The 61663-nt window shown below is 39.0% G+C and overlaps 1 protein-coding gene across 1 annotated transcript; it reads left to right on the top strand.

Annotated features, from left to right (window-relative positions):
* Positions 1 to 1260: 1260 nt before the first annotated feature.
* ptchd1 (patched domain containing 1) lies at positions 1261 to 13085 on the top strand. The gene is made up of 6 exons (XM_062441847.1): positions 1261 to 1608; positions 4581 to 4839; positions 4876 to 5295; positions 9626 to 10044; positions 10222 to 10350; positions 11988 to 13085. Exons 1-6 carry the CDS (start codon positions 1261 to 1263, stop codon positions 13083 to 13085), a joined length of 2673 nt encoding a protein of 890 aa, XP_062297831.1.
* Positions 13086 to 61663: the final 48578 nt, after the last annotated feature.

Below are 61663 nucleotides of genomic sequence, written 5' to 3'. Positions count from 1 at the left end.
TATTACAGAGTCACTTAAAAACTCACCATTAATGTCTCTAGATTAAAAAAAAAAAAAAAAAAAATCTAAGATAATCATTATATCTCAATCTCTTTGTCACACAGACACAAATTGCCAGTCTCTCGCTGTGGAATGACTGTGTTTGTTTCTCTGCATTGTAGCGGCGCGGAGCGGGGAGAGGCGGGGCAGAGAAGGGGGCTCAGTGCGGGTCGTGAGCCGTGAGGGCGGTGCAAAAGAGAAGGTAGAGAGATGGAGAGAGAGAGAGAGAGAGAGAGAGAGAGGGAGAGAGAGAGAGAGAGAGAGACGGTCCTTGTGCTGAAAACCGGTAATCAGTGACGTGCCTCCCTACAGTAGAGCAGTCAGTCGCTGGGAGAGCGGCCCGGTGGCAGATGATGAGGGGATCCGCCAAAACACCGGGGCGATGAGGAGAGGAGGGGACGGATGACACAAAGACTTCTGCCGCAGAGGAAACCCAGATTAGGCTGATTTGACAAGCATCTCAACCGGCATCCCCGGGTGCGTACACACAGCGTCACCTATCCTGCGACTTCCCACCTTTGTACCCACCCACCCAACTAACGACCACCCATCAGGTTGTATGATGACTTGGTGATGTAGGGCGGAGCTGGACGCACGGACAGACGGCTGGACCCTGGTGTGAATGCGCTTTTGTAGATGTTGTCACCGTGATCATCGGGTCGGTCTCCCCGTTCCCCTCTTTAGGTATGTACATCCAGCCTCAGTTTAGCGCAAACTATTGTGTGTCTTCTCTGCAACCTGTCCGAGTGCACAAACAGAACTACTGAAATCACAAGCAGTTTCACGGGGAGGCTCTAAGTCTGACGATAACACTTGGTTCTGCGATGTTTTCTGTTGCGCACAGAGCCATGCAGTTTGCAGAAGGAACTGAACGCAGCAGGGTTGTGGCTATTAAATGTAAAGTAGGCTATCAATATGCTTTCTAACTGCAGAGCGGAGAAATGCTGCCTCATTTATCAGCTTTCTGTCCTTTGCGCTATTCCAGCGGATGAGAGAACCCCAGGGAAAGAAGCGCCCTTGTGACCGGAGGAGGGTTGGATTCTCCCCGGCTGGTGACCTCCTGCTCCGGTGGCCAAATCCTCCCATCACCCGGCTTCACCTCTCCTCCCCAAGTCAAAGAAGGACGGCGCCCACCGATGCGTCCGGCAGCCCCTGATGCTCAGCAGTGCTCCGAGGCTTTCCGGTCGGTGGGAGAGGCTCGAGCCGCGGCCGCGCGCTAGGATGCTGCGCCAGGTGTTGCACGCGGGCCTGAGGACCTCCTTCCACGCGCTGGGCCGGTTCGTGGCGGGCCACCCGGTGTTCTTCGCCTCGGCGCCCGTGCTCCTCTCCATCCTGCTCGGGGCAAGCTTCAGTCGGTACCGCGTGGAGGAGGACGTGGAGAGCATGCTCGCGCCCAAGCACAGCCTGGCCAAGATAGAGGGCAACCTGGTGGACAGCCTGTTCCCCGTGAACCGCTCCAAACACTCGCTCTACTCCGACCTGCAGACGCCGGGCCGCTACGGGCGCGTAATCGTCACTACCCGAAAAGGGAGCGTGTTGGACCCGGTTCATCTGGACACCATACTTCAGGTATTCACGCACACACACCATATGAACACATATCCAAACAATTTCTATAAAGTTAATGAGCCTCAAAAAACATTGTCCCTGACAAATAAAGTCATAAATACAAAGAAATGCACGTTGTCTAAGTGCTTCAAGTAATATCAACAGTAAAAAAAAAAAATGTTAAAAGTAAATGAATGAAAATAAAGATATACCTACATAACTTATATGAGAGAGCCCACCAAGACATAATTATTGGCCATGACTTGAACATTATGGAACACTCTCCTGTGAGCTTTGAGAGGAACATTTTTAAGTTCAAGAACATTCACAAACTCACACACAGAGTGACAGCAATTGGCAAAAATGACTCATAAGCATGGACATAAGTACATAGAAAAGACTACAAAATGTAACTGATAGCTCCACACATACTAAACAGTCGCCTCCTTCATTTATGAATGAATGAAGGCCAAACTATGTCATGTACCTCTTCTAGGTTTATAAGGTGTTTCTTGGTCAGCTAAAGTTTAGATTTAAATTATAAAAGTAAAAACTACAGCTTTTGTTTTGGGTCATATATTTGTTTAGGAAAGGCCACATTTGGCCCACAGCTTTTATGTGCGTACCACTGTCCTATGGAATAAGAGACTACAATCCCCTTTTGTACACTGTAGCTTCAGTGCCTTTTACTTTTGCAATGCATCTGCAGAATCCACCTTTAAAAGCAAATCAACTTCCTAGTTTCAGTAACACGCATGCACACACAGAGGTCAATATCTGCAGGCCAGCGCACATATGCAGCCTGTCTTCCTCCCCATTCTCAGTGATTGATAGTCATTTATTGGAACAACACAGTCCCATTTCAAATAACCCCCATGACCCTTGTAGTTATGAGGCAGAGCATGTCAATTACAAAGCGGAGTCAGCTGGAGCTCGGAGGCCTCTGTCTCTAAGTTGGTTATTCCTAAATGGATTTATGAATATTAGTTTGACACCCCTGGAGCAATTAGCCAAATGATTTCATTAAGTTATGAGGTTGGAATGAGAGCATACTGGCTAATAAGCCTAAGATCCCCATTGTGCCGGCTGTGTATGTTTGTATATGCCCTGTCCAAACATGTTTCTGTGCGTGCGTGTGTGTATTACTTACTCAAAGATGGTTATTGTGACCCATTTTTCTGATACCAAGAACACAGTATTGGTCCATAGAGGACTGCCACAGTTAGACGCAGGCTAGTTTAGCACTGTGCACCATTTACCGTGACCATTTGTGAGAGAGAAACAGGTTAGTCCATGCATAAAATATACTGCTGTGAAAGCCAGAGTTACATAATGTTACACTGCTACACATCATCTGTTGTTTTTCTTTTCTTTTTTTGTCTTCGCTCGCTCCTAGCTGGTTTTGTTTACTTCTCCTTCAGGTTCTGGGATTATACATTTCCCACAATGTCTTATACCAACTCCCTGAAGATTGGATGTACACTTGTAGCATGGAGTAGGCCGTGTGTCAATGGAGAAAGTCATAACAGTCATAGCCAGAGCGAGAACTAAACACATTTTCACTTGCAAAAAGAGTCAGATGTGAGTCATAGCCATTGACTGCATTGTATTCCTGTCTATTTAAGCTCCTGTTAGTAAATAAACTGGTAACTGTCAGATATATTGGTGAATATCAGAGCAAAGTATCTAACTACCTGAAGATGGCCTCAGATGTTTCAAAGAGATGATTTTTTTGGCCTTATAAGACCTTTTGTAGCAGGTTAAGGTCCCATTGGAACCAGTTATCCACAAGAAACGGAAAATGCCACCGAACAACGACTCAGGGGCCCAGAAGTGCAAGACGAATCTGCAAGTTTTTCTTTAATGCTCTCAACAAGAAATCACATCTGAATATTAACTTATATCTGCAATTTAATGTTAACAGTAGGGCTGTTACATTAAAACCTTTGACACACAAATTCAAGTCCTTTTAAACCGATACAAAAACAAGTTTGTTTCCATCAATAATAATATACAGAAGGAAACAGAAGTGGCCCTTTCAGTTATAATTAGCTGCTTTATAGATTTAATATAAAATTCAATTTGTAAGTTATATGGTAAAATAGTTGCTGATTATTTGGCCTTTAAATTCAGATCAATAATTTGAGCCACCGAGGTCTGCAGACCAGTGCTGCAACTAACAATTATTTTCATCATCAATTAATTTGTCAATGATTTTCTGGATTAATCAATTAGTTGTTTTGTCTATAAAATATCAGAAAATAATGAAAAATGTTAATCACTGTTTCCCAAAACCCAGGGTATCATCTTGAATGTTTTGTCTGGCCACAAGCCAAATATATTTGGTTTACTATAGAAACTGAACTATACTATACTAAAAAAAAAAATTCACATTTGAGAAGCTGGAATCAGAGAATCTGGATTTTTTTTATCTCTGGATATGTTTTCACTCCCCTCACACACACACACACACACACACACACACACACACACACACACACACACACACACACACACACACACACACACACACACACACACACACACACACACACACACCCTCCCTCTCTTAAGTCAATGCACCATTCTGAGGTGGGAGACAGCTCTGCCCATGTACACGGTGGCAGAGACTGGCATCAGGCCTGTTGCTAAGTAACCGGCTCTGTGGATGCTGACACTGTTGTCCTCTTGCCATAGAAACGGAGGAAGATTCTGAGACCACTATTGCAGAGTAAAACACAAACACACACATGCACTCCCCCACACTCTTCTTTGTCTTATTCACATAGACATACAGCTGAAAAGTGGAGGCGCACAAAGTAGCCGAATGAGCCTAACACACTTTGATTTGCAAAAACTTTGCTAGAACTTTGATCAAACTTTTGTTGCTCTTGCCACAGTCTTTTTTCTGGAAAACTGGGCCACTGGGAAGCAAACTTAATACACTTCTCTCTTTGTGTGTGTGTGTGTGTGTGTGTTTTGTCTGCACGTAGCTCCACAGGCGGATCTACAAGATGCAGGTGACAGTCCCGGCGACAGGCTTTAACAGCTTCAACTACTCCTTCTCCTACCTCTGTCTCCCTGATGACAAGAACATCTGCATAATCGATGACATCATCCGTTCCATGGAGGACATCCAGTCAGCTCGCAACTCCAACCGTTCCGTCCCAGTCCTGCGGTACCCGATAACGCAGCTGGCAGACGGGCGACAGGCGTACATTGGTCATCAGCTTGGCGGCGTGCAGGGCTGGGGTCCCAGCGGGGTCGTACGTGGTCCGGGGTCAGGAGCCAAAGGAGAAGGCGTACGTTCTGCCAGGGCATTGCAGCTCACCTACTACCTCCAAGCCCGTGGCGGCCTGATGGACCGGGTGGCCAGCCAATGGGAAAAGGCCTTTTGTGCTGAGTTACACCACTTTGCAGCGTTGCACCCTAAGCTAGGGCTGTACCCCTCTGCATCTTCTTCTTTGAGGACAGACTTCCAGTTCTCATCAGTTCTGTCACGCCGCCCGCTGTTAGCCAGCTTGGGGATGTGTGGTGTGCTGGCTGTCCTCTGCTGCTCTATGAGGGACTGTGTGAGATCCAAACCCTGGTTGGGACTGCTGGCTTTGTTGTCAATCACACTGTCAGGTCTCACTGCTGCTGGGATCCTCAACCTGACCGGGGCCACCTACAACTCCACATACCTGGGCATCCCTTTCGTCATGCTCGGTAGGTTTATTTTTACCTTATCAATCTTGTCTCTGTCCATGCCGCCATCCTCACATTTGTCTGGAACTGGCCTTTTCAGAAAAGTTCAGAACACTTTTGGCTGGCACTTTTTGAGTAAGTTATACCGCAGTTGTCAAGCACAGTTAAGCCTCGGAAACAACAATGGTGGATAAAAGCACAGAGAAATCAAAGACAGGTGAAACTAATGCACATCAGGAGGAAGGAGGGAAGGAGGGAAGGAGGGAGCTGCGGTGAATGCTACCATTGCTTTTATATTGCAGACTTCCTGCGTTCACCGTTGTGTTTTGTCAGTACCTGTGATGGGTTTTGCAGGTGCCAGCTTCAGGCTGAATGCCATTTCAAAGTAGACAGAACATCAAAATGCCTGACAGGTGATTGGGCATGAACTTAAGTTACTGAGGGGAGGGTGGGTTGGGGGGTGGTGAAGGCTGTAACAACACATTTTCTGACTGGGAGCAGGAGAACTAAAACTAAAGCTTCACATAAAACAAGTCGGAGGTCTTGAAATGGAGTCTGGCTGGAACAAATCAGAGCTAGTTCCAGAGGATTTCATATGATTTTGCAAACGATAAACTGAATAGACCATTTGAATAGAAAGGATATTCTTCAGGAGTCAGCATGATTCAAAACGATTGGGGGTGCTGCATCAGATATATTTCTCTAACTTTGTAAAACTAACAATCCCAAAACAATTGTCCAGGTGTGGAGCTAAGCAAATATACATGAACTTCACGCTTTTAGTGCAACACTGTTAATTACAAATGAAAATAACCAAGACATCAGATTGTTGCATACTTCACTACTTAAACCATCCATCTGTCCTTCCACTTTCCAAACAACTTATACTGTAAGGGGTTGTAGGCTGAGTCCTGGATTTTGCCATGATTGCAGACTTTATGAGTGCTTTTCTGAGAAGTCTGGACTACAAGCACCTGTCCAAATCCCCTATTCATCGAACCCACAAGTGGCCCCAAATGCACTTTCTACAGACTTCCATACCTGTGGCAGACCTCACCACTTATTTGGAGAATTAACCATAATTTGTAGCAATATCACAGACTTGACATGATAAATGCTACAATATTTATGATCAAAGTCATTTTTATGCCCAAATAGTTTGGGAATAAACTTTGTTTTTCTAGGAATTTCAGTTAAAGTCTTACTCCATCTTTTTCTTTCTTGATTTAGTATATATGTCCCAGAGTGAAAAATATATCAGCGGGTTAAGAAAAAACATTTCTGCTTTTAAAGCTACAATGACAGTTTCAGTAGTTTAAATGTGATTGATACACAGCAGCTCGTTTGTGGAATAGGGATGATAAAGCATGAGTATTTGCGTGTGTTTTATTCAGTGCTAAGTTAAGTTAGTAAAATAATTTGTTTGGACAGAGACAAAAAGAAAGGATAAAGACTACAGTAAATGAAAAATGAACAAATGAGGAGCAAAATGAAAATGCACGCCATACTGTATGTGTGAAGGCGTACAGGCGGTTTATCTTGTCTGTGTGCACATTGGATACAGTAGGGGGTATTGTGCGTAAGCAGTCATGCACACATGTAGTCTATACCTTACTCTGTAATGTGGAGGAGGAAAGGCTGCTGTTAGGCTTAAAATAACAGCGGAGAGAATAGAGAAGACAGGGGAATAGAGACAGAGAGGGGGCTCTATGAAATATCACTCAGAATGGGGAGCTGAGATAAAGATTCTCTGAGCTGAAAATGAAGTTAAATTGTAGTTAGAAGGAAGGAAGGCAGGAGGTTTTTGTCAGGATGCAAGTGGGCAGATTGAAAAAAAAAGGTGGGAGGACGTGTGAGGAGAGAAAAAAATATGTGGCTGCACAGTACGGAAGGAGAGAGAGAGCATGGGAGTGTATGTGTGTGTATAGGGTGGGGGGTGTCGAATACAGTATAAATGTCACATTTAGAAATTTGTTTAAAAAATCTTAGAGCTTATCTCTCTCATCTCTAAGACACTGTGTAAAATCAGGCTTCACAACAGACAACTGATGCACTGATGGTGGAAATTGTCACCTGTTACATCAACACATTTTTAACAGGGGGGTTTTGTTTTGTACAAAAGGACTGAATTGAAACTGAAAATATTCAGTTCATGCATTCATTTACTCACAACAATGTCCATTTTTAAAAGCATTTGAAACATTTGAACATCATAACATTTAAATCGGTAAAATCCAGCAGTTTTTAAGGCTGTAATGCTTTCAAAGAACTGATCAAAATGTGTCATTGATGATCATGTACAGAAAACAAACAGCCATATTTTAAATAAATATTTTTTTCTCACTTTAGCCACTAGGGCCAAGTTTCTTTATATTTTATTTGTATTAATAACTAGCCTAGAGCTGAAACAATTGATCAATTAGCCAACTGTAATGAATTTTAAATATTTAGATAGTCAAATAATCATTTTATATGCAAAAATACTAAACTTTCACTATCAGATGCAATTATTTGATACTTTTGTTCATCATATATGAAAATAAATGTAATATTTGGGTTTTTGGAGTTTTAGTAGAATAAAGCAACACTTTGGAATAGATTAACTTTGGTTTTGGGAAATTGTGACGGCATTTTTAAGTTTTTCCTGACATATTTATAGAATAAAAGATTATTGGATTAAACTAGCCCTGGTGTTAGTGCATGTCTGCGTGTGTGAATCTGAGCAATATGATTAAATGGAGAATTTTCAGTATGTGAAATCCACTTTATAACACAACAGTGAAATCGAGGGACTGTGATGGTTCTGGCTATGAATTCATCCTTACCTTTTGTTTTTTCTTATATCTTAGTGCCTGAATATGTGTATTTGTGTGTCCATGAGTGCACATTCAGGCTTCGGTAAATGTCTAAGTCCTTGGGCTACATCCTCTCTTTCTACTCTCATCTTCTCTATCTGCAACATTAACCTCTGCACCTCTTTCTCTGTTATTCACTCTGTAATTCCTTCTCTTTCAAATACACACACACACACACACAAACACACACACATACACACACACACACACACACACACACACACGCACGCACACACACACACACACACACACACACACACACACACACACACACACACACACACACACACACACACACACACACACACACACACACACACACACTCTCTACATATCAACAGACTTTCTCAATAGCTCCCACGCATGAAGTGTCGGTATGTTATGCCTTTGCTTAAGTGTTAAGTGTTTCACCATGGTGAGGTCACTGGAGAAATAGAGAGAGAGAGATGGGGGAAGTTGGTGGGGTGAGGAGGAAATTTTTGTGTCACTGGTGACTCACTGGTGCCATGGCAACCACGGAAGAGAAAACCATTAAAAACCATCTGCTGTATGTGCATAAACATGTTTGAGCATGCAAACTGTATGAAACTGGACATGCACATGCAGGTGGTGCACTCAGTCACCTCAAATGGACACTGATGTGTATTACTGAATAAACACATCAACAAAAAAAATCACTGTAACCTTATTTTATACATTTTTTTAAGCTATAAATTCATTAAGAAAGCATGCTTAATTTTGTGCATCTGCAGGGTTATTCTTAATGACTTGTTCTCATGTTTTAAAATCAGTTTCAATTAGTTATTTTCTGTATTGTGATCTATAAAAGTTGTACTCTCTGTATGCAATGCAATCCGCTTTCTCAACTGGAATCTTTGAAACTGCATTTCCATGGTGTCTTACATTTGTCATCTCACATATTTGCTGTTCACTCAGGATTGAGGTGGGACATTATACAGAGACGGACTGCTCAACACCACGCGGGCTGAATTATTACACTTCTTTGTGCAACATGCTGATTCCTCAGAATGAATAAATTGAAGCCACCGGGGTGCAATCAAAGAATTCTAAGAAAAAGGAAAACAGGGGGTTGAAAATGAGCAAGTTTTATGGTAGGCCTACAGTGACTTTAAAGGAATTATTTTGTTTTTGAGGAACTCCGATTTTGCCTCCTAGACAAGTTGACGGATGACTGTTGGAGTCTCTGTGTGCAGTTTGGATATGTTGAACAGTGAGATTAGCATAATTTATTTTGTGCAGTCACTCTAACAAAACTTAACTCTGTGATTTAAGCATTTATAAGTCACTGCTAAAATAAGGTCATATCTAACATTTGTTTTCTGTTTACATACGCCCACAAGCACACTGAACAACCATGCAGCCTCAGACCCAAGTTGGTTCGATAATATAAATCTCTTAAAATCAAACTCTCTATGTCTTTAAGGTTTCATCCACAATCTAATGTAATATGAATCCTTTCTATTTCTGTCTACCAGGTCACGGACTCTTCGGCTCCTTCGAGATGCTGTCATCGTGGAGGCGAACACGGGAGGACCAGCACGTGAAGGAGCGAGTGGCGAGCGTGTTTGAGGATGTTATGCTGCGATTCTCCGGCTCCACCATGCTCCATCTGATGACCCTGGGCCTGGCTGCCTCGCCACTCACAAATATGGAGGCTGTCCGACTCTTCTGCCGCACCGCCGCTTTGGCAGTCACCATCAGCTACGTTTACATGCTGTCCTTCTACAGTTCCTGTCTGGTGTTCACCGGATACTTAGAGACTGGATACAGACATGGCTGCTTTTGCCGGAGAGTTCCCAAACCGGACCGGCTGGACTCTAAACCGGCCTGGTACAGGTGTCTAATGTACACACGTTATCAGGACGAAACACAGGCAACCAACACGTCGAACACGGTTGGTCACAGTCACGCTCACACACCAAACCCTAACCTAACTCACACACATACGCACACACACCCACACACAGCAAACAACCCTGACGTGCATGGACACGCACATGTGGCTAACTCCACACACTCACATCCACTCCCTCATGCTCACCCGACGGCTACCACGGACCCTCATCCTCAGGACTCTCACCTGCTGCTGGGGTGTATGAGACGTTGCTATGGAGACTGGATCACTAACACCTATGTCAAACCCTTTGTGGTTCTGCTGTATCTGGTTTACATCTCCTTTGGATTGATGGGCTTCCTGCAGGTGAGGCATAGACACCATTGACTGCATATAAATATGGACGTCATGACAGCTCCTCAAAAATGAAGCCAAAACATATTGATTACCTGCCTGGCAGCTGGCTGCAGTATAGGTCATAAATCCCGCCCCCTCTATATTGGCAGTGGGACAAACCAAAAAATCAAAGTACAAAGATAGTTTCTGTCATTTTAGGTCATTCTTATCATGCTGATGTTTGTCCAAGCGCTCATTTTTTCTGATAATCTGTTTTCAGTTAGTTCTTTGTTATATATAAAAAGGGATGTGACAACATGATTGACAGATGCAACAGCCACTCTCAAAACTCCGTAAGGCGGCAGGATAGCCTGACTCTACTGCACAGATTCTGGTTCCAAATGACGTCACACAAGCAAGATGGCAGCTCCTGGAAAGGAGATGTTTTGGCTTCACTTTTGCAAAGCAGTAGGGAGTAGCGACACGTCATCCATATTTATATACAGTCAGTGACACACACACACACACACACACACAGCAATGATGACTAGAGGGTATCCATGTGATGTCGCACACTCAGCACCTGCCATCACGCCTTCACACGAAGAACAAAAAAAAGTAAAACACTGCTGAAGTGTTAAAAGCTGTTATGCAATCACTGCAATTACCGACCATGCTGACAGCTAAACTAAGGAGAAGCTACATGAAGTGAATACTTTCTGAAGCCTCCGAGAATATCAGCTTTACTGCTCATTTTCTGCAGCTTACACTCGTGTGACGGTTTAATTAAAGGATGTGTGTGTTTGCATGGTCAGTCATTAGAAACAGATACAATTAATTACTCTAACATTTATTATTGTTAAAATGCAACTACCACCACCTTGTTAGTACAGTATTATACTCACAGATGACAAACTGCAGCATTCCTTCATTGTGGACTATGGATTTGATTTTATAAGCTATATATAAAATGTAATTATGACCCATCTTCGAAGCGTGACTTTTTTGGGGTGATTCGGTTGGACAAAAGGCTATTGTGAACATACCTTAACGGGCTGTGTAACATTTACTAATAAATCCCACAATTTTCTGTGTATGAATCTGCAATAGTCTTTCAGATTAAAGCTGCATGTCCATGAATATAAAATGTAAAAAAAACCTTACATTCGGCACGAAAACTGCATCAACTGTTGCATTTCTAAATTTGTGAAATAACCATTAGACTGTAATATATTTAGATGCAGACTCACTGATTTACAGATATTTTTTTCTACAGTAGTTCCTGCGGTTAAAAAGGATACATAAGTATGATTTTCTTTCACTGCTTTCATTTCAAAACTTACTTTGCTTTGGTTTTAGCTCCATATTTGAGTCATGAGGTTCAATTTCTGTCCACATTGCCACAGAGTAGATCACTGAATATCTGCTACATCCTACAGATTGTTGTTAAGTCTGATATTTTCTTGTTTTAGATATTTGTTTGTTTTCCTTTCAGTATTGCAGTTGTTCTTATTCATGGCTGTACTGGCGCAAGTTTAGTGGTCACTAAATGTTGTGTGGAGAGATTCTAGCGCTCACCCTCTTTATGATTCAATTGTCTTTACATTGCAGACACACACATACACACACAGTTTAATCTGTAACAGATATTATCCTCTTGTTGACAGGTGACCCAGGGTTCTGACCCCAGTGCGCTGGTTGCCATGGATACAGCGACAGTATTGTACACTCGTGCCCAGCAGCGTTACTTCAGCTCATACTCTCCTGTCATTGGATTCTACATTTATGAAAGTGCCCCCTACTGGAATGCCACAGTACAGCGAGACCTGCTGGAATACGCCAAAGGCTTCCAGCGAATCAGCTGGCTGGAAGCCTACCTGAACTACCTATCAGAACACAACCAGTCCACTAGCCAACCGCGGGAAAACTTCACCCACACGCTGCGCCACTCCTTCCTCCGCGAGCCGCAGTTTGCCCACTTTGCAGATGACATCATATTTGCAGAGCGTGGCCAGGGTGAGGAGCCCGACGTGGCGGCGTCCCGCATCTTCCTGGTCGCCAAGACGACTGAGAACAAGCGCGAGGAGATGTCAGTGCTGCTGGACACGCTGCGACGCCTGTCACTGACTTCACGAGTCCGCTTCTTAATCTTCAACCCCTCCTTTGTCTACCTGGACCGCTACGCTGCAGCGGTCAGCTCCCCGCTCAGACACTCACTGCTGGCGGTGCTGTTCCTTTTGGGTCTGTCCTCTCTGGCTGTGGTGGAGCCGCTGGTCTCTGTGTGGCTGGGCCTCACCCTGCTGTCTGTCCAGTTCGGGGTGCTGGGTTTCATGACTTTATGGGGAGTGGAGCTGGACTGCATGTCTGTTTTATGTCTGATCTCAGCCTTGGGACACTCGGCAGACTGCAGCGGCCCCCTCCTTTGTGGCTTCGCATCAGGTCGGGGTGAAAGCAGGACTCGCTGGGTGAGAGTGGCCCTGGAGAGACATGGGGTGCCCTCTCTACAGACGCTCATCTGCTACAGTGCCGCTTTGGTGCCTGTGGGCTCCGTACGCTCCAACCTCACACACACACTCTTTCGCTGCCTCACCCTCACGGCCGGCTGCTCGGCCCTACACACGCTGGCGTTCCTGCCCACCCTCCTCACCTTCCTGCCCCCTTCGAAGAGCCGGGGCCACCGTCCTGGAGAAGGGCAGAGACAGGAAGTGGAGTGCGTGGAGATGAACGACAGCACAAGAGTGGTAGACCAGATCACTACTGTCTGAGCATGGGGTGATGTTGTTTGTTCAGCCCTTCGGTTGCCATGGTGACTACTGGCTAGGAATTGGTTCATTGTAGTCTGAGCAGCCACTGTGCATGCTGTAGACGAGCATGCTGATACTTATGAAGAGAGGGAGAAAAAGAGAGTGTAACAGAGAGAAATATAGCAAGAAAAATAGAGGGGGTATGTGAGGAGAAAACATTTAAACAAGTAAAGGAAGAGTAGGAAGCTAGTAAGGACAAGGAGAGATAAAGATGGATATCCAATGTAGAGTATCCATGGTAACCTGCTTGTTGCTAGTGCTGTGTGGCATGTGAATGAGCTCTTTCCCAAACAGCCAACTAGGAGTGGAGGATCAGCTGAGGTCAGGTCCTGGATGTGACGTTATTAAAGAGGAGTGCCACAGTTTTCACGTCTCCAAAATTTTGCTTTAGATCCGATCACATTGTTTGGCTACTGCTATCTGTTTGCCATATCAAGTTGCACAAATACAGCTACAATGACATGAGGCAATCATCTGTATGACTTGAGTATTTCTACTTTAATGCTGGACAAATAAAGTCAAATTAAAAAAAAAACATGGTCTTAAGTGATTTTAGCTTTGATGCAGATACTTGATTTTCTATAGTAATGGGGGAAATGTAAGGCGACGATTATTTTCTCTATTATTTGATTCATTGTTCAAATGTCGGAAAATAGTGAAAACAATCTTAATAATTCAAAGAAGATCAGTTTACTGTCCTATATGACAAAATAAATAATTAAATCCTCACATTTGAGCAACCAAACCCAGTAATTGTGTAGCATTTTTGCTTGAATAATTACTAAAATGATTATTCTAATATTAAAATGGATCAACCGATTGAGTTATTGAGTTATAGCTGTGGCTCTACTTGAGTCTGTAACTCAAATATGAGTCAAAAATTGCACAAAAATGCATTTTATCCATTCAAACACACAAAGCTCAAAGGTGTCAAATTGATTTTTAATGCATGTTGAAAGATCTAAAGGGCAACATGATGTCAACCTTTTCAGAATGCTATCAGGTCTACAAGATAGAAAAGTAAATTAAAAGTATGAGTGCAATGACTTTGATTCAAACCGTGATATCAAGGTCAACTATGTTTTGAGTGCAAGTTGGAAGAATTTTGAAATGTATTTCTTGACAGTTTAAAGCTGGTTGTGAGCCTGAATTATTGCTGTAAAGGTTAGGAGAAGTTCACATGGATTTTAAAGATGGTTTTGGTTTTATCTGCTGACGTCATGTCTGAGATTTCTTTTCCACCCCAATTCAGTGGAAATTAACAGATTTTTTTCATAGCGCTTAAATTATTCTCTTTCCACGAAAACTGTTACATAAAGCATAGCATCAACAGATTTTCTACAGAAGATAAACTCCCTGTGAAAACTTGAAAGGGAGTTCTTGGCCATTTGCATTCATTGCTTTGACCACAATGCTACCAAACACAGGATGAATCTTTAAGTTTTGTTTTCTCAGTTGTGTTTCCCGACACTGACAGTGCTCACATGGTTTTTCTCCCTCCCTTCCTGAGTCAGAAAGGTGGCTGAGTACGTAGTCTTGCCTGGTTATAGTCACTCTCAAAGCCAGAGAGTTTTGTACAATAATTCAATAAAATATGTACAACTCATTAACAGGTAGCATTGATGTACCTTGTTCAGTTATCTGACAACTGAATTATGTGAAATTAGACCTCAATTGTGCTTTTTTGTTAAATAGAAGAATCAGCATGTAATCATGGAGGACGTGAAGGGATTTAACCAGCTGAGACTCTGAAGAGCCATCAGACTGTTTCTCTTTACGAGATCTTGGATGTGATTTACTGAAAACAAGCAAGAAGCAGAAATGTAGCTATTTTCCGGTTGTTTTGGCATTTCAGTCACTTATTTTAGTAAAACAAACTATTCAAGCATGTGAATATTATAAGACATAATACATGCAAACAGACAAAATACCCACAACCCCTCCTAGTAAAGCATAATTTAAAATAATTACATTACTAACCAGGAAGCTACTGCTTTACAAATCAAAACTGAAATCACTCACTGTGAAATAATATAATAATCTAAAGCGCACCCAAAAAGTCTCAGAATTCAGCACCAGATTGACACAAAATTTAATTTTTGTTACTTTAAAAATCTGGATACAGTTACGATTCACTGTATGTATGATCTTTTGGTTGAAGTGAGGGTGGATTTCCATCAGTGCTTAAAGCATCCCTATTATAATGGGTTTGAGAGCAAATTCATTCATTGGGAAATGGTGTGAGCACCTACACTAGTATTTCCTCTGATCCATAAATCAGTTTGATTGAAACTATTGTTCTCTTTCAACCTCTTGTGATTCTCTCCCCTGAAGGGAAAGCGCTTGTTGCCTTTCCTCTTTTATTCTTGAATTCATCTCTATGGTTGAAGGTCTGTGTGTGGGAGTGCTTGCTATTGTTAATCCGCGATCCTCTCTGACACCTGCCTGAATGAAAGTATTGTTCAGCCTCTGCGTACACACTGAAACCATCAGTAAGATGACGACATGTTCTTTCACCAGCTTCCCACCATGAATACGGCCAATTGGTTTTTCTTCTGAATGCACAACTGCTATTTAAGACATGATACTTACACAATTACAGTGCTGAACAAAGACATTTCTAAATATGGGGTGAGCATACAACTCTGCTGCAGGTAGAAATGGCAAATTGTTGAACATTTATGAAACTTGAACGTGGTGTTTTTCGACAATACCGAGTTTTGTCCAATAATATAAAACGGTGCCTAGACTGCTGTTTAGGTTCACAAGAAAAGTATTTCAGTGTAGCTGTAGCTGTGGCCTTTTGACTTATCATGTTGAAGTTAATGAAGTGCAGTTGGCATTTATTTACAATTCCCGGTAGTTAATTCATTTAGATTTTGCCCTTTGCAATGCCTGCATTCCCATCCATTTTGTCACATTTGGGGTTTCCAACCTGAATGTCCTCAAATCCATTTTTCAAAAGGAAACATATTACTTGAGGGATGTAATTCCAGCTTTATCAAATGTTTAAAAAAAGAACTGCAGTCTCCTCTGTGGTCTTTTAGGTCTACTTTATTGAGTATTTTTAATTAATTAAAACGCAGTTAAAAGAATCATAAGAAAACAAAGCTTTAAAAATCTCAAAGAGGAATGTAAGACTGAAGTTTGAGGGCGGTTTGCACTTCATTCCATTTAAAAGTTGCGTAATGCCTGAAACCAGTTTTTCCATCATTAGTGCAAACATGAGGCCAACAGTCAATCACAGCTGTCAATCAACGCCCACATGGCAGACATCAAAGCTTTAAATCTTTTTGGAAAATAATTTCCAAAAAGACCACCAGCACACTTATTAGAGGGTCTGAATTTAGTGATTGATACCATAAAGACGTGTTGAAAAATATTGTTTTCAAAAAGTCATTATAGTATATCTAGAGAGAAATTAATGTTTGAGCCAGCATATACTGCCATCGATGGCATTGCACTTTGAGGTACATCCTCAAGCCATGTTAGCTGCGACCTGGGAATACCCAAAGTTTGCATCCTGTTGAATGTTTGCACCAAATGTCATGACAATACTTACATCAGTTGTCAAGAAATGTAAAACCACAAATGGAAACTTCATGATGACGCTTGTGGTAATGTCAGAGTCATCATGAGGTATTTGTCTAGCCAAATACATAAATCACAAATATGCCTCAGGAGACTTATCAAGATGATCAACAAAATTATTAAAATTCATCCTCTGTACCCCATGGGTATGTGAACCAAATGACACGGAGGCCAATTGTTGAGATATTTCAACCTGAATTAAAGTGCTGGACTGGCATGATAAATCCACCAATAGACTGTCGTATACATCAACATCAATTTCTCTATTAAGTTCAGCACTGCAAATAGTTACCAATTTTTATTAAGACCTAAAACATTTGCAGATGTCTTACATGCTAAAACCTATTTTTTTCCCCTGACTTTTTTCTCTTAGCCTTTAGACTTTTTCAACATGTACTATTTGGTATCATGGCCCTCTGCTACTTAAAATATTTGAGTGTAGGTGTTAGACTCTCTCCCTGGGAGATTTTGGCAGGACATGCAGGTGTTTCTGAAACCTTATGTATTGCACCTTACTTGTGATCTTTCAGCATGGGACTGTCTATATAAATGCTAAACTCCTGCCTGCTCCTATGGTAGAGGCTTATGCCATTGTCTTCACATCACACATACAGTAGACCCATATATACATACATATCTTGCATATTTAGACATTGATATCTTTGCATCCCATTTCTACCAAGATGTGCTGAATTCTCAGTTTGAATCATTTGCTGTCTCTCACTTCACCATGTGGCAAGCACACATTTATGATTTCCATCCTCCCCCTCTCATACATACAAGCACAGGAGATTGAAAAAGAATTATTCAGGGGTTTAATGTGGCTGAGGGAAAAAAAACACACAGGAGAATAGAAAAAAGATCTCACTCTTACACACATACACACATTTCATTTTCATGGTGAGGACCATCCTTGACATAATGCATTCCCTGGCCCCTTACTCCTTACTCTAACCTTAACCATCACAACTAAATGCCTAAACCCAATTATAACTTTAGCCTTAAAACTAAGTCGTAACCTTCAAATTGCCCTTTGAAGTTGTGAGGACCAGCCAAAATGTCTTCACAGCTGAAATTGGTTCTCTCAAAGACAGAAACACACACACACACACACACACACACACACACACACACACACACACACACACACACACACACACACACACACACACACACACACACACATACACACACACACACATACAGTAACTCATCCAAAAGTGCTGTGTCACTGAAGAGGAGCAGTAACATGCTGCAGTTCTGCTTTGCTCCACTGATCTGATACCGTTTGTTACCCCTAAGTAAAAATGAACAAAGGTGAACACTTGATCCCCACAGGAATAAATCAATGTAGTCTTTATTGCCCCCTTGTGGTCACTGGTTAACCACTATGACGCCTCACCCGCATCCATGCACATGCAGGACCGACAAGTGTAGACGCACTGAGACTTGAAGAGCTGTGTTGCCCTGAGGCTGCTTTTGTCTTGTTTGGATTCATTTTATGTCTGACGTCAGATGCCATTCCTCATATTCACAGGCCAGCCATCTCTGTGCGTGTGTGTGTGTGTGCACGTGTATGTGTGTGTGAGTAAGAGAAAAGAAAGACAGAGAGAGAAAGAGAGAGATGTCTAACCAGTTTGTCAACCTGAATCCAACATTTCATACACAAGCCTACCGTGTCATTTTTGCCTGTTTTCGCATTTCTGCTGCTCATCCCACATTCTTTAGCGTGGGCGCACACACTCATGCACACACTCACCAGATAAAGGCTAATACTCTGTCCAGGAACTGTCTGGCCCTGCATCCTGTAATACCAGCTGCTGCCCTTAAGGCTCACTGAGATACAAAAGACAGAGATATAGATAGACAGACACAGATAGACAGATAGACGGACTGATAGACATATAGACAGATAGACAGACATATAGATAGATATATAGACAGACATATAGACAGATAGACAGATAGATAGATAGATAGATAGATAGATAGATAGATAGATAGATAGATAGATAGATAGATAGATAGATAGATAGATAGATAGATAGATAGATAGATAGATAGATAGATAGATAGATAGATAGATAGATAGATAGATATATAGATAGATAGATAGATAGATAGATAGTTAGATAGTTAGTTAGTTAGTTTGGTTATTATCTTGCGCTCTGTCTCTTCCAACATCCTCCTCTGTGGGGGTGTGTCATTATTTGGTGTTGTGTCTCCTGCTGGCCGACCTCACATTTCAGGAATTCTGATTTCCTGAATGCACCTCAACACACAAACGCACACACACACACACACAGGCACATTAGACGATGCTCTTGTGTAAGAGACGGCGGGATATTAGAGGACCGAGGGAGAGCAACTGAGGACAGAGAAGAGCCAAGAAGAGACAAGAGGAGACAAGAGGAGAAGAGAGGAGAGGATTCTGTAACGAGTTTTGAATAATATTTCAGCAGTGGTGATTTAGGACTTATGAAAGACAGATGAGTGAGAATACTGGAATGATGGAGAGACACATGCACAGTGTGACCAGAGTGAAGAGGACAAGTCCTCCTCCTTAGGACACACACTGCATACTGTATATTCAAACACAAAAACACAGACTGACTCTGCAGATGCTTTTGAAAAGCATCAGGTAAGTCACTTCAAGATTTCCATCAAATTGTTATTACTCTCTAAAGTTGTTAATCCCTTAATTATGATGCTAACGTTTTGTCTGTAACGTGAAGTGTATGAAAGGTTGTATGATACACACAAAGAAGTTTAATACTTGTAACCAAAGTCAAGAGGCTGGACAATAAAGGACAGGGAGACTGATGAGCATAAATAAAAATGTCTTGGCGCCGTTCAGTCGACTGTGGGAACGTGTGGGTAGGAATAACAATAGCAGTATTGCTTCTGTGTAGCCTCAAGGCTTTAACAGGTACTGTTTCCTCCCCTGACATTACACAGAACAACCACTTTTGATGAGATAATTGCAAATACAGTATCATATATATTTATGATCAGTTTTCTTACAGTGTGCGGCTGAGTTTTAATTTAAAATTGACTTGCTTTGACAGAAATGACCTAGAAAAGTAGATTTGTTTATAGTATTTGTGTCTAATAGGAAAAACAGTTTATCCTTATTTTTAGATTTAATCTCCAACTCTGTTATTAGGCTTTAATCTATTTTATATATAAGATAAGTCTGGGAACAAAAATAGATGATATAGATCAACTTTTAGACATAGATAAACTTGATGATGATTTTATCTGTGCTGTTACTGTGTATATCATTTTAGCCATTACGCTGGTGCTACATACTTTCGCCTGCAAACCCTGTGTATCAACATTTTTTTTAAATCATGCTCTGAGTAACACACCCTGTATTAAAGCACCATCAAGTCACAGTAATGTGTTTGTGTGTGAAGGTACATGTTAACACATAGTAGTGACACATAGTATGGATGATTTCATTTGATAAATCACCAGTCAAGTCATCTATTGTTATAACCGAAGTGCAAGCAATGGTTAAGTTAATATTGTGAGAACACGTGACTGGTTTAGCTGACTGGTTTTATGCAGGATGACTTAAAGAAGAGAATAAGTGACTTGGAAAACATTTGTCTTGCCATATATTAAGCAATAATAATATTACCCACTGATTTGCAAAATTGATAACAGGATGAAATATATACAGCAACAAATAACATGTCCAGAAAAATATAATAAAGTAAAAAAGGGAAAACAAAAACACCCATTTACTAAAATAAATCCTACATTCACCCCAAAGACACACAACTCAACAGATATAAGAAGTCAAACACACAGAATGTGTCTTTTTTAACCCCCACAACACCACAAAGGGAGGTTTCTTTCCTGGGTAGCTTTAGGTTGCGCCCAACACAAATAAAACCCACAGTGAAATTAAACCCATTGTAAAATGTTTTGGACTAAGTTGAAAGAGAATATTTTTTGGTTAATCAGGTCCGTCCGGTGGTGAGTCTGTGACTACTGAGAAAAGGGAGATTGTGTTTGCTTATGGCTTCAAAAGTGCCGACTTACAGATTGTGTACACATGATGAAATATCTTCTGAGTTCTTGCCTATTGACTTTCAAATTGCCGCCACTGAAGCATGCAGTCCATGTATCGTATTTTCACTTCATTTTTATCTTAGCAGTAGTTTGATTTGAATACTGAGACAGTTGTGACAAATGTTAGTGAATCAGACACTTTGCTCCACAGACATACAAAGTAACCGTTACTTAATTTCCTATTTTGTTGATTGTGTGATTTGTATTGATACAAATCACAATACATTTATTGCAGCTGATATAGCTACAAGCTCATTTTTATCCCTGTCACACAACTGTAGTTTTTGCATTTATAAAATGGAGGGCATCGCATTGTGGGGTGATTAGAAGGAAGTAGTGTGAATTATATTTAGTTTTATTCTGTTAAGGGAATTTTTGATTCTGTATTGCACTGGAAGCCACTGAGGTGGAAGTGATGGAGTAATATGTTCTGCTTTGCATATATGATTCACGATTCATGACTGTTCTGGTGACGTATGTGTTTCAGTTCAGTTCTTTTTTATTTCAGTTCAGTTCTTTTTAACTCTCTTATTGTTTCCACTCAGTTTTAACAATGAAACCTGGGAGATTAGCTTGACACAGACTGCCCCTGAGCTCACAAAACCCTTCTGGCAGAGCCTGAGCCTGAGGGGTTCCTTCTGTAATAAATGACAAAAAAATGTGTTGAACATGAACACATTAAAAAGAAACATTCAAAATCACAAACAACTGGAGGTGGAAGAAGTTAAATTCTGAAGAAGGAAACAGTGTAGCAGAATTCAGCGTTGTTGCATGCAAACTGAATAAGTATCAGTGTTTATGTAAACTGCCAGCTGAGAGAAGTATGTCGTGGACAAACATTATTGGCCGGTGTGTGAGACATGTGACTTTAAACTAATTTCACTGCCTGACTGAACTGCTAAAAGGCTTCATTGTTTTCATGTATTGAGCAATGATCTGTAGACTTTTACCCTTTAAAGAAGATGAGATCAAACGTAGTTAATAAGGCAATGAGAAAGCAAAATCAAAAAGCCATTTTCTCCAGAAAGACTGTTGGAACATTTCTGCATAAAAGCTGCCAATTTCAGACTGAAATGAATAGATTCAGTGGCAGTGGTTTAAAGTTACAGTGCTTTGCATTTGATCAAAAAGCTTGAATACATAAATTATGTTTATGACTGGTGCCATTAGGGGAAAACCCTATTTTGTAGATGTTAAGCCTGCACTAATCAACATGTTCATAAATAACAATGGATCAAAAGACTATGTTTAATGCAAAAGGGGTCAATCATGGTGACAAACCCACAGAGAATTAGCAGTTGATGCAGAATGAGGTGATAACTGGGATCATTTCATAGACTGTATCATTTGGTATTTTATAAATATCTTATCAGCTCATTGCTTTTATTTTTTTACAAAAGAAAACTTTACTGTGTTGGTTCACTCTCACCGCTCTCATCTGCATTGCTTCCAGCCGCAAACAGCTGTTTTCAGCATAAACTCCTTGTATGCTACTATGCCAAGATCCAAACACCAGACAGACAAAGTTAGCACCTAGGTAGTTAATACTGTGGAGCAATTAGTAACTTAAAAAACAATACTTGCCTTTATTGTATTCTTATGAGATCACTAAAAGCAGACCCCTAACAACCATGTGATGATATGGCAATAAATGTTGAATCTTGAGATATTTTTTTCAGGGGTTAAAACAAAACAGAACTTAAATGAGAGTGAATATTGTACTTACATTCACCACGACTATAAATAAATGTGAATGCTGCTCTGTGTAAATAGGCAACTCTAACTCACTGTCCATAACAACTTTAACAGTGTTGTGTTTTCAGCTTGCTGCGCTGCTGTCAAGTCAGTAAATTCTAATAATGCTGCTTTAAGAATCAGACAACAGTCAGCAAAGACTTACTTTGGATTCTTTGAATTTGCCTTTTTAAGCCATTATGTAACAAAGTACAGTATCCGGTTAGTGATTGTCCAGATTTTACAAACCTAAACTGGGGTGTATCAAAGACAAAATGCAACAAAATCCTGTAAATTACAATGGTGTGAATGTGGTGAGATGTAATCTAATCTGCTGTGACCGCCCCTGCCCTGCAGTTAGTCCATCAGTGCAGACAAAACCACACATAACATCAGCTCGTTTTAGTTTACCAGCTGTAAAGGAGAACTTTGGTGTGATCGCACGGCATACCCAAATCTAAGAACACAGAGTGAACAGAAGGGGAGAGCATTACCGAAATAAAGGAAGAGGAAGCTGTTAAAAAAACATGAACATGAAATTAAATTTGAATATTTGCGATGATAAAGAATTTGCCAACACAAGGCACATAATTCCACATTAAACCAAAATGGGGGGGGTGATGTCACATTTCTAATGAATTGTCACCTTCCTGTATTTCCAGGAGGATGTATGGCCTTCGCTTTAAAGGACAGTGGAGATGGGCACATCATTTTCTTTTAGTCTTCTGGCTTTCTGTGCTGGCAGCCACTCCTGCTAAAGGTAATTAATGGCACATAACAAGAGACACAACTCAAAGTAAGGCAAGCCAAGGGATAGCATGTTTATTTCTAAACCACATCCTGTATACAAAGACAAAACAGAGTTGACAATGTTTTGAATAATGTATAATATATATTTTTTGCACTTGCCATGCTAACAAGTTTGTTAGCATGCTGATGTTTAGGTAATATTCTATGTGCCATGGTCTTGTTTAGCATGCTAACAATAGCTAACTTAGAAACATAAAGTACATCACATGTGCATTAAGTCTGTGTCAAATTTCATGGCAATATATCTAATGTTGGACCAACAGACCATTACTGCCATCTCTAGAACTACCAACTAATAACTTACAATATACTTTATTTTACTCTGGGACTAATAATCCATAATTCAATAAGGGTTGCGTAATGTGGAAAAGAAGTAATCCAAAATTATATGTCAAGACACAAAAGTGCTATGGATGATCAATAGTAAAAGTGGTCAAATGTATGAATGTTAAAAAAAGGAATTGATTGTGCTATTGTAGCTGTGTTGAACCTTTTTATGCTAACTAACTGGTATTAATAGTTGGACTGAAGCTTAGACTTAGCTTAATTTTACTGGAAGCACTTTTTCTTTTTCTAAATGTCTTTGAACAATGATGTTTGATTCAACTATTTCTCTCTGCATCTCTTTAACTTCAGTGTTTGGCTATTTCCTGGGAGACACGAAGGCAGTATTAAATGGCTGTAAGGACCACTGGACCCTGCAGGACAGGGCTGCCATCCCATTGCTTTTTCAGATGACTGTGTGTGTGGACATCCGTGTGGTCGTCCCAGGAGCCTGGGTGGCCTTCTCTTACAGCTCAGTCCATTCACACAGGCCTGAGCTAGGTCTGGAGGGAGACGATACAGCTCTGTATGGGTGGCTGCTAAGGGTTCGACATCGATTCCCTCTGCAGCTGTCCCCAAAACACTGGCATAGGGTGTGCCTGAGGAGAGATGTACTGGGTAACTCATTTAGCCTGGAGGTAATACCTGTAGTATGCAATTGCATTCCACACAAAAACTATAGTGCTCACAAAAATAGATTGTTTACACGTGTATCACATGACCATTTACGTACATAGGGCATGCATGTGGCCATCTAAACAGGAAGCAGATTTTCTAGTTTGCAGTTGGTTGCTTAGTTGCAGAAATTATTACAGAGGAAAAACAGTAATGCTGAAAAGTAAGACACAAGATTGCTTGGACTGACGACGAGGTGAAACTGTTACTGAAAGTAATACGAGAATAAGGTGGGAAAAGAGATGGAAAACAGATTTGAACTGGTCACATACAGTGGGTTTGTAGTTTTGGCTATCGTTTCTATTAGTTATGACAACACTGTACTCACCAAAGTTGAGATCTGGGAGCATGGTGACATCAAATTCTGAGACAGCAAGAAACCCAAGCAGCCAGACAAGCTGAGAGTTTAGTCAGATTATGAATATGGGGTTCATATGGGGTTTGTTTAAAACCTGTCTGATCATGTGAATACGTGTTTCTTGCCTCTTTGGATTACATGTTAACAATGTGGCCATATTACCCAGACATCAGCAAATAACTTGGTGAGTGCTGTCTCACTATTACTGGTTGAAATGAAGACCAAAATTACAAAAAATCATACACAAGTTGTAATCAACTGGAATAAGGTAGAACAGATTTAGTACCAATGTGGGCACATGCCAGAGAATACGAGCTCAAACTTTGTGACCTTTACGTTTTTACTCAACATTTATGGTTTCTTCAATAATAGTGATAGAAGTGATGTGTGACGTTTCAGGTTGATGGGAAAATGGTCGCAGAGAGGACAGTCATCGGCGAGGCCATCCCTCCCTCTGGTTCCTTGTGGCTAGGCTGTCGTCCCAGAGACAGACCCCCGGGAGCTGTGCTCGGAGAAGTGGAGGTGTACCTATTCCGCATATGGGCAGACCTGGGTCACCACGGGATCTGCGAGGATGGCACTGTGATTGGCTGGAATGCTAAGCTTTGGGGCCTGACAAGCCCAAATGCCAGACAGAGAGACCCCAACCTCCCGTGTGGTGAGACAGACATGTTAAAAAACAGCTTGATCTTAAATGTAGATATTTGTTTTAACTTTGATCAAGCTCTTAATCTTGTGCATATAGCATGTTTAGCATGTTTGCAGTAGTTGTTAAAGGACTAGTGTGTTGAATTTAGTGGCATCTATTGGTGACGATGCAGATTGGAACCAACTGATTACCTCTCCCCCTCCCACTCAAAGCGTGTAGAAGATCCTACGGTGGCCACAAAACTCACCAAAAATGTGAAAGGTCCCTTTCTAGAGCCAGTGTTTGGGTTGTCCATTCTGGGCTACTGTAGAAACATGGCAAGTAGATATGAAGGGCTCATTCTAAAGTAACAAAAAGAAAACAATTCTTATTTTCAGGCGATTATAAACTAATTAAAACATACTTATGAATATTATATTCCATTACTGTCATGTCTGTTCTGGTAGATGCCACTTCTACAAACTGCACCTTTAACATAGAATAACTCCATGTTCTTTCACAAATATATCTGAGTGTTGTGACATGATTTTAGTGTTTCTCATAGACCAGCACCAGATGAAACAAAATCATTTTTTCAATGATTTCTTGCAGTTAAAATGGGATTTTTTGGGGTGTTGTCATTTCTAGCATTTGTTTTCATACAGAATTGTAGCTGTGCATGAAGAGCTTGTTAGAGCATGTTGGATGTTGAATGTTGCATGTTTTTATGTGTCTTGTAGACCACAGGCGGTTGAAACGTGAGCTTCGAGATGAGAATAATGGTGTGTTGTCAGGTGACCTACTCATTTGCATGCATGTTATGTCTATACGTTTTAGAGTGTATACCTGGGTACCTACAAAAAGATCACGTTACCAAACAAATAAATCCATACTTAACCATGCTTATTTGATGTTTCGTTTGACCTTTATTTAAGAAAGTTGACTTCTACATATCTAAATCTGCTTTCATTAACATTTTCAGTATGATTAATAGTTAGGAAGGGTAAAATTAAGCTGAAAAAGTTCCATAAGGCTACTATAAATGAGTAAGTTAATTGCTAGGGGAACATTCCCTTCTGACAACTGTACAAAAAGTCAATCTAACAGATGGATAAAGACGACAAGAGTGAAAAAAAGTATAATTGAGAACACAAGTGCTTGAAGTTCAGGGATAAAATCTTAATGACCACATTTATTGTTTCAGCAATTACAACTACATTTGGACGGTTATTCACATCTCCCACTGGTATGCATCTTTTTTTGAGAATAATATCTAATAAAATAACATTTTAATAATTTTATCAACACCAATTCTTCTTTCATATAATCACTTAATACTCTTTCTATCTTCTTCCTCTTTTTCCAGATTTCGCTTCACTCACTCCTACCTCAAGTCCTGTCATAGCAACACCTGTTACAGACACAAGAAAGCAGACACAGTTCACAGGTGAGTGATGTTGACAGTGACTTCTTCTTATTTAGGGGGCCATGACATAATATTGCTTTAGTTCATTTGATGGTACATCTGGTATACTGAGAAATAACACCCAAAAATTGTTAACTTTATATTACTGCACAAGCTATATATACATATCTAAGAACCTGTTTTTTTCCTGGAAATTGTGTCATTTTCCCAATTGAAAGTTGCTTTGGATACATTTTGCACAGCTGTTCAGAGAAGAACATGCTGATACTGGCTTTTTTGCTTATTATATTTTATGGCATTTTAGTTCATTTCACTTTGTTTTTATAAAGTGCTTAGTTTTTTTATGGATTTCAGTTTGTTTTTTGCATTCTGAATGTGTTGTTTTGCTTTTCTGTAAAGCAGTAGCCCAAGTAGCCAAACCAGAATAGTGCTGTTACGTATGTCTTGGATATTTAAGTAGTCTACTCAAAAACAATTAAAGGCATGGCCATTGTGTTTATTTCACTCTTAGCTTCAACATCTCCTGGTGTCACTGCAGTCTACAGCAGTCAATCAGAGCCTTCGTCAGTCACACCCTCATCAAATGTGACCTCACCCGCAACCCTGAGCCCACACAACCCAACCACAGCTTCCAACACAGAGTCAACAACAACTGACTGGACACCATCCGACACCACAGTCCCTGCTACTGGACATAAAACTAACAGCTATCGAGCTCCAGTTTCAGCTACTACAGATGCCATTTTTCCAACTATGAGATCTACTTTGCCCTCTAACACCAACACCGAAACTTCTATAACCACAACTCTGCCTGACCACCAAACCACACCTAGAAGATCAGTCACACCAGGTCGGTTTGACACAAACACATTTGGTATGTATTTGTGTGGGTGTATAATTAGAAACTCACACACTCAAGAGTGCATTACTAAACTTACATTTTCTTTTTTTTTTTTAAAAAGTTGTTTTCTTTGCTCTTTTAGGATCCTCACTTGTAAACTGTGACATCAGCAAACTCTGTTCCAGTAAAAGTAAGCAATATTTACCTTTTGTCCCATTTGCATGTTTAATTTATGCATACTTGTATACTTACTGTACCACCTCCAAACAACATTTTCTTTTCTGCAGATGCTTACTTTTGGATGTCTATAAGTGTGGATGCCAAAGGAGGGAAGACTGAAAAAGATGTCCACAATTTGGTGAGAGTGAACATTTCTGGAGTTTCTCGTAACCCTTTAAGCCTTCACCTCTAATAGCTTTAAATGTTACCTTGTCAAAAACAAGTCTGGCAGAGTATTAGTTTGCCAGAGCAGTAACAATTTCCTGGCAAAAGCCGCCGTACATTCCAACCCAGTGATGCACCCGAAATGTAATTTTAACTTGGACGCCATCCCTATTTAATATGGTTTAATTAAGAAACCTGGATGACAGGTTGATGTTAACTTTATAACCTGTAACTATCTGTCTTTCTTTCCAAACTGGGGGATGAAATAATGAATTAATTTGCTGATTCAAATCATTTTGTCCTGTCCAAAGATTCAGTTGAAAAATTCATAACCACTGGCATTCATTTTTTCAAATTACATGATCACATCAGTAAGTGATTGTTCTGATTAAATCAAGTGCTGTTTCTGTCCTCAGTTAAGTCTTTTACTTCAGTTAAGTACAAACCTAAGCCTATAAAAGCATTTTTTTAAAGGTTAAGATGTATCATATCATGATTTTTTTGTTGCTTCTCAGACTCTCTTCTTTCAATTTCAGTCAAGAATTAATGTACTGTATGCCATTCCTTAGCTGACAGTGAGTTTCAGTCATCAGTGGGTAGAGCTTCCTTGCTAAAAGCTATGCTGATTCAGTCAGAGACACTGACAATTCAGCAGTCAAAATAGTGAAATGTCCCTGTATTGACGAGTCAGTCAAAAGATCATGTATTTTGTAGGCCAAGAACAAAAAACCCCCAAAACAAGTAAGAAGTGAAGATGGCTACAGTACAACCTGGCTGTCAATCACCAGGGAAGGAACCAAGGATCAACTAATATTGAAGAACCTTATACATTTCTTTTAGGTAGATGTTCCTAATGTGTCCACAAATATACAAAAAAAATTATTTTTGTGTAGCTGATACAGATTTTCGTATGAGAAAATGTCCAAATTCGACCATTTTTCACTCTACATATTCTATAAGATGTTCTCCTGGATCATAATACAGTGATAGTCTTTTTTTCCCCATAGAAAAACACTGTTTGCTCTCTGACATCTTCATTAAGGATTAATCTAACTAATTTATTAATGACTGATGGGGAATTTGTGAATGTGAATTGGTGTAGAGGCTAATTATGAGTCAGAATATGAACAGTATGTAAGGGTTAACCCATAATATTCTATAAGTTTGTCGAATACATTTTGGTCCTTTGTGTGTAAAAAGAGAAACACATTCCAAACATCTACGAATTCAAGCTTAAAGTCTGCACTTTAACCTCCATCATTGTCTTTATTTCTGGCATACAGAGCAAATAAGATGTGTTATTCTTAACTTAAACTGTATGTATGTCTTTAGCTCTCATTACCTAACAGCCTCCTTTTCTCCATCTGTCACTCAGGTGTCAAAAGCGTTTAATTGTTACAAAGGGAATGCAAACCACGCAGTAACAGGCTTTTTAGATTTCTGTCAGGTTAAAGTTCAGGTGAGTCAGTCCAGGAATAACACCTTCCTTTTTTAGAGTACAATTTGTCAGGTAAGGCATGCAAATGACTAAAACAGTACATCTCTCTCTTCCCAGGAAATAAAGGTCAACTGTAGTGCAAAACGGAACTTCAGGTAATAGCACGTCAGCAGCAAGTTTGTGTAACTGCTAAATACATATTCCAGATTGCGCCTCCTCATAAAAGGTGTGAATACTGTTTTCAGCAAAACAAACTGTAACGTGCTGTTGCGGCTCAAAGATGCTGTCTCAGTATGTAAACTGCAACACAATGGAAACTCTGCACTGCAGGAAGCTGGAGATGAACACATAAAAGCAAAAATCATAGGAGAGGTGGAGAGAGTCGGTAAGCAGCTATCAGTCAGTCATTGTATTTACCTGCCTATATAGTTATAGTCACACATATAGTACACAAAGTGCACATTCCATTACTAATACTCGATTTGTCATTTTTGAGCTTATGAATTACAGGTATATTCACATATTTAATTAAATGTTTGACATGTAAAGAAACTACATCAAAAAATAGTATAAACATGTAATTAGCTGTATTCTGTGTATTTAAAGACCTGTCAATCAATTTGAGGTGAAACCATGTGTCATATTCATACTTTTAATTGCATTTGGATTATGGATTGTGGCTCTAAATTCGCTCACAAAGTCACATGTATTAGTGCAGACTTAAAGTAAACACACACAGTTACAGTTTATTGGATGGGCGTGAATACACACTTATTACACAGTACTTTGGAAACATGCAAAAGGCCCCCATGTTTGGACAAAGGAAGAACATGCATATTCAAAAACATATGTACCTGCGGGCATATACAAAACACTCACTGACACCAAAGCATAAAAATATTGTAGACTGACAAAAATGCAAAAAGACACATGCACAAACACAGTTGTACTGTACCATAATACCTGCAAGCATTCCCTAACCTTAACTTAAGTATCACATATAAATAACTCACATCAATCCTAACCTTAGACTTACCCTAAAACTAAACATAAATCTAAATGTGAACCTCAGCCTAATAATAACAACTTAATTTTGTAAACATTAGGTCGAGATCTGTGTGGGGAGGTGAAGCCCTCTGGTGGCAGCTTTGTGAGGTGCACGTCTTCATCTGCAGTGGATGATATCTGTAAGAGAAACCAACACTCAAACCTCACATGGTGAGCATAACCTTTGTTTTTCTCCATACACTCGGTGTACATGTGCATGTGTGGAGTCTGTATCTTACTGAAGTTTATTCATTAGCTCCCTCATAGAGCCCAACTTCATCCCAGCTTCACAACCTAAGACAGAAACCTGTGGCAGTGAGTACCAATAACACCCATGTAATCACCAGAATTCACAGTTGTTCCTGCTGCTGTAACTTCTTTGTCGTTGCCTTAGGGGAAGCTCCTCAGTTCTGTGACTGCACAGCTTTCTGCAATTCTACAAGTAAGAAAACAGCAGAAAACAGAATATTGTTTTTCTGCCCGTCTGCTTACGTTTTCTCTATAATGTCAAGTGAAACATATCTTTGCATATATTTGTTCATTAAACAAACAAACAAACAAAATAATGAGATAAGTGAATGTGTGCTTTGAATGTATGGGATGCTATTACAATTTAAAATTATATTAACACATCTGATATATTTGTTTTCTCTTTCTTATTGTTATTTTTTTTCTTTTCAGGCCAGTTTTTTTCCTTAAGAATCAATATTAACAGTACCTCTGTTAATAAAACCTCACTGCAAAAACTGGTATGTACAGCACAGTATGGTTTAACTATATTTCCTGATGTATGGTATGTACTGACTTTATGGCCTTATTTGACAGTTGTCGAATCTACGTCGTCCATGCAATACAGGGACAGGGTAAGTCTCTAATTTGAATGACTTACACCATACACAAAGACCACATAGAAAATTCAGTGTTTTTGTTAATATCATTGTACTGTGTTGTAATTGGCTCCAAGCAAACAGTAAAGAGCCTATGAGCAGTATAAAACTGGCTGAACTAACCAAACTCTACAGTGTAAACAACTGTATGCATCTTCTCCGTGTTTCTACTGCAATAAAAGTGTCATTAGCAGACCTGTTCACTTTAAATGATCTAAACATCAAGTGATACCTCAATTCTGACTGTGAAGGGCATTTTGATGTCAAAAATTAATATGTTTCGACAATTTTTGTTTCCAGGTCAGAGTGTCAAGAATATTCAGAGATATCAAATCGCTATGTGGTAAATCACACTGCACCATGATATTGACACCATTTTATTTTATACTCTGCTCAGAGATAGAGTTGTTAATCATGTGTCATTAATAATTTTCTTCATGAAGAGTGCTCATCTTGAATGTCATGGGACACAACGCAGGTAGAGCATTATAGACTGTTCTTTGCATGTAAAAGACCTCTATGGAAATATTACTGATTTAAAATGAAATTCCTGGGCGAATCTTTTGGTGGTGATGTTTTATATATCATTATGGTGATGTTTTACATATCATTATTTCATAGCTGATGATTGTCAGATGCAACAGGGATTAGGTAGGACAATTGCAAGGGTTAAGGTGACAGAAATATGGCACACTGTTGAAGAAAATCATGAATCCTGGAATGCACTACAGACAGTAATGTAATGTATATATATATAATATTTTTTAACCCCTCTGCTACTGGTCTGTAGGTTGTACAGCTGCATGGTGATTCTGGAGATGTCTGGTCGTGTCAATGCTTGCTCCCTCAGTAAACTTCTGCAGCAACTCTTTGACAGCAATGGAGACATCACAAATGAAAGGCCACTCACTCACATGGGTCAGTCTAAATGTTTGATATTAGGACTAATATTAACTAGATATTTTTCTGCTATATAGCCTGTATTATGTATCATTTGTCTGTCCTCAGTTGTGTGTGGCCATCCTGGTTTGACTGTTCGTACTTTGCTGAAATCCAACCTGACCTGGGTTGCCAGTGACCTGCTGATGTCTGACACCTGCCAACCTAACTCCACTCTGCTTAAATGGTAAGGGACTGTTTTCTACAATAATGGCTTTAGAAAGCTGATATTGTATTGGCTCAGATACATGCACATTGTTTGTCCAAAGCTATATTTAGAGAAGATGCTGGAGCCCCAACAGAGAGAAATCTGCAGTTCTTTTATTGGAAGAAGGGCAGATGAAAAATGAAGGATAGGCTCTCTGAAGATATTTAAAGTAATTCTTGAAAATTAAAGAACTCATACTCAACTAAATGTGTTGATGAAGAAGCCTAAGAGAGGAATTAAATTACAAAATAAGTACCTACTTGAATGCATAGAACAACAGATGGATGACAAAACTGCAAGAAGGACATTTGAAGGTGGATTACTTACTGCAAAATTGCAAAATGCATACTGGGCTCTCAACAAAGAAAGCTTAAACACCTACTCAACATATGGGTTTTAATGAATTATTCTATCCTTAAATGACTTTAACATTTTTTTTCATTCAGTATCTATAAATTATAACCAGTAAGTTAACAAGGTATCGGCCAAGGAATCGGTGGACCTATGTTGTCAATTATTTTTCATCCAAAAATGGTAAATACATGAGACAGATTTCCTAGTTGGAGTTAATTCATCATAACTCAACTTAATATGACTTATATAATTTTTTATTGTGTTTCTGTTCTTTTATAGTGAGGCCAATGAGACTCTTGCTGTGCTCTTGAATGACATCTGCCCTCAGATGCCTCTCACAACCACTCTAAGCACGATGCATCCTTCCACTCAGACAGAAAGCATTGTCACTATAGCCACTGAGGCCACACCACCAACTGTGACAAACACTACCCAACAAACTAACACAACATCTGAAAATGCTCCTGCAACTCAACAGGAAAATGCATCACAAGGAACAACTCAGCCTAACATGACAACTCCATTTTCAGCATTTGATAGCACACAGTCCCCAACAGTACAACCTGTCCTCCAAACCAGCTCTCCGAACATAACTGCTGCTGTCTCTGACAACACAACACCACAAAACACAACTTCATTTGATAACACAACATTACTGACACCCACTGAAAACATGAAACTTCAAAACACAACCACAGCACGACATAATACATCAGAATCCATCACGTTATCCTCCGTGAGCTCAACACTACCAAACACCACAACTTCGGCCAGCAACCGGACATTACAAAGCGCTACAACTAGTAGCATGAATTCAACACTAAACACAACTACACTGTCTCCCAATCACACTACAGAGTACAATACAACAACAGCCAAAACATTTACAACCAACGCCACAACACAGTACAATGCAACCACAGCCAACACATTTACACCTCATCCAAATCACACAACAATGCATGATGTAACTACAGCCATCAACACTGGAAAACTGCATAACAGTACAAATTCAACTAGCAACCCAATAGTTAGTACATTTACAACCTCCAACAACTATACAGCAGTGTACAATGCAACCACAGTCTCCAACAATCACACAACAGAGTACAATGCAACCACAGCCTCCACCAACTATACAACAGAGTACAATGCAACCACAGCCTCCACCAACTATACAACAGAGTACAATGCAACCACAGCCTCCACCAACTATACAACAGACAATAATGCAACCACAGCCTCCACCAAGTATACAACAGAGAATAGTGTAACCACAGCCTCCACCAACTATACAACAGAGAATAATGCAACCACAGCCTCCACCAACTATACAACAGAAAATAATGCAACCACAGCCTCCACCAACTATACAACAGAGTACAATGCAACCACAGCCTCCACCAACTATACAACAGAGTACAATGCAACCACAGCCTCCACCAACTATACAACAGAGAATAGTGTAACCACCGCCTCCACCAACAATACAACAGTGAATAATGTAACCACAGCCTCCACCAACTATACAACAGAGAATAGTGTAACCACCGCCTCCACCAACAATACAACAGTGAATAATGCAACCACCGCCTCCACCAACTATACAACAGTGAATAATGCAACCACAGCCTCCACCAACTATACAACAGAGAATAATGCAACCACCGCCTCCACCAACTATACAACAGTGAATAATGCAACCACAGCCTCCACCAACTATACAACACTGAATAATGCAACCACAGTCTCCACCAACTATACAACAGAGAATAATGCAACCACAGCCCCCACCAACTATACAACAGAGAATAATGCAACCATAGCCCCCACCAACTATACAACAGTGAATAATGCAACCACCGCCTCCACCAACTATACAACAGAAAATAATGCAACCACAGCCTCCACCAACTATACAACAGAGAATAATGCAACCACAGCCTCCACCAACTATACAACAGAGAATAATGCAACCACAGCCTCCACCAACTATACAACAGTGAATAATGCAACCACAGCCTCCACCAACTATACAACAGACAATAATGCAACCACAGCCTCCACCAAGTATACAACAGAGAATAATGCAACCACAGACTCCACCAACTATACAACAGAGAATTATGCAACCACCGCCTCCACCAACTATACAACAGAGAATAGTGTAACCACAGCCTCCACCAATTACACAACAGAGAATAATGCAACCACAGCCTCCAACATCTATACAACAGAGAATAATGCAACCACAGCCTCCACCAACTATGCAACAGAGAATAATGCAACCACAACCTCCACCAACTATACAACAGAGAATAGTGTAACCACAGCCTCCACCAACTATACAACAGAGAATAATGCAACCACAGCCCCCACCAATTACACAACAGAGAATAATGCAACCACAGCCTCCACCAACTATACAACAAAGAATAATGCAACCACCGCCTTCACCAACTATACAACAGAGAATAGTGTAACTACAGCCTCCACCAACTATACAACAGAGAACCAGACAACAAATTACACAACTGTAAGTGGGCCTAACAGCAGTACGACAACCAACAGAAATGACAGCAACTCTACCACGGCTACCAGCGGCTTCAGTCCCATGTTCAATCTCAACACAACTGCCGGAACCAGCTTCAATGTGAGCTCCACTGCAGGTAGTTTGACTACTGATTTCATCGTAACAACAAAAGGACCATCTACAACAGCTAATACCTTGCTTGAACATACATCTACAACTTCAACTTCAACCTCAATCATGACCACCACTGCCACTACTGCACATGGTTCACTTCCAGCTAAGGATAACACCACCATTGCTACAGTTTCCTTGCCCTCTGTAACAACTACAACAACTCTCCAAATCACCACCCTCACCAGCACAACCAAAACAATAGCTGGTATGTAATGTAAAAAAATACTCTATTTTTTATAACTAATTGAACTGAAGTTACACACATTTGGTGGATCCAAATGAAATGGTTTGAATAGCAACTCAGTTATTTTTAAGCTTTAAAGGTCCAGTTATTAGAATTTATATTATTTATATTTTAGTTAGTGTATAATCCCATGAAAATCGTTGTATTTTCGTTTCCCTTTATATCACATAGAGAGCAGGTCCTCTTCCACAGAGATTGCCATGTCACACAGCTAACACACAGCCAGCTTTCTGTAGTAGCTTAGAATTTCAGCATTCTATGGACCTAAACATAATCTTGTGTGTAATTGACTTTGTAGAGATCAGGAGGTTAAAAAGTCTTTTAACAACATTTTCTTGTAGCTGTTTAAAGAAAATATTGTGTTTGTTTTTATCATCATGGAATGGACACTTTTCTGTTCAGCAGGTCCTGTATGTTAATAGTACAAGTCGATGTCTTATTACAAGCAGCTTTGACCTTAGTTTTGATTTGTTTCAACAATAACATTAATTAAGACATATGGCTATTTCTTGTGCTTCTTATCAAGGCATTGGAATAAGTACCACAAACACAGATGAGACAACCAACAGCCAAGTAGCACAGGTCCAACTAGCAGACATTCTGCTGAATGAAACACAGGATGCATCTCAGCTCAACCCCTCAGAGGTGAAGCTACTGATCTATTGCATTGTGAACTCTTAGATAATGTTAGCATAAAACCATTTCCGAGTTTTGAATATTTATTTAAGAGATGTGTGTAAGGCTAGCTAATATAAGACGAAACAAACCAAACTTGTTTAGTACATGAATTTATCACTGCTGTTTCTCACATAACTAAGTATCTTGATATGTCTACTTAGTCATTTGACGAGCTTCCCATCAATTTTCAAAACGAAAGTGTATATTTTGAATATATAGATACGAATACTATTGTAAAAGTACAATTTTGCCAAACTAGAACATCTGTCAAGTGCTAAAACTTCACTAGTGAATTTGTTGGTTTCCTCTGATATGTGTGTTGAATACTGTGCTATTGTAGTTGCCACTCCTTTTCAGTGGTAGAGCTGTCATTTTGGAGGTGAATTCCTATCAAATTGATGTTACAGGTAGTGCAATTGGTGGATAATTTGGAGAAACTTCTGGATGGCCCTACAGTCTCTGAGACAGTGGGAAAGAAAACCATTAACATAGTCAGCAACCTGATGAAGGGTAACTCACAGGCCCTCTCAGCATCTGCTAACAGGTACAAATCACACAAACCCCACCTATATACAACCATATAAATCCACAAGTTTCTGATTTCTTCAAACTGCTTTGTCTTTTTTCCTACCAACAGACTCATTCAACTGGTGGACCGTTTGGGGCTTAAGCTGGCTGTCACTAGTGACACAGTGATCCTCTCTTCAAATTCACTGGTTCTGGCAATCAAACCAGTAGACGGGACCAACTTTCCAACAACCTCTTTCAACATCTTCAACACCAATAATGTTCAGGTATCCCAAGCTTAGTTCAGTTCAGATGCACATGCAGTACAAAGAGAGAAGTCTCCAAAAACCAAAATATATAAAAGCAGAAAACATTAAGAACACTGTGTCTTTAAACATTGAAGGCACTTTTAAATGTTTTAAAATTCCCTCAGAAAGTTAGCAGTATTTAAAACGGCATTGTCCAACTTTAATTTGATAAGGAGACAACTAGAACGATTTTCACTAACCATTTGTCAAAATGTTGTGTGTCTAGTTCCGTGGCCTACGCAGGTCCCGGTCCCTGAGCTCAAAGCCTCCAATGGGGTCTGTATTCCTACCCTCCTCCCTCACAGAGGGCCTGAGCCCTGAGGATAAGCAGCAGGCCAGCAGGGTCCAGTTCACCTTCTACACCGAATCTGCACTGTTCCAGGTCCTTTCTCAGTGTCCCATTTGTAGTAGATTTGTAATGAGTCATCACCTTCAGATGTTTCAACAGACTATTAACTCATGTGTAATAATGGATATCCATGATTTCCTTATTTATTCCAACCATCGACATTATGTAATGATTTAAATTAGGGCAATTACTGTGTTGTAATAAAACATGAAACCAATAGAGCAACTTTCGTAAATAAGGATTTAATCAATCTCCTTTTTGCAGGACGCAACATTGAAAAACGATACTCTAGTCAGTCCAGTTCTGGGCTCCAGTGTAGCCAACATGTCAATAAGCAACCTGACGCAAAACATTCACTTTACCATCCGAAACATCAACCCTGTGCATGTGAGTGTGCATAAAACGTCATTACTTTCATGAATACTTTTATTTGTCCAGAAAAGAACAACACATCATTCATCTCAAGTCATCTATCAAATAATTAAATTGCAAACACTTAGATTATCCAGTCATCACGTCCTCCACAAATGACACATTCATAATATTGAAAAGAATGCAAACAAACACAAATACATGCTTTCAGCAGTGAAAGATGACTCAAACTTCCTCTTCGACGCTTCTTGCCTTTACCAATACTTACGATTTGTTATTTGATCGCAGGAAAACTTCACGGCCTCCTGTGTATTTTGGGATTTCACTCTGAATGGTGGGTACACGCTTGGCCAATTGAGTTGGTTTAGAGCCAGATTGCCACAGGTATATATATTCCTGTTTATTCTGGTTCTATTCTGTTTAGGTGGTGGAGGAGGCTGGAGCTCTGCCGGCTGCTCTGTTGTCAATGTTACGCCAGAGGATACAACCTGCAGCTGTAACCACCTCACCTCTTTTGCAATACTGCTGGTCAGTATCTGTTTATGTTGGTGTGAGGCTGTGGTCATAATCCATTATTATCTATAGACTGCTTTTCAATTTTACAGCCTACCGCTGTATAATATGTGTTTATTATGTGTATTCATATTTGTGTTTATGTGTGCTTTGTCATGAATACAGGATATGTCCAGACAGGGAGTAATTGACCGTCAGCAGGCACAAATTCTTACATTCATCACCTACATCGGCTGTGGAGTGTCTGCTATTTTTCTTGCTGTCACCATATTGACGTATCTCTCATTTGAGTAAGATCTCTTTACAAAACTATTTTAATTCAATAAACTTCATAACCCAGATAACTATCTAGAATTTTTCAAAGCTAAACTAAACTTAAACATAATCTTGCGGAAGTCAAAAGCAGTACAAAACTTTAACATTTACCCCAGTTTCTATTCGTTGTAGTTTTTTAAATAAACTCTTTCCATGCAGAAAACTGCTCCGAGATATTCCTGCCAAGATCCTGGTTCAGCTCTGCATATCCCTCTTCCTCCTCAACCTGGTCTACTTGCTGAACGGCTGGCTGGCACTCTACCCAACTATTGGGCTGTGTATTAGCACTGCCTTTTTCCTGCACTACTTTCTGCTGACATCATTCACCTGGGCAGGGCTTGAGGCCTTGCACATGTACCTGAGCATCATCCAAGTGTTCACTCCCTATCTCAGCAGATACATGCTCAAGTTCACACTCATGGGCTGGGGTGGGTACCTGAGCACTGAGCTATAAAATGCCACTGATTTTATCATTTATAAACACCTTTAATGTGTAATGAGGTTATAGATAGACAAATAAATGCATGCATGTAGTTGTCCCACTGATAAGTATCCTGGTTTTTGCAGGTATTCCTCTTATTGTGGTGATCATTGTAATATCAGTGGACAAAGACAACTATGGTCTGCTTACATATGGCACACATGGTGACACAGATGGCACTTCAGGTGACTTGTAAGTACCAGTTAAATCTTTATGACCCTATTTAAAATGGCCCTTTTTGCATGTGTGTTAAGTGTTTTGAGCATATCTGTATATGTACCAAATGCGTCCACAGATCGTATTTTATATAGTTTAAATGTAGAGCAGTGATACAACTGGGACCATGTTTCATAAAAAATCATACAGTACTTAATGAACATTTTTCAAGTTTTGAATTTAATTAATTTTTTCAATTAAGAAGAAACTTCCGTTCCAAGAACCATCAACATAATATGCATATTTTATACATCTCTTCTTGTATAGACATTTAAAAATAGTATAAGAAACCAATATTTTGCTGGAAAAATGTGAGTAACAGACGAGAAACTTTTTTCCTGTCATTAAGGACAAATAATAATCTTCGCTGCGAACCATCAAAACTGAAATGTTTCTTTGTGTCCCTTTCTATGGTGCTGCAACTCAATCTCCATCTTGTTCTAAATGTGTTCCTGTAGCTGTTGGCTGAAAAATGACATAGCCTTCTATGTGGGCGTGGTGGCCTACTTCCTCCTGATCTTTGTGCTGTGCCTGCTGGTCTTCATCGTTGTTATGGTCCAGTTGGCTCGGATCAAGAGGCAGAACCCCCAGAACCAGTCTCCAAACAGGGGACTGCTGACTGACCTCCGCAGCATCGCTGGCCTCATCCTCCTGCTTGGCCTCACCTGGGGTTTCGCTCTGTTCGCCTGGGGACCCCTCTACTTACCCTTTGTTTACCTTTTCTCCATATTCAACTCGCTGCAAGGTGAGACACGAGTGTATACACCAACATTTTAGAAAACATGACTCATTTTGATAAATTTGACGTTTGCCCAAAATATAATGCATTACTGGGACATTAAAGCCTATTTATGTTGTTCTCCACAGGTTTCTTCATCTTTGTTTTCCATTGTGCCGTTAAGGAAAACGTCCGCAAACAGTGGAGGACTTATCTTTGCTGTGGGAAACTGCGACTGGCTGAAAACTCAGGTGGGCACCTAAAGGTCTCCATATAGTTGTTAAAATATGATTTGACGGATTATGCAAAAAAAAACAGCAGAATTCAGCAAATTAGGAAGCTCACATAAGCTTGGTCATTTACATTGTTTTGCAGAATGGAGTCGGACGGCCACTCACAACAACAGGACATCGTCCGTCACCACAGCAACCACCTCAGCTCTCCACCTCACCTCTCGAAGCTCCTCCGTCATCAGCGACAGCACCAATAGCAGTGGTATGTTCTCATTTTGCAATCTGCAAAGTCTGACATGCGGATGTCAGAATACATAATACAATTTGTATAGTTTACGACACATCTTATTTGTCTCCCACAGGCTCTGTGTTTGCGGACAGCGGAATATCAGACTCAAACAGTGACGTTGTCCTCAATGAGCTTCACAGGCGAAATCTGTCACCGCAAGGCGAGCCCTGACAACCATGTCAAAGCATTCATTTATGATTACAGTAATTATCTACTCTGTGTGAACTAGACTTTCAGACATGAGTGATCTCTTTCTGCTCAAGGAAAACAAACAACAACAGCAACAAAAAACTAATCATAAGAGTAGATGTTCACAGGGTTCTAAAAAATGAAGGAGGGAGAGCGGCATTAAAAGGTGTTATGAAGGACAAAAAAAACAAAAGAACTGAGACTGAAGTACCTTTAGCGAGGTTGAGATCAATGAGATCAAATTATTGCTTGAATGCAACAATTGATATTTTTTTCTACATTGCCAGTAGAATATATGTACACAGAGATGATGCAAGAGTTGCACTGTAAGGGTTGAGTAGGTGTGTTTTTGACTGAAAAAAATGTATTTTACTATGATACTTTAATATTTGTACAGACGGTGTAGATTATTTCCAAGTTATGCAAACTGCTAGTGTCAGCATTAAATATGTTTACATTATCTTTAGTCTGTGAAGAAGGTTAATGCATGTTGAAGATGCAAAACTGCATTTAATTAGTCGCCTAGAACAGACAGCTGTCTACACTGTATAAGCTATTGTGAGGCTATTTCGCTGTCTTTTGGTATATATTTCTTATTCACTAACATCAGTGGAAAACATGAAGATATTCTCAGTGTGGTTACAATGCTCCACTGACCTCTATATTTGAATAAAGAGTCCAAATCCCAAGTTTATAACTCTCATCTGGGGGATATGAGAAGGCACTATAGGAATGGACTCACAACCTATAGTACAGACAAGGTGGATTGAAGGAAAGACTATTTAAGATTGCATTCCTCCTTTAATGTGAGATACAGCTTTATTTCACTAAAGTTCAGTGTTGATATTAGTTTCAGAGTTATATGTATAGATTAGATCTTTTTTAAGTGTAAAAGACATGAAGTATGATCATGCTTATGCTTACTGGTGTGAGGATTTATTTCCTGTCCTTTTTAATATGGACAGATAGTGTGAATATCCTTGTGCAAGAACATGTGCGAGCCATGAAAGAGAGGATAATAAAACTTCAACCCATTACCTGTCCAGTTGGTCTTTTTTGAAGTCACAGTTTCACATTTGCATGACATCTTTACATCTTTAATCAAACCTATTCAACAGAAACCCACCAATTACGACCCCAGCGCGCGCACACCCCCCCCCCCCCCCCCCCCCCCCCCCCCCCCCATCACTCTGTTGTGTCACCTTCAGCAGTGCCGATTCAATCACAGCCTGTGAAGGTCGGCCTCAGAGGTTGACAGCAGTTAGCTATTAAAAGTTTTACGTGAGTTCAAATCCCAGTACAGCGTGACCTCTAACATGAACTAAATAAGAGAGCACACTGTGTGAATAATGGAAAGAGAGAGACACAGATGTTGCACTGATGAGCTCGAATTAATGTTATTTCCGGGTCCAATGCCAGATAATGCAGATGAGAAATTTCTGGAGCCACTAGAATTTCACATCATTAAATAATCATTGTGAGCTTTATTGATAACCCTGGCGTTCTGTTTGGGATCCTGGAGAAAAGAAAACATTTTTTTTAATCAATTTGTTAATTTATGACCTTTTCAAATTTTCAGAGAATTGCTTATGATTTTGAAGTGATGTCATGTTTTACAAATGCATTGCAGAAAATTAGGATTTTCATACAGCTTTTCTGGGATTTGTATTGCCAGTCCTTTTTTTATAGCTGCACTACCACTCCAATATTTCTGTTATTGGAATGATTTAGTTCTAACCACAAGAGGTTCAGCCTCTTGGGGGTCTAACTTCACCCAAACATAACTACTGGTAATATCACTGTGTAGGATATCATACTGTTTATCTCACTTTTTTTTTTAAATCTGTGAGTGACAAAATGTATACTCAACACAACACAAGGGTTTAATGTGTGCAGCATTACAGGCATTTAGTACAATTGCATGAATAATGACATCAGTGATGGAAGGATGGTTTGCTGTGAATAAACTGAACTCTGCAATTCTCAGCATCCTCCACTAGATGTCAGTATAAATCCATATTTTTAAATATCCCATCACAGGAATTCTTAATCATACAAGGAAAACATTCAGAGCACTTTTGCATTCATAAGCATTATTCTCCTCATAATTCACACAATTACAAAGATTCACACATGGGATTGGTCCAGCACAACCAGGGTCGTCTGGGTAATGAGCCGCTTTGTTCAGCAATTTGATGTTTGGTTATTGTTAAGCTAAATAATAGTCACTGAAGAGAGAGAGGAAAAATGTCTAATTTAAACCAGCAAAGCATCCCATTATGAGCCTGTTTCCCTACATTTTTGGTTACTGGCATCTCATATTAAACTGAACTATTGCTAAATAAATAAATGCCGAAAACTACCCAAAGAAACTGACTTGCATAATCATTAAATTTCCTGTGCTCCTGTCGGGGTTTGCATCACAGCAGTCAGCTCTTGACAAGGAGTGTGCATGCAGAATAAATGTGCTTATGTCTGGTTTTCACTTGCAGATTTTACTAACTAATCATCACACATCAGTCAAGGGAGAAGCTCTTTTTCTTGTCAGAGTTCTAATTAGATTTGAAGGTTAACTTTTAGTGCTGCTGTGCAGGAGGGTTCAACATGTTTTTACAACCTCATTAATGATGGAAGTGTAGGAAGGGTGAAAGATGGAAAAACATAGATGCATCAAAATCGATTAACATTTCATTTCTAAATGGAGATTTTACGACCTGTTTCAGAGCCAGGAAATAAAAAACGTAAATGCATTTTCTCCTAAAGTTCATTAAGAAGGTATTGACCCCCTCACTGTCATCCCCTCATTATCATGCCTAATCCTGTTTACCATGATGTAAGGTGAACAAGAATAAGCATAATGATCATTTTAATCACGGGTGTCTTCTCTATACCCGATGCAAACAAGTCAAAAACCACAGAGATCATTTAGGCTACAAAATGAACACCATACACAGATCACAACTGGAAATATAAAACTTGTCAATGTATATCTAAGCAGCCTTTGTCTCTCTCACACCTGGCACCAGGATAACATGACTCAGGGAGCTATTAGAAGTTGGAAGGGGACTTTTTATTTTATTTTCGTAAAACAAAAAATGTATTGATTTAGCCATGATAACTATTTTCATGGTTACAGTACAGTGGCCTTTTCATTTCTGAAACAAACTTGATTAAAAAAAAGAGGCTAAAATTAGAATTAGAAGAGAATAATTATTAAATGAATGAGATTAAATATAACATGTAAATGCTGATATGTTTGGCCTTCTCTTAAGGCCTATAGGCCCTAACGGTTGCCCTCTGCCTATCCTCTATTATCGCAGGCCATCAATATTTAATCCAGGTCAAATAAAAGGTCTGTTTCTCCCTAGGGGGTTGGTTCCTCAGCTTGACACCTGATTTTCATGCAAGTCGTAGCGGCAGTCTTTCATTTTATTTGAAGAAAAGTGTGTTTATACTTTGAGTTCATAGATGTGAGGAACCTGATAGGATTTTTCCCTACGCCATGGTTTATTTACTTAGTTTAAAGTTTAAGAGTATGGACCTGCTCATAGTAACGATAGAAGTGCATTGACCATTTGCACCCTGGCAGCTGTTTGTTGTTGAGCACTGGCAGAGTTCCTCAACCACAACCTCCACTCTGATTTCCCAGCTGATCTGAGGATTCACTCAGAAAACTCTATATTACAATGTAGTCTACCAAAGCTTGAGTCATGCTGGATGTCCGTTCTTTTAAGGTAAATATTCCAAAGCAAAGAGCAGAGCCCGGCCTCATATACGCAAAAAGGTGTGAGGTTTACTGTTGGATAGATTGTAACTTCAGATTTCAGAAAGTGTGTTATTGGATCTGCTTTCAGCAACTTACCTAATAACATTTATAGCCTTTACCTGAACTCACATTACTAAGTCTGAGTTATTGCAAGCTGAGGGCCTCAGATTGCAATATTTCATCTTACATCACTCAGCTCAATTGACACACTGAGTTATGGGGATAATAGAGTTATTTAATTTCAAATAAAATAAAAAGATCACTGACACTCTGCATTCTTAAGATATATTCGGATTGAGCTACTTCCTCATATTACCATATTACAATTATTACCATATTATCATTATTATTGAAGGTCTGAAGACTTTTTTTGACTGATTGTGTTTCTAAATCGTTTTAGGGGAAATGAACACTTTGCCACAAATTAATAACATTTTATTGTAGACGGTATCTACTGTTTATTCTAGGATACTATAAACAATAGTTAGACCAAAGATATTTAAAAAAAAAAAGAAAAAAGAATTAGTTCAGTATAATAACAAGGAAACTGCATTCACAAAAGTATAGACTGATTATTGTTATTATCCATTGATCTGAAGATTACACTGCTGAATAGTCAATTCATTGCTCATTGTACAATGTCAAAAATCCCAAAGAAAATCAGATTATTATCGTGTTTAACAAAGAAAAGCATTAAATCATCACATGTGAGAAGCTGAGAGCAGCACATTTTTGCAACAATAATAAGTTACTTAGCATGTTGTTATTATTATATGTAGAATGTATTATTAACACATTAGCCTCAGAGACTCACTAGCTTGGTTAGAAGTATACTGAATTTTAAAAAATAAAGAAAAAACTAAATAACCAATCAACAATAACAGCAATAAAAGAGTATACATGTACCTGCAGGTAATGCTCCAACAAGAACATTTGGTGATATGATAAAATATGCCTTTCAACATTTGATTGGTAACAGATCTGATGAAAGGTTGAATGTAACAATGTCTGTTATGGAACTGTGCCAGTACGGGCTGCTACTAGCAACCAAATGTTCAGTTGAAACCAACTACTTATGGTAATCTCTAACAACCTTAATCTCTTAGGGACACGATTTTTGGATCGGAGGAGTTCTGGTATCTGTTTCTATGATTTCTACAGGAACATGCTTTGGTTGCAAGCAGGTAAACAGTCCATGTGGGAAATGAAAGAGGCAGAAATTGGCTGAAATGTTGTCTGGACTTGAATCACCAACATAAAATATTAATGTTAGTTGTGTTTAAAATGTTAACTAAATTCAAACTGGCTTCTTGTGAAATAATCAAGTCGTAGATGTAATCTCTCAACTCAAACTCCTTTCATGATCGCAATTTGCTAATCAGATTGTAAACACTATCCTAGTGTAGCCGGGGTAAAAATGTGCATAAATATGTTAAATAGTTGGTGATAGATACATGAATAAATAGTATTTGATAAAAGGTTAAAAAGAGTGAAATACATATATTTCATTGTTTGGTAAAATCCATAGACTGTATATAAAATGGACGTAACATCCGTGATGTCACCCATTGGTTTGTGGACTGCTGCTTGGAAGCGAATAGTTTCGGATCTGGGCAGCGCCATCTTGAAAATTTCCGGTGCATGCCGGGTAAAAGAAAAACACGGATTCTACTTATATTTGATTTCTGCTGAAATTTTGTTTGGACATTAAAAGGTACCATATATTGTATGGTTTGAAAGAAAAGTGATATAAACTGTGGACTGCACACTAAATTTAAGTTGTTACATTAATTTTTGGCTTATTATTCAAGTAAATAGTACTTTTAATCTATAAGTTGGTTTCTGAGTGTATTTTCTAACTTTAAAAAGTTTGAGGTCCAAATATCTTGCACATATTTGACTGCTTGTGAATATTTGATAATGGGTCAGTTCACTTATCTATTTTGATATAAAGAGGCCACTATAAATAATATTAAGTTAGTTAGAGTTAACCCACTAACGTTTAGTGAAGTTAAGAACTCAGGGCCCCATCTACATACTGTATATTGAGGGTAGACGGGCTACACTAGTAATATTGCACTTACAATTAGGCTATTGCTAATATATTATGTATTATTGTAATAAACTTCTTTGTAACTGACACAGACACAATTTTAAAAGATGGTGGTGAAGAATGATAAGTGACCCGATAGAGTTGTTTGAATTTTATGGGAATCTCTCAAGCGTGGCTTTCTATGATAGATGCAGAGACAGTATAATAAAGAAATTGCGTCTGAATTGCTGGCTGTGGAACAATCTGTACCAAATTATACTGCAATGGAAGGTAGTAAAACACAAGAAATTGAAGCTCAGGCAACAGCAGCTTTGATTTTTGTATGTCATGTTTTTGTGGGTGTGAACAGTTTGTATACTTCCAAAAATATATATATATTTTTATTTCATATCACCTTTCTGAACATGACCTGAATATCTGAACGCTCTGTACCTTCCTGCATATAGTTGGAGGTACACATTACTTGATACTTTAACCAGCGCTGTCCCGTCTCTACCAACTTTTCACATAAAAGCTGTAAACTGTAATCCGGCCTGCATACAGAGCAGTGCTTTATCGGAACCCAAACAGAATGGCTAATAATGTCTGCACTCCCTGGCATCAGCAGAAATAAAAGTCTCCTCTGGGAACCATCAGATCAATGAGGCAAACCTCTAAATCAAATGTTGATTGAGGGGAGTCACTGAATCAGCAGGATCTTTATTGTGGGGCAAATTGGAATTTAAAGTTGTGTTTATGAGCTTATTGTCCTGTGGCTATTACAGGCCTTTTAAATTCATTGAGATGTAGCATGTGTGTTGTAGTGTGTAAAGTTGCCCTCGAGGTTATTTAGTTTCACACAGCTCAGTTTGACAAAAAAGTCAGAGCCTGTAAACACATGTCAAAATGGATTTCCAAATAGCTAATGTAGGGATTTGGCAACCTGTATTTCAATGTGATTTGGCAGTTAAAAAGTCAGGGAAGGAAAGTCTAAACAAATTGCATTTCTCTAGCTGAGTATGATGCTTATCATACCTTTACAAAAGCCATAAAAATAAAGCTGAACATCAGTTGACAGACACTCTCTTGTTCTATTTTCTATGAGTAACAGTGCACTCATACAGCTGAATGTTACTTCAACCTTTCTGGAGAGCCTTATACTAGACAGTGTGGTGAAAAGATAACAACTACAAAGACACAGACAGGAAAGGAGGAGAGACATGGTTACACAATACATTAAGAAACAAGAAAAGTGTTGTCTAGACCCAGGGGAAGTCTTATTCAATATATATTTGTCCAGCAGAAGGGAGGCTGTTCATCACCACTTCAAAATAAATATTCAAAAATATATAGTTGCTATTATCAAGGGTTCAATCCAGAGATGATGTTCACGCTTCTTTGATGTATCTTCATGAAATATATATTGTTAATAACCTGATGTTACCAAAGCAAGAAGGACAGATATGAATAGTGTGTCAATGAGGAGGAAATGTGAATGGTCACATACTATACATGCAGACAAATGGAGAGCCTCTTGTGGCAGAAAACCATTTATCTTCAAAATGTCAACTTTTTATGAGATAAAAAACTGTTTTTCAGATAATCTAATGTGTTTTAAACTGTTGTAAAATAAGAGAGAAAGAGACTTTTCTCAGCCTATAATGATTTAATTATTTAAGCATGTATTTTATCTGAGTCAAAATCAACAAATGTGTAGATGTCGTTTTCACTGGACAGGAACATAATGATGAAAACAAATCATCACTGTTAACGGTGTAAAGGAATTCATTATCATTTTTACAGTGGCAGAAGCAGTATTCAGATCCTTTACTTAAGTAAAAGTAATAATATAAAAATACTCCATTACAAGTAAAAGTCCTTCATGAAACAGCCTACTTAAGTAAAAGTACATAAGTATTAGCAGTAAAAGTATTTAAAGTATTACAGTAAAAGTAGTGGTTTGGTCCCTCTGACTGATATTTTATTATATATGACATCATTAGATTATTAATAGGAAGCATCAGTGTGTAAGCAGCATGCTAATGTTGTAGCTGCTGGAAGTGGAGCTAGTTTACACTACTTTACAGTTAGCTAGTTTAGTCCAGTGGTTCCCAACCTAGGAGTTGGGCCGCTCCATAGGGTCACTAGATAAATCTGTGGGGTCCTGAGGTAATTAATGGGAGAAGAAAGAAGAAAAAAATGAGGTTCTGATAAACAAATATGTTTTCAGTTTTTTGACTTTTTCACTAATCTTTGATTTTTAGAGGGGAAAAACACTATTTGGTGGAGCTGTTAACAAATCAGACATCTGAAATGTTGCTTTTTGTAAGACATCAAAAGCCAGAACAGTTGGAAACCACTGGTTTCATCTTTAACAATGTGTTGTATTTTTTAATGCTTGTTATATTATCCATTGTGTACAAATCTTCATCTGAAATGTAACTAAAGCTGTCAGATAAATGTAGTGGAGTAGAAAGTACAATATTTCCCTCTGAAATGTAGTGAAGTGGAAGTATAAAGAAGTATCAAATGGAAGTACTCAAGTAAAGCACAAGTACCTCAAAATTGTACTTCAGTACAGCTCTTAAGTAAATTCATTCATCCACTGCATTGTTTGTATAATATTACTAATCATTAATTAATATTCTGTAATTGGAATAGTAGTTTCTAGTAAAACATTAAAATTGCAACAAATAGCAGCGTATAAACTTTTTAAAGTCTGACAAATAACTTGTCCAAAACAAAGCCCACAGCAGGAGGGCTGAGGGGAATATTCAGATACTTCATGTTGTAAATAAACATGTTTTCCTCAGTTGCAGCAGCTACTGTGGCTACACATCTGGGAGAAAAGCCGTTGAATTTTTTATGACACACTTCGAAGCTTCTCATGTTTAGTCAGAAGGTAAAAGATCAGCTATGTTTTCTTCAGTAGGTGTGACAGTAAAACTTCCAGCTACTCAAACCAAGCCATTACAAATAATCCAGTAAGAGTGACGGCCCTGTTAGATTAGCACTTGTTTCCCTGTGAGAAAACGCACACTCATAATCAGAGGATGACATTCAAATCAAACAAAATACACTCAACAGGAGATATGATGCTTATAAGAAATGCATGGCTCATAAGCAGTAACTTTGGTGCTAAATTGAGAAAATAATACATGGATACTCATTTAGATAAGAACTGTTACTTCCTGAAATGGTTCTGTTAGTTCTTATGTGTACTTTTAATGAGCCGAATCTGAATGGAGAGCCACTTGATGTCAAGGAGCACTGTGGTAAGAAGCTGCTTCTGCGAGCAAACCACTTATCCTACTGCAAAATGGTCAGTAATTAATTATCAGTAAGAAAAAAAACATTATAAACAAACCACTTCACTTTTATTTAATTTTTTTAGCATCCTTAGCATAGAAGCTGTTTTATTGGTGCTGTCTGTTAAAGTGATACACCAGAAATGGCTCCTCATATAGCCAAATGCTACCAAATCCAACACAAAGATAATAAAACAAAGCTATCATCTGGGGCTTGGAAATATATAGGAGCAGAATCCCCCCAAAATGAACATCGGAAGATTGAACAATAACCTGATTATAAATTAGGTGTAAACCTCAAACATTTCTTCTAGAACAAATTGTTCTAGAGGAGAACCTTCAAAGTACTCAAAACACAATGAATATTATCACTCAATTAAATGGGCCTTATCAGTGATCAGCAGCCTCATAGATATGGGTTAGGAGGGGCCTGTTACACTTACTAGTTAGTTCAGAAGAGTGTTATCATAAATTGGTTAGGTGGAAGGTCATCTTTGAATAAGGACGCCATCGAGCGGCCATAGTAATTATGCCCCGTGGAAATGACGTTCAGATTACATCAATATAAGATTATTTGATATGATTATTTTTCCATTTTTAGGAGGAGGCGGGTTTGGTGGATACAAGTCAAGACCACCATTTGCCTTCGTAAGGACATTTTCACTGCATTTTACTGTATTCATATCCAATGTTTGCCAGATCAAGTGATCATTTTAACCTAAACCAGGATCTTTTCCTAACCCTAAACAAGTGTTTTTTGTGCCGGACATTAACCACAATGTTGTCATATCATGAAACATTATCTTGTAGCGTAACGCAAGATGGCAGCATATTATCTACTGGTAAGTGCCACAGTCCTAAGCACCATCTAGTAGGTGTAGCAGGCCTGTTCTAATCCATATCTATGAGGTTGATAACCACTGATATGTTCTTATGTCCATTGTATCAAGTGATAACATCTGAAACGGTTGTCAAATTACGACACAGCTTTTAACTAGGATCAAGATTTATTTGGTTGTCAGCACTCTTTTCATCACTTAAATGGTTTGTTTTCTTTTTACTATTATTGTATCTGCAGAGAAGTATCATTTGGAACAACATAATAACCAACTGCTTATATTCTATTAAATAGTTAACTTTGACATTTAAGAGAAGTCAAAACATGTTTTCTTTAAAAGGACAAATTATGAAAAGAGCCTACTTTCTGTCAAGCTGGCTCATTTAAGGTTGAGTCGGAGAGATGAGGGAAATTACATCCCTTTTAGTGCTAGTCATCCTGGGGAGGGGCTGTGCCATATACTGTTGGCAGGATGATAAAGAGACATTTGAAATGCAGATATTAAAACGACGTCAATTTTGTGTGGAAGCGCAATCTGACTGCGTGTTTGTGTATTGATCAGCCTTCGAGATCTGTGGAGTGGAAGCGACCACTGACACTGCCATTTTAACACAGTGAGATGTGCTTTGCCGGCACAATATAGACTAAATGGTGCTCTGTAAACAGAACCAGTGGGGTTCCATGAGGACAAAATTGAATTATTTGGAAAATAAGCCACATAAATTGTTGGTAAACTTGGACCCATAAAATATCCAATAGCTGTACAATTCTGGCACAGTAATCCTGGGCAAAATGATGGTATTGATTTGGTGTTGAATAAATATGAATGCAACCATTAAAAGGAGGCTCTTTCTCTTGAGAATGCATCAAATAAAGGCGGCATCATGTGTTCATTATCATGTATACAACCCCACATTTAAACATCATGCTGAATATCAAAAAACAGCACTCCAGGGACTCAAATATTTATGGATGTGATGGTGATCTGTTACTGGTCCTTTCTCCGGCATAATTTACATTCCTACTTAGATGAAAGAGATCCAATCTCTGTCATCACACTGACATCTCAGCCCTGCAGTGAAGGCTTATGAATGTTTGACCTGCTCCTTCAAATACCTAATATTTTCTTTTAAAGAAAACGGAAGGTCATATCAGGGACGACATTAAAAAAGTGGTTGACACTTTCACTTAAAAAAAATGTGGAAAAATTCAATTTGCAAATGTCTCAAGGTGATCTCAAACTTTGGTGGAAACACATAATGTGCTTAAAGGGGACACTCTGTGGACATTTCCAGGTCTATATTTTTCTCTACTGGAATATCTTTGCCTTATTTAAAGTAAAAAAAAACACATTATTTATCTTATACTGGCCCTTTTTTGCAGCCCCCCAGTTTAGCTCCTGTCTCTTTAATTAAAAATTGCATACTTGTCAAATGCCCTCCATTTTGAAATAAAGTGTAAAGCAATACAGTTTTAATTTAGTGAGACAAAGACAGAAACAGAATAAAGTGTAGACCAGTATTTTAAATAGAAGAACTGGGGTCCCATTTGAAAGTTTACAATGGAAGTGTATGTTTGAAAAGCAAAATCAATAAAAGCTTGAGGACATATACATGGGCTAACCAGCGGCTTGGAAGACCAGCTATATTGACTTTGCAATAAGAACTGCAGGCAGCAGTTTTGTCTTGACTTTTAAGTCCAAGTTCAACTGAGACAAAACAAAGCTCCAAAACATGAATAACTAAAACTGCTTAAATCTCCCTTATAGGAAATAGTTGCATTATCTGTCCCTTGAAAGCCTTACCTTCAGGCAAGGCTTTTATAAATGGACTTTGTCCCCTCCCTTGTGCTTTGCTTTTGGGATAAAAATAGCCCATCAATTTGACATGCTAACCATGTCAGTTAGCAGCAGACATCTTACTTTTTAATGCAGAGAGAAGGCGCGACAGATGAGTGAGAGAGAGAGACAGTCCATAGAGGGGAGGGGGAGGTAAATGTGAAAGTTTCTGTTGATTCAGGTTGTGGGGCTGAAGCAGCATCTGCTTATGTAAGCTTGATTTCCTCTGTCACTGGTTTTAGAACAAGTCTTGGCCTAAAGATACTTGCTATAGTATCTTGGTAAAATATTCCTACAGTTCTGAGTTGAGATTTTAAAGATCCATGTACTCATTATTTTCTAAAGAAGACAGCATAGTATGACAGACAAAACTCCGGTCTCGGGATGATGCAAGTGTTTCATTCTCCCTCCACTGCCTCTTACGGCACATTGTGAACTAGTTGGTCGCCCCTGACAACCGTGAGTGCCACGGTCATGAAAACCACTTGGAGACATATTGATTTATTCTGTTCAATCAACCATATCTGTGCCAAAAATAATAGGGAGCTGTGTCTTTATGGGTTTGTAACATTTCTAATTAAGAAAAGAATCAATATGTTAACAGTTGCATTCATAATTATAACTAATGGCATGCACAGAACACGGAAAGGGCACCATTCCACACAGGTGTCGCCTCAATACAATCCACACCTGACAGTCCGCTAGAAACTTTTAATCAATGTTGAACACAGTGATGAATATATAATTAACTGGCACTCTATTGATTAGGAGCAATTTCTCTACAGCCTCAAGCTGATTAAAGCAATTAATTGCATTAAATCTTGTGGCGCATTTACTGTAGGTGTTGAACTGAGGCTGTCATTATGTGGCATACAGAGTAATAAGCAGTCACAATCTTTTCTTCCCTTGCTACATTAGCAGGATACTGTGATAGCAGAGAGCCAGTACGTGCAGGTATGTCATAGCTTTACTTTTTGAAAACCACCTACACTGTCTCATCTAGATAAACACCTTCACCCATCACTTTACTTTTGATGGCTAATCTTTATGCAGATGATAATTTTGTATTCTTCACTGCATATATTATCTTTCAACCCTCACTCCATTTACAAATATTTTAAGATTTACACCGTGTAGGGCCCGAGCAAGACTTGAGCTTTGGGGCCAATGCCGATACCGTATATAAGGGCGTAAAAAAATTCCAATATCAATATATCAGCAAATAATCTTATGGAATACATAAACACACATTTTTTGCAATCCCATTGTTTGCAATCAGTTAAACATAGTCTAAAATGAAATGATGTGCAGTGAAACAGTAAACTTTACTTCCTGATTAATTAAATGACAAGCTGAAGTGTGCATAATATCGCATGTATGAAGCAGAAGCACATGTGGCTCAGTGCCAATAAAGGGCAAGATACATTTGACTCTTTAATGCCATTAAATCAAATAGCTTGTTGGAGTTTTTTTGTTTTTGTTTTATTGCCTCAAGGCCAAACTGTAGATACAGTAGTGTGAAGACAATAACACACACAGTGAAGGAGATGTAAAACTGAATAATGTAAAATGATGACCTTGGCCAATGTTCTTGCTATTATACTCATTATGATCTGTGCAATTACCGGACACATATGCATTTTATAGGCGAGTGACCTTGAGGGCAGTGGCAGCGAGAGAGAATGGATTCCATAATCAGGTTTGAGAGGCAGTTCAGTTCAACACAAAAACTACACATTCTTGGCATTTATAGAATTATATATTCATTTTACAAAGAATGACTCCTATTTGCCAATTATGATAGTACAAATAGCATTTTACAAAAGGTGAAATAGGGTGGAAGTAAGATTAAGCACAGAATGGTATGTAGCCATACACATATATTAAATGTATTAGGCTTTATATTTCTTATGCAAAGTTAGATTGCAGAAAATGTGATACCCACCTCAAAAAGGTTACACAGACTAAGAAAACAGAAAATCAAGGCTGAGTTTAATAAAATATATCTTAAAATATACTGTAATTGTTACACAGGGGGCCCTATGTATGTTATGTATGTATGTATGTACATGTGTGTCCATTCTCTAAAGCATGTGCACATACTTGTTTTCAAAAAAGGTTCCATTACTGAGTAAGTTTAAGTTGTTAACAAAGGTTGACAAAGGTTTAAGTATACATTTATAGTAATATAGCATAGTGAAAGTCTACATCTGTAACAATATCAACTTTTTCTGAAACTTCTTGCTTTTTCTGCCTGACTAAATGTTGCTGACAACTTGCACCTTGCAGTGAGTGAAAGTCAAATAGACAGAACGAGTGGTGTGTTGCTATGGTGAGACTATCCATTAATGTCTGTTCGTGTCTCAGGTTGTCTCCACAAGAAATCTAAGGTCAGCAGATTGCCAGTTCAACGCTGACCCCTCCTTTGGTCCTCGCTCATTTGCCTCACCAGCGTTTACTTTTGGGTGATTGATATGCAATCATTTCAAGTCTTGATTTCCCAGGGCCAGAAATACTGTAGATAAGAGGTGTAAGATAGAGTCACATGTGCTTTGCGATAAGGGGCTCACCAGTTACACAACATGAAACATATCACAACTCTTGATCTGATATAAGTAAATAGTGCTGTAGAGATGCTCTGGATGTGTGTGATGATTTTCCCAAGACAGCAAATTAGGTCAAGTAACTGTTCATTAAGAGGAAGTAATTATGCCATCACTGGCTGTTTATGGCACATCTATTTGTTGTTTTGCTGTCATAAGGTTCATTAGCAACTCATTATCTGTCTTTGAGTATGTCCTCGACTACTCGAAAGACATACATATTTAAGTGTGACATCTGCTCAAAAAGATAGTGTTGAATTAAAAAAATATATATACTTTGTATAAAAACATATTTATATTTGTCATGTTGCTGAGGAGATTTCTGTGTCTCAACAAATAACATAAAATCAAGGGGAAAACACATCACTTCACATTTCCATCACAATTAGTTATTTGTAGTTTTTGAATTAATCAAAAGAAGCTGTTCCTTTCTGTTTTGGTAAGTTTACTTTAAACCTGTTTTTTGGCAGTGAAAATCAAGAATGTCATTGGCATTACCACAGTTAACCATAGACTGTAAATGCATCTTGCTAACCAAGATAGCAGCTAGTGTTAGGGTCAGCTCCACCTCCCATCCAAATACGGTCATGTCTCATCACATCTGGCTCCAAAAATCGGAAAAAAGTCAAGGCTTCAAAATGCGAGTCCACAAACCATTGGGTGACCTCACAGTAGCTGGATGTGTTTACTGTATTAACCTTTAACTTTGATCTCCAGTTTCCTGTGTCCATCCACCATCCACTAATGACTTACTGACTGTATGCCCCCCCCCTCTTCACAAACACATCACATATATATCCCTTTATCGGTAACCTCAAACCCCTCTAGAGATATGCCAAATCGCTGTCCACTCTACCTTTTTCATCTGCAGTGACGAATCATTATGCCCTATGGCAAAGAAAGGAGAAACAGGTAAAGGCTAGCCATTGATTAGACTACAAAACAGTCATTGTCTGTGCTATCTCTGTCACATGCTCAATAACAATGGAGCAATTCAAATGTGATCCCAAGGTCATCTGGTTGGCTCTATGTGAAGTTCAAAGTCTGTCTCATGTTACTTTGATTTGGTGTGAGGTTACAACCTGGGATCTATATGACCCAGATTGGCTCTCATTCCTAATCTGATCACTGCTATCTGAAATATTTAAAAGCATGTTCAAAGGGTCTGCTCAACTTTGTTCTCTGAATCTCTCACCAAAGCTGTCCTTTAAGTGGAGGACATATGCAAGCCATGTGGCCAATCAAACAATATACCAGTGATGGACATTAAATATATGGGAGAATGGTTCATAATTTAAACATTACACTACAACATAGCATCCATCCTCAATGGGAATTAAAGGTTATTGTAAGATAGCAGATTTGATTCTGGTCAGTTTTGAACCGAAATAGCTTTGTGTTTGATTCACTCTGATCCTTCTCCATCACAGTGTTTGACTTTTGATGTTTTTGTGTGTGTAAATTCTCCTTGCTTTGGTTTTTGTAGAAAGCACAGGAAAGAATTGAACATTTGTTGGTGATCAGTTAGGAGTTAAATAAATAATGATTATTGGTCACTTGGGATTAAGTTTGACATCAGGCTTTCAAGGATTTATGGGGCTGTTTGTCTGCCAAGCTGCTTGGAAGGTGGGGAGATACTATATTCTTTAAAAGGACATAACATGCATATTTCCAGGTCTATATTTTTATTGTGAGGCTCCTACTACTGGAATATCTTCCAATCCTTGTTCTAAAACAGGCTTTAATCATATTGTCACAGTTATCACTATTACCACATGTTTTGACAAATCTGGAGCTTTTACAGCCTCTGGAGTTCTCAGGCCCTGGGACAATTGTCTGCCTTGGTTATTCAACCTTGACTAGCACTCTGTGAGAGATCTATAGTGCAAGTGCCTGTGGGGGGAACAGTGGCTGGGGAAACATAATCATCATACATTATGTGAAATCATAGGAGCCATTATTTACCAACAAATAATCTCAACTGGCTACTAGTGACCTAGCATATTGATTAATTTCTGATATGTTTTTTTATTGTTTGTTTTTCATGACACACAGACTGTTGCTGGGCTCTTCTGGCTCTTCCACTGAATTATTATGTTGAGGAAAAGCTGAAAACATTAATTGTGGGGAAAGTCTAGCATCCAGAGTGTACATAAGCTGACTGCATTTCTAATATACAGGAACAGACAGGTGTCCAGTGGCCCAAAAACGTATTCGTCAAAACAATCAAAATCAAGATCAAAACAAGTTGATTCTATACCTGCAGCACGACTTACTGTACACAGCTTCCACTGACAGCAATGGCTCCTCTCCTCAAAGGAAGTTACAGTATTTTACTGAAAGTGGTTGTGCTTCTTTTAGTGATTCAACACAGTTTGTGATTGCTCTCGGTTGCAAACTGTATGGGAGCAAAACATATTGATGCACAATGAAGGTTTGTATAGTTTGCAGTGAAAGTTTGCAGAAAAATAAACTGAGTTTCTTTCATTTGTACGTCTCACTTCATTAGGAAAAGACCCCCTCTCTTGATCAAAGTGTCTTGCACAAAGTTAATTGTGGTAATTTGAAATGAAGGACAAAAATTTCAAAATTATCATGTCAACTTGAGTATCTCCAAAGGCACATTTTAGGTTAATTACAGTTTAATGAAGCCAGAATGAGCTAATCATATAGACCTTGCCACTGGCTACAATTTCATTTTGAGTGCGCAAACAGCCAAATTATTTATTGTTTCCTAGTCGCTTTCATTCAATATGTCCTGGAGGTTAGATATCAAAACTTGCCCCAAAATTGCTGTGTTTGCCTGTGTTTTGGAGTGCTTCTTGTATAAAACATAACTATTAATGGATTCAACTCCTGGCGGAGCACTTGACCAGCAATTTGAAGAGGAATCATGTCTGAGACAAGAAAATGTACAGATTCTCCTCCTTGATGGGTTGATTTTGTGCGCCTGTCTTCAAATGCAAATTCCTTAGTAAACAGGTATTTCTGACTGAATAAAAAATAGTTTATACACAAACATAGAGAATATACATTTGTGTATTCTTAGACATAAAAGGCCACAGCTCTTGAGTTAAGTAAGGAAAGTGCTTTACTCGGGTTTGGGTGCTGTCAGCTCCTGAGTTGGCCGACTGACTGATCAAGTCAAACAATTCACTTCATTATTTTAGACAAAGCTTATCTATTTACTTAAAAGCTTTGAGAAGTAGTGGGAATATACAGTTCAATAAGTTTGGTCATAGTGTCACTCTGAAAATATGTCAGGCTTTCATTGATCCTGGGTATATAACTTCTGCTCACCCAGACAGGTCATCTGTATTCTAGGCTTTTTTACCTGCCTTCATGACTGCTTTTTTGATATTGAGCAGACATCTTTTCAGCTTTATTCATCCTTTCCATCCTTCTATGACTGTTTTTATCATTCGCTCTTTGTATGGCCGTTCATTTCTTTCTCTGTCGGTGGTCTATAAACTGTTGATGACTGGGGAAGGATATGTGGATAGAATTGACTAGTAAGAGCACAATGAGCTGCTGGAGACCATTTGAAGGTAAAGCTTCATCTCATCAGGTATCGTCAGTCCCTGGGAGAGAGACAGCAGGTGAAGGCCAGTGGACTAGGAGAACAGATGTGGACGAGGTCAGTGAGAGATAAAAGCAGAATTCAGTATATAGTACTTTTTTTATTTTTTTAAATCAACCTCAGATTTCACAGATTTCACATTTTCAGTGTGGGATTTTGATTTGAGTACAATATTTTTTCAACTAGACAACTCAGATAAAAAAGCCAAATGTGTCTTTTTTAAAGCACCTTTAGCATATTATATCATGTTTGACTTTATCAAAGTGATGACAAAATTCCAGCAAGTCACCCATAACCCCCATAACATCATAATATGTAGTTTTTATACTTTTTTTGTGTGAATTAAACACATAAGATATATTGTTTCAATAATTGAACTTTAGGGGAGCTGGTACACAAGAAAGCAAATTAGTATATTCTTCAAAATGTCTACTCCTTCCAGAATACTGAAAGACTTTGTGGCAAAAAGGAAAAGCACAGTATCTGCCTCGGTGAAACCTCATGAGACAAAGTGTGTTGTAGTGCTTTATGCTTGAAAAAGCAAAAAAAAAACACATTCCTGACAAACGCTCTCACCAACACACACACACATTTTCTTGATTCATGTTTTCCTCATGAATCCACTACCACGGTTGACTTGCCTCATTTTGTCGACTCAGCAAGCCTGAAATCCAATGACTGACAACAAGATTCCCCGAGACGGATTGCCACTGGCATCTTTTATCACAAGAGGGTAGCCAAAGTATTTTGTTCATGAATAAAGAAAGGTGTAATTCCTTGTACAATCGCATCAAGTAAAATGAAACAGTGGCCATTTTTTTCTCCAGAGTGTAGCCCTCTTGTAGGGGAAAGGTTCTCCTTGAAGTCTCTCTCTGACTGGCACTTTAACCTCTCCAATTTGCAGCGATGCATAATGGCATGCAAATGAAAAAAACGGTTTCTAATCTGGAATTGGGGAAAACCCTGTCAGGTGGAATTGTAGAAAGATTGATGGCGGTGGACGTGACTGCAGTCAACCATTAACATCCATTTTCCCCCAGCTGTACATGAAGACATGAGACTGCAGCAGTTTGTTTTTCTACTAAGGCAGCCTGGATTTATATGATTTTCAAGATGACAATCAAGCATTCTCAAATTACATGTTTAAAATTATGACAGTGTTGATGAGCTTGAACATTTTCCCAAGGCTTTATTAGTTATTCACCATATAGATTTTATTCATATTTTGAGGAGTGAGAATATATGTTGGTTCGGGACTGTTAATGTGTTTGATCTTGCATCCGCAATATTAAATTCAGGGAGATGCTAAAAGTAAGCCGGCATTAATGGATAAATCTATAGGAGCTGTAGCCCATCTATTATTCATGGACTTTCCATAGGTCTCAGACCAAAGGCCAAACCATACATATTTTAGCATCCTGTTCCTGGCCTGTCAGACTATATATCTCAGCACGGACAAAATCCCTCCCTTGTCAATGCCTTCTTTCACTCTTTGAGACATCATCAACTGGGGTACATTTGCTAGAAAAACAAAGAATTATTTCAAAACATATTTCACACTGTGTGTTTCTCTGAATTGTTGTTTCACTTTTACCGCAATCCTCTGCAGTCAATTTGCTTCCGGGAATCTATAAATATGTCCTCAGAGAGGTAAAGTCAGTTCAATGGCCATTGTTTGGTTGTAAAGGTCTATGACCCCTATATTCTCACTGTCCTGGTTCATCTGAGCCCCCAGTAGAAATGAAATGATATATACCCAATGCTGACAGGTCAACTCTTTTGTTACAACATATTGTTCTGGAAGTAAAGGCTTTAAACAGGCTCACACCTTGACAGGATTCCTCTCAGTCTTCTACCACATCATGAGGCTGATTGTAACGCCAATTTCACCATGATGGTTGATTTTTAAGATTGAGAAGGGTCTGTGTTGGTTGGTGGAAAGTAGGGCAGCACACCATGGGCAGTACATTAGCTTTTAGTGTGCAGGGGATTCAGGTAACACTAGACTAGATTCAAAGTACAAAGACTTAACAAACTGCACCATCATACATACTGTAGACTACATGACATCCTACTTTTCTTTGCTTTTAGTCATGAAAAATTATAATGGATGGCCTCCTGATGATTGCCATTAGACATAATAAAACCATAACAAATTGCACTCCAAAGCCGCCATTATTGCTCTGCTCTGCACTGCATGCTGTAGCATTACTCAAAAAGATCATTTTTCTTCAGAGCACTGTACCACCTTAATTTGGTAAAGTGCCCAGTCCACATCATTACCACACAAATCTGGACTCCTTGCTTTGAAGTCTGTTTTAATTTCTCTCACGGAGACTTCTCATTACATTACGCTGTCGGTTGTAAAGGTTGACCCACAAGTGGCCTAATTATCGGATTGGTGTAAATTGGAGCATCTAAATTGGTGCTGTGAGAAGCTTTGCAGGTATTCAATGAGATATCTATCTATCGATCTATCTGCTTATTAACTATAGACAACATCACTGTTGTTCTATAGCAGTCAAATTTAAGTCTTTGGGATTCCTTGTACTGATCTCAAACAAACAATACTCTATATTGGGGTTTACATGATAAACTACCAATGTGTTTGGTTACTTCTGGGTCCATCACTCTCCAATTTACTTAATTAACAAACATGAGAATCAATGCAGCCTCAACAGAGTCGAACTGATAAGTCGACAGAGACGCAAAAACTGATTTTTAAGAGA

This window comes from Scomber scombrus, chromosome 20 (assembly GCF_963691925.1).
Source record: "Scomber scombrus chromosome 20, fScoSco1.1, whole genome shotgun sequence".
Classification (NCBI taxonomy): domain Eukaryota; kingdom Metazoa; phylum Chordata; class Actinopteri; order Scombriformes; family Scombridae; genus Scomber; species Scomber scombrus.
Note: the sequence above shows the minus strand (reverse complement) of the source record. Positions and strands in the feature narration are given on the sequence as shown.

Excerpts from the sequence above, each read along its gene's own strand:
- ptchd1 (XM_062441847.1), top strand. The coding sequence starts at position 1,261 with ATGCTGCGCCAGGTGTTGCACGCGGGCCTGAGGACCTCCTTCCACGCG. Across the intron at positions 1,609-4,580 it reads ATCTGGACACCATACTTCAG|CTCCACAGGCGGATCTACAA; the intron begins GTATTCACGCAC and ends GTCTGCACGTAG. Across the intron at positions 10,045-10,221 it reads CAACCAACACGTCGAACACG|GACTCTCACCTGCTGCTGGG; the intron begins GTTGGTCACAGT and ends CCTCATCCTCAG.